We start from the raw sequence: 62217 nt of genomic DNA, 5'->3' as shown, positions 1-62217 counted from the left end.
GATTTCAAGCCCCAGGACTGGTTAAAAGAAGAAAAAAAAAAGTCCAAAAAGTCAAACCTCCGGACATGCTTTGTGATTATTATGGAGATGGCTTCTACACAAGTTTTCTCCCAGGGCTGGCCTCAAACTGACATCCTCCAGATCTCATCCTCCTGAGTAGCTAGTCCTATAAGCACGATACAAGCATGAGCCATTAGTTCCTTGCTGAATTTTCGGGTGTTTTTTGGGTTTTTGTTTTTTTTTTAACACACACACACACACCTCAGATGGATGAATGTGTGTACATATGCAAGTTATGTCAATATAAACAACTAAACTAAATAGCAATGAGCACCAAGATCATTGTTTCTGAATTATACCTCAACTAATAGAAGTTAAGGCTCTTTGAAGAAAGGACTGATTTCCAAGATGTGACAGATAAGCCTACAACATACTCTTGTACTTCTTCTAAGCACTCAAAAAATGATGGGGTCATGAAGCCATTTCATAAATAGCATACAAGCATAGTGAATACAATAGAAATAGAAATGTATTAGTCCATATTTACATAATAAATGCATATGCAAATAATTGTAAGAAAAAAGGAAAGCTCTGCATTAGGAGAATGCAAAATAATAATCGTTTGGGTAATCAGAAAATAATAATCATTTAAGAAATTGGAAAATGACCATCGGACAACTATCATAGTGATAACAATTCAGTCACAAATCACTAATAGATGCTAAAACTAATGGGTAAAAATTTGATCAGGAGCATGCTTTTTTAATTTTTTTACATAATCTCTCTCTAAAATGTATTAGTTGCTTGCCTATGATCCCATCACTTGGGAGGCTAAGGAAGGAGAATCACAAGTTTGAGGCCGGCCTAGACTACTTAGTGAAATCTGTCTCTAACAATAATAATAATATGATTTAAAATTATGCGCCTCTTGATACTATGCACTGAGAATACATCATTTCTGTAGTATTCTTGCCAGAAATGTATAAACTGAATCTAATCATGTAAAGAAGCCCAAACCGGAATATTTTACAGAATAAAGAAGATAAGGAAAACCTAAGGGACTATTCTGGAATGAAGACTTAAGACTTAAAAGAAGTAACAAATACAACCTGTGATGTTAGAGCAGATTCTGCATTTATAAAGGATATTACGGGGACAAATGATAACATTTTAATGGACATTATAGAATATATAAGGTAACAGAATTATTCAGGATCAATGGTTTATGATTATGTAACAGAGCATGTTTATGAAATGCATATTGAAGTATTAAGGGGCAATGGATTGTCTTGTCTATACCTGCAAAGATGGTCTTAAAAAACAAATAGAGAGGGACTGGGAATATGGCCTAGTGGCAAGAGTTCTTGTCTCATATACATGAAGCCCTAGGTTCGATTCCTCAGCACCACATATATAGAAAAGGCCAGAAGTGGCACTGTGGTTCAAGTTGACAGAGTGCTAGCCTTGAGCAAAAAGAAGCCAGGGACAGTGCTCAGGCCATGAGTTCAAGCCCCAGTACTGGCAAAAACAACAACAACAAACAAACAAGTAGAATTGCCGGGTGCTGGTTGCTCACACTTGTAATCCTAGCTACTCAGGAGGCTAAAATCTGAGAATTGCAGTTTTGAAGTCGGCCAGGGTAGGAAAGTCTGTGGACTCTTATCTTCACTAAAACAAAACAAACAAACAAACAAAAAGCTGGACATGGAACTGTGGCTCAAGTGGTATGGCACTACTAGCCTTGAGCAAAAGGTGGTCAGGGACACCATCCAGGCCTTAAGTTCAAGCACCAAGTCCAGCAAACAAAAGAAGGCAGGCAGGCAAGAAGAAAGAAAGAAAGAAAGAAAGAAAGAAAGAAAGAAGAAAGAAAGAAAGAAAGAAAGAAAGAAAGAAAGAAAGAAAGAAAGAAAGAAAGAAAGAAAGAAAGAAAGAAAGAAAGAAAGAAAGAAAGAAAGAAAGAAAGAAAGAAAGAAAGAAAGAAAGAAAGAAAGAAAGAAAGAAAGAAAGAAAGAAAGAAAGAAAGAAAGAAAGAAAGAAAGAAAGAAAGAAAGAAAGAAAGAAAGAAAGAAAAGAAAGAAAGAAAGAAAGAAAGAGAGAAAGAAAGAGAGAAAGAAAGAGAGAAAGAAAGAGAGAAAGAAAGAAAGAGAGAAAGAAAGAGAGAAAGAAAGAGAGAAAGAAAGAAAGAAAGAAAGAAAGAAAGACAAGAAAGAAAGAAAGAAAGAGAGAGAGAGAGAGAGAAAGAAAGAAAGAGAGAGAGAGAGAAAGAAAGAGGAGAAAGAAAGAAAGAGAGAGAGAGAAAGAAAGAAAGAGAGAGAGAAAGAAAGAGAGAGAAAGAAAGAGAGAGAGAAAGAAAGAAAGAGAGAGAGAAAGAAAGAAAGAAAAGAAAGAAAGAAAGAAAGAAAGAAAGAAAGAAAGAAAGAAAGAAGAAAGAAAGAAAGAGAAAGAGAAAGAAAGAAAGAGAGAGGGGTGGGAGAGGAAGGGAGGGAGGGAAAGGAAGGGAAATGGAAGCAAAGAAAGGAAGAAGAGAAGGGAGGGAAGGGGAGGGGAGGGGAGGGAAGGGGAGGGGAAAAAAGGGAAGGGAAGGGAAGGGAAGAAGGGAAGGAAGGAAGGGGGAAGGAAAGGGGAGAGGAAAGAAGAAAAAGAAATAGAACAACAGGGCAGAAATTGTTAAAAATGTATAAATATTTTCTAAGTACAAATTTTGGAAATAAAAATTGAAGGACATACAACAGCAGTTCTTTATGTCTTTTAATGTTCTGTAAATTTTTTCATTTCTTCAAAATGAAAAGTTTTTAACATATACATTCAGTCATACATTGAAAATTTATAAAAGCTTTATTAAGGAAATATCAACTCTGAAGGTAGATTCAATGGAAGAGGTAAGATTTAATTTCCATTAATAAGTGAATAGTCAGCTTCTAGCCTGGGAAATAAGAGTCATGTGAGGAACATTAGTAACTCAATCCAGGTAGAACAGGGTATTATCTAGGATCTTAGAGCTCTTCAATAAGAAAGGCAGCCCTTCCTGTCAGACAACAGCTCTTAGACCAGTGTGGGGTATAACCACATCAGCTGAAGGTCTGTGCACAGCTTGCTGACATCCCATTGTAAAGATGACCTTGTATCCACAGTTCTTGTGCCCAATTCCTGACTTAAAAATTAGCATAATGTCCAGATTATTAGGTTAAAACAGCAAGGTCTTTTTTTTATACTTTGCAATAGTAATGCCAATACTCTCCACTTCTACTACTACTAACAAAAGCAACTCATACATATTAAAACACATACTTTGGGTCAGGTCCTCCCTTAAATATGTTACTAGCACTGTTTTATTTAATCATCTCCGTTTGTTTCCCTATAGTGTAAGGACAATTGTTATTCTGTTAATATTACAGGTAAGAAAACTGATACTCTTCAGTCAAGATCTCTAGGATCATGTAGCTGATAAGTGGTTTGAACTCAAGGCTTTCTATGTCAAAGTCCATTTAATTAGCCACTACCTAAGATACCTGATAAGCCTCAACATTTTGTATTTCCCTGTATATTCTTGCTATAGTAGTAATTTAGGGACAAAATCCTGCAGTAAATATATCATCTCACACACACACACACAAAGAATCTGATATAACCCAATGTAAACAATTAAAAATACCATCTAAATACAAACCCAAGGAAGAGAACAGGTATGCAAAAAAAACAACAAAACCTCTTAAGTCATCCTTCCTATTTGCATCATACTGCCTAATGTTCTTGAATGCCCCCTGGTGTTTGTATAGTTGTTTTTAATTGATACCAGGCAAAAGGCAGAACTTGTTTAGAAAAGACCTCTAGATATACTCATCTCCAATTAATTAAACTGTCTTAATATTCCTTTATATTCTTTATTGTTGTTACAAAGGTGATGTACAGCAGGGTGCCAGTGGCTCTGGCCTATAATCCTAGCTACTTGGGAGGCTGAGATCTGAGGATGACGGTTCAAAGCCAGCCTGGATAGGAAAGTTTGTGAGACTCTCCAATCAACCACCAGAGCTGTGGTGCAAAGTGGTAGAGCCCAAGCTTTGAGCAAAAAACTCAAGAACAGTGCCCAGGCCCTGAGTTGAAGCCCCACAACTGAAAAACAAACAAACAAAAAAACAATGATTTACAGAGGGGTTACCATTTCATAAGTCAGATGAGAATAATGAATACATTTCTTTTAGGACATCACCCCTTCATTGCTCCAAATCCCTTCTGAGTTACTCTTTTCCTATCCCAACTCAGACATGATGTGCATCTAAATCTGACTCTTGAAGCATTGCCTTTTACTCTAAGACACAATTTGGGGAGTGTTGAGTACTTTTATTGCCAGCTTGCTAAGTTGAAATCCTAGCAGTGGCTCTGCTTTTCCTGCCACAGCCCTCTTTTATCCTACCATCCCTGTACAAAGAAAATATATAAATTGGCTATTAAAGCTATTCACTTATTTTCATGAATAAGCTAGTTGTGAAAATGTGAAAGTCTGTTTCTTTGGAGGCATACTTTGTCAGGAAGACCAGCATTCAGGAAGCTTATCAGGAAGTAGTGAGGACACAGATTTGATTAGAGGGAAGCTGAGCTGAGATGTAGTGTGGTGTAGGCTCAGCCAATCCATGAGGATGCCTGGTCCTGAGACTGCCATTCCAAATCGTGTTGGTCTTTATATATCCACATTACATATCAGTCTTTACATATCCACATTAACCAGGCCTTGAATATAGGTTATTCTGAGAAAGAGCCATTACACTGGGCAAAGTAGCTCTCCTTGGGTAAGGTACTTCCTAAAGGGGGCTCATGGCTGACTGAGGCTATCCATTAGCAGCCCTTCCAGGAGTGGGCAAGATTAAGACCTTCATTTCTGAAGGGAGAAAACTATTTAAGAGGATCTTTATTTTGCTGTTTGTGGAGCTACCTCCTCTAACATGGACACACGTACACAGAAGTATCAAATCCCTAGCACCTTTTAGAGTTGTTGTTGTTTTCTTAAGAGGCACTACAAGCTACTACAAAATTCTGGTTATGATCTGGTTAAAAAAAAACAAACAGCTGTTGAAGAAATACATATATTGTCCAGTTTTAAAGTATTTACTAGGAAGATTTCTCTCTTGCTTCTTAATAAATCTTTCAAGATTTACCTCCTATAGTTCTGACTCACCGTACATTTGAATACTTAAGTGTTCCCAAGCTTCCTAGTAGAATCTGGAAGACTGCTGTCTTCTCCAAAGCTTTAACATTTTCTCTTTTCTTCATTAGACTTCTGCCATCTTGTACTTCACAGATGAGTTGATGCTACAGGAGCAGAGTGACTGCTTTCCTCAAATGTCTGGCACATAGTAGGTGTCATGGTATATTCTGGACGAGAATTCAAACATCTCCTTTAACACTGGCAAACATTTCCATCACTCCCATAGTGTTTGTGCTATGTAGTTCACAAGTCTGTCCAGTGTACAGATCCATTTTCCAGGAGCTTTGCTCAAATTTGGAACAAAAAAAAATTTTTTTTAAGATTAAATCTCAAGCATCCTTCTCTTCAAGTAACCAAATACATAGCTGGTACTTCATTCAGTTAGGCCCTTCATATTTTTTTTAAGATGAGGCTCATATGTAGTTACAAAATTAATCAAAGGTCAAATTGCTCCAACAAACGCCAACCATATTGCCCACTTGGAAAAGGAAAAAGATAGGCAGCTTCTTGCTACCTAACTTTCAAAGCAAATGTGTGAGACCCACCTGAACCATTCAAGTGCTTCTGCTGCCTCAAAGTTTAGCTCAGGTGACTAGTCCCAGAACAACTTCTTAATCACTGCATCATGAATAATTGAACAGAGCTGCTGTTTCATGGCCAAAAACAATCACTTATGACCTCAAGACATAAGGTAAAGAACATTAGCAAAGGATTCATACTTTCATGTAAAGGGAGGAAAACAGAGAAATAGAAATCATCATTAAAATCTGTGATATCTCAGATGATTTTAAGTCAGAACTCCTTTCTTGTAAACCTTAAAAGCATTCTGCATCAGTTCATTCATTTACATATTTATTTTGACTCCAACAATTTTTCCCCCGGGCATCTGATAACCTCATCTTATGAGTAGGAAAATACTGAAGTTTCTCTCTTACAGTATGCTTGCAATCTCTGGGCCTATTCACTGGATAAAAAGACTCAAGACTTTAAACATTAGCATCATACTCTTTCAGAAGCCAGCTTTATAAACCAATCCAATCATTTAACATTGTATCACGAACCTGGGACACTTCAAGCAACTTTTTACCACCAGAAAAAAAATAGGTAAAAACATATATAATAGCAACATATTTATATATAAACACATAGACTTAGCACTGATGAAAATATTATGATCTGGGCTGGGGATATGGCCTAGTGGCAAGAGTGCTTGCCTCATATACATGAGGCTCTGAGTTTGATTCCTCAGCACCACATATACAGAAAATGGCCAGAAGTGGCACTGTGGCTCAAGTGGCAGAGTGCTAGCCTTGAGCAAAAAAGAAGCCAGGGACAGTGCTCAGGCCCTGAGTTCACGGCCTAGGACTGGCCAAAAAAAAAAAAATAAAAAATATTATGATCTGACTTTCAATATCTTTACAGTTACACATCTTTGCATATTTTAATTAGATTTCACATTTTGTTAATAATCAAGGTGCTTTTCTCCTCAGAAACTGTTTTTTTCCTTACAAAAGTATTTCTATGTCCTTACTTAGAATTTAACAAAGTAAAATTAATTTACATACTACAGAAAAACATTTAATAATTTTTGAATTAAATACAAATGAATTATGTAATGATTATTTATTTCAACTTGCACAGAATAAAATACACAAGTTTGTTCTGAAAAAGAAATAAATCTCAGACTCCTTGAAAGATATTCCAGATCTAATTATCGGAAACCAGTTTAGATGTTAGGAAAATCCACCTAATCCAAATTCCCAAAGGAGTTTACAAATTAGACTTACTAAACATTTTGAGAGCATTTAAATTTTATGCTTTATAAAACAACTGTATTTAAATAATTTACTAGGATTCATTAAAGTAGATTTATCCAAAAGAATTAAATATATTTGGCTCTATTCTTTTCAGATCCCATCAAGTACTGTGTGTGGTAGTAAAACTAGATCTACCCAGGCAAGGGGAATGCCTGCTTTCCTGGCTCTTGCTCTGGAGGCTGAAGCAGGATTGGAAGTTCAAGGCCAGCCTAACCTATATGGTCAGATGCTATCTCAAAAAATAAACTAACATGACAATACTAATAAAATAAAAGGAAAACATAACAAAAACTAGACCTGGAGACTGTGTAGGGCTGGGTTTAGAAGCATCACTGTGGTGGAATTTTGAAAACACCATTAAGTGTGGCTGGGGATATGGCCTAGTGGCAAGAGAGCTTGCCTTGTATACATGAGGCCCTGGGTTCGATTCCCCAGCACCACATATACAGAAAATGGCCAGAAGTGGCGCTGTGGCTCAAGTGGCAGAGTGCTAGCCTTAAGCAAAAAGAAGCCAGGGACAGTGCTCAGGCCCTGAGTCCAAGGCCCAGGACTGGCCAAAAAATAATAATAATAATAAAACACCATTAAGCACTTTGAGTCTTGGCATCTCATTTTATTGATGACAAGGCACATAAATGAATGAGGGCATACATTAAAATTTATATGCTATAAGTCTTACTTCCTATTAATCCTCTTCTCTTTTTCAATTTTAATAGTAGTTTCATTATTTTATTTTCATACCTGCATATAACGTACTTCAATTATTCACTCCTGTCATCCTATTTTTCATCCTTCTACCTTCCACCCCCCATTCTCCAACCCCTGTCAAAAAAGAAAGATTCTGCATAAGGAAGAAAACATGATTTCTCTGAGTCTGGCTTTCATCTTCCACATTTTGGTTAGCTCCTCTACCTCCTTCCCCCCAAAGTCTCTTTTTGTATTTTTTTAAAGGCCTATATTCTGCATATGATAGAAAATGTTTGTCTTGGAGTCATTTAATGTAATGATCTCCAGTTCCACTGATTTTATGCAAATGACACAACTATTTTTCTTTATAGCTAAAAAAAAAAAAAGACTCCATGGTGTATTTATCTATTCATTTTTAATGAGCACTATGATTCCATTCTTGTCTACTATGAGTAGTGCTGCAATGAACATGGATGTGCAGGTGTCTCAATTTATTGTTAGTTTACATTCCTCTGGATATATGTCCAAAAGTGGTATAGCATAACACAGTAGATACCTTTGTACTGATTTCCGTATTAGCTGCATTAATTTATATTCCCAACAGCATACACACTACATACATCCTCCTCAGCATGCTTCCTTGAAAACCATTCAAACTGGGGTGGGATGGAATCTCAATGCTTTGATTTGCATTTCAAAAGACCTTAAGACCACTAGAAGTAAGTGAAAGTGTTTTGAAAAACAGAAGGCAGTAATCTGTTGTGAACTTTTTACTACCACTTACTATTCAACTATCCTAGCAAAATGAAGTGATCATTTCTCAGCGTCTGAAGTCTATAGTGGGCTAAACCACTGTCCCTCTGTCTTCAGTATCAAGATGGACAATAGTATCTAGATGTTTTTCTGTGCCTCCAGTTAGGCAATCTAAAATTGGGCTCCCTGACTTAATTATGTAGTTCTTAATGAATATACTTTCAGTGTAGCCACAGCACAACAAACTCATAAGATCATCTAATTATGAAATTCTGGCAACTCTAGTCATCCATGTGGTTCAGGGATTCCTTTTACATTCAGATGAAGGCTATAATAAGCCTCCTGATTTTTCACTGATCCCCTTCTGATCATAATAGAGGAAGTTTGGTAACAGAGTAATCTTCTTTATCTTGTTTCCACCTCAATTGTCTTCAATTAACACTATCAAATTTTTGCATATATATCACTTTTTTTTTTATCTCTACTGCTCATCCAGTTACTTTTCCCATTAATTTATTTTAAAAACTCAAACTCATTATCAGTAGTCATTGTTGGCAATTTCACCATACTACTGGCTCCTTTACTCCCAATTTTATTTGGGTAGTTTGAACTCAGGGGTTGCAAAGTATTCTACGAAGCCACACCTTCTGCAGCTACTTTTTCCAGTAACATCTCATTTATTCACAAATTACGATCCTCCTACTTATGCCTCCCTCTTAGCTGACAGGCACACACCATCACATCAGCTCTTTATTGGATGAGATGGAATCCTAAGAACAAGTTGGCCTCAACTATGGTTTTTCTGATCTCAGATTCCAGAGTAGCTAGAATTACAAGCATGAGCCTCCACTCCCAGTGTTTGCACTTTTTGAAACAAGATTTTGCTATGCAGTACAGGCTGGCGCCAAACTGTTGATCGTTCTGCCTCTTATCTCCTAAATGCTAGGATTATAGGCACAACCACAACTGACTTAATTATCTGTATATATGCCCACAGGAAAAATTAACTTAGAATGTGCAAGACACACCCCCTCCTCAACCTCAACTCTTTTCCACATAAGCTTTTGTACCACCAAATTTATAAACTTTGGCATCTATTCTACTTGAAATAGTAATTTTTCATTATCTTTGTATGAGCTATTGTCTCTGTATTCATCATATTAATTTCCCAATACTAACATATCTGTATATGACTATTAAAAATAAGCTCCTAGAAATCAGAATGTTAACTGGCTAGCTGCTGATTAGAGATCTGTGTGATTCATGATTTTATTCCTAAAAATAAAATTTTACCACTTGAGGTAAATACCAAAATATTTATGACTAAAACATTTGGAATTTCTTTACATGGAGCAGAGATGGGATAAGATCGGCCACAGCCTTAGGCCTACTTGATAAATACATGTGTAGTTCATTATACTTTGTTGTCTACCTATTTTAATATTCTCTATATTAGAAATATAAGTTTTTCCTTCACGTGCTACAGTTTGGAGTACTTCATAGAATCTATACTTAGTCTTACCACTTAAATGGTGGCACAAAACTCAACATTGAAATATAGTTATTTTATTATATATTAACAAGAGCTACCATTTATTAGTTACTATGTGCCCAATATTGTTAGAGTGAAAAAAATAAAAAATTTTGTATATTTATAAATATATTTATATAAATATAAAATATAAATTTTATTTTTCACAAGATTGTCAATTAGTTATCAATTAAAGCTCTGGAAAGAAATTTGCCCAACATCAGGATGAAAAAGATTTGCTATGTTCACTATCACTCCTGAAAAAGAGGAAAGTACCTAACCGATAAATCAAAACACAACGCTCATATACATACTAATGTACTTCATTTCCAAATAAGCTACCAAGTGGACTTGGCCAAAGATAAAACTAGAAATCATTTTAAATTACCTAGTTAATACTTGGTGTACTTAGAAATTTTATTTACATTCACAATATAAGAAGGTATGCTAGTAGATCATGCACCAAATCATCGCTTGCAGTCCAGTTTGGGGCGGGGTATATAAGTTTAAAAGCAGAGATTTGGCTTAAGATAGTAGGTTCGAGTATTTTTAAAATGGTCAATAACTACATACAGTTGTTGGAAATCTGACCCTAAAGACGACTGGTCTACATATTAGGGCATGACTAATCCTAGCTACACAGGAGGCTGAGATTGGAGGACCACAGTTCAAGGCAAACCTGGGTAAGACAGTCCATGAGACTTTTATGTTCAATTAACCACAGAGTGAAGCTGTGGTTCAAGTGGCAGAAAAACCATCCTTGAGCACAAAAGCTCAGGGACAGCACCCAGGCCCTAAGTTGATCACACACAGGACAGACACACACAGACACACACACACACACACACTACTTTCCTTAATGAAATGTGTACATTCCTTAAAATACATTAACTTTAAAATAACTATTATTGCCTTCAGCTCTAAATTTAAATTATTTGGATTCCAGGAATGGGGGTAATATACATATTTTGGAGGGGGTTTTGGTTTTATTCCCCCAGTTCGGGCAACTTCTTTTTAAAAAAGCAAATTTCTTTGGTACAACTGTACAAACTGCCATTATACATGAAGAAATGAGAGTACACACTTCCTAGATTACATGTCTCACTAACAAGTATGTTTACTTAAAACCCTGTGAAAGGAGACAAGAAGTCTATACAAGGTTTAAAGAAAATTCTAATCAGTGTACTATGTAACAAACCAGTAACAAATATCTTTATACAATTTCTCTCAATATCAGGTCCTTTCCCTGGAAATTTACAAAAATGCACATACAGATAGCCAGAAAACTAAGGTATTCAAAATTGAGATATATTCATACAGCAGTTGTTCAATGGAAGCTTACAACTAAAAATAAGCTTACTTCTTAGCATTATAAAAATCTTACACAGACTGAAAACTATTTCATTAAAATCCATGCAGTGTATAAATGTTTAAGGTAGAAGGCATATTTTGGCACTTGTATTTTTTATATAAAGATTAAACATTAACATGTGTTTTGAGTTGTTTAAGGGCTGTAACAAGCCAGGCACGTTGGCCCTAAGTTTGCCATCCTCACTCCTGCCCTCTTATAAATTACAGCTCACCAGAGGACCACGTATAGTTAGGGTGGTACTTTGTGACCATGGAATACAGAAAAATTCATCTTGTTTTCTCACAAACAAAAGCACTTGGCCTAGTCAACACAAACTACCTTCCAGAATTAAATTAAAAGGTATAAATATGAAAAACCTCTGTTCCAGGTTGATCACTGATAAAATGAACATATCAATTTCATTTAGAAATGATTTTAAGTTCATCTAAAAAAATTATAAGGTTTGATTTACTACATTTTTAAGACTGAAAGCACATGAAAGAAAACACTGGTTTCACTGGAAACCAATTTCTGGCATTTGAATCTGTGCATCTCTGCAATCCAAAGAACAACCAACAATAAAAATGCAAGGAATGCTTTTTGCAGAGGACACGCCACAGTGGGGACAATGCGTGTGAATTGGGGTGAGGAGGATTGAACACTGTCAACTAAAACACATTGTCTGAAGTAGAGCTGTAGCTCAACCAGTAGAGTACTAGCTTTGAGCAAAATAAACTAAGAGACAGCACCAAGGCCAAGTTCAAGGACTGGTGCATGCACATGCACACTTGCACACACACAGAAAAAAAGCATTGTCAACATAAAAGTTATCTCTCCTTATATGTTCAGATGCTATTTTTATTATTCTTTTATTTCATAGCTCAATTAGTATTTTAGAAATTCTATATAGTATGAGTTCCTCAATTATTACTGCTTAATATTACCTAAGGCTATGTTGTCCAATACAATATTCACTGGCCATATATGGCTAATTTTAACTAAGGAAAATTAAGATTTCAGGTTCTTAATCACACTAACTACACTTCAGGGATTCAGTAGCTGTATGACTATTGGCTACCATATTAGACAGTACAAGATTTCCATCATTAAAAGTGCAACTGAACAGTGCTAATCTGAAGAGAATACTCTTCTATACTATTTCTAAAAGTTTAAGCACCACCACTAAGACAGTAAAGTCTTCAGTATCTATCATCTATCCATCCATCCGTCCATCCTGTCTTCAATGAATGCACTAATGGCACTATCTATCCATATCTACCTCTATGAGAGATCTCTCTATGTGAGATACTGTCTTCAATGAAGGCACTAATGGTGCCAACTTTCCTATAGTTAGGCTGAATTTATAGATCCAAGTCAAACGTGAACTCAATTAGATATTCTCACATTATAAATAATGAATTTTTGGCATGCATAAAAAAGTAATTTAGCAGTCATAAAAATTAAAACAAGTAGTTTGACCTAGAAATACTTGAAAATTCTGAAGTACGAAAGGATGCAAAGCTGCTAATTTAAGTTTCCCAAGATGGGACAAAAAGCCCTTTTATGGTACTGATTTACTAGTGTTTAGCAAAAGAAAAATAGTATTTATACAAGAAGGGACTGTGCAAACAAAAAACAATACACCACAATTAAAATAAAACTGTCAAAGGAATAACTACTATTGAACAAGAACTAAAAAAGTTAATGTTAAGTTTAATGCACACAAAAATACTAGTGATTTGTATTGATATTTGGTATATGAGTTGACTAACTATAATTGCTTTTTTAGTTCATGTTAAATTTTACTTTTTTCAGATCACAAAGTAGATAACATTTATCATTTCTTTCAAATTGTTTATCATTTCTTTCAAATAACTAGGATTTTTTTTCTGAGTAAAAGCAAAACCCAATCATAAAATGCATACAGCTGCACCTTAAAAGAAAAATGCAAACACAACTTAACCATACTTTATTTGACTGCATCTTTTTTCAACAGCTTGCACATTTCAGATCCCATTAAATCTCTCTTCAAAAGGATAAATAGAAAAAAAATTATGAAGCAATATCCAGTCATCAAACAGTCCAATATTTTGGGATACACTTATACTCAACTCGTATCTGATGTCAATATAACTTATGGTTATGTCTTTACAAACCTGAAAGCCCTATAAGCTTATAGCACTCATTTTAGTGATGTCATGGTGCATTTAAACTGATGCGCTACTGATTTGATTTTGTCTATGCTCCTGGACAGTGATGAACTTCATGATTTTAGACACCATAAAAACATATACATCCAGTTCTATACATGTCAGCTAATACTGTAACACAGGGCAGGGAAAGTTAAAACATGACAAACTCCTTTACACAGATCTGTCAAGCAAGAAGGAAGGTAACCGGGAAAAGAAAAAAAAAGTGTGTGTGTGTGTGTGTGTGTATATATATATACACCAATTTTTAATAGAAGTTTTTTTCATTTGGTTGGCATCACCTTCAAAAACTACTTTATGGTTTCAGATCTGTGGACTTCTCTAAACCAAGTAGTTTCATTTCAATGGAAGGAAAGTTATTTAGCCCGTATCAAAATTGGCAGTATGTCCAACAGCTTTAATACTATGTAGCTTAATAAGGTAGCAGTATTACTGCCAAACCAGTGTCAGTTGATAGTACAGTCAGTTTTAAAGAGACAGAACCCACTTGGAAGAAAGTTATACCAGTTTTGCTCAGTTTTAGCCAAATGAACCCTGTCAATTATAAATGGAACCATTTTAAACTAATGTAAGAAAAATGAAAACCTACTATCTTAGTCTGATGCTAGTTCAACTTGAATATAGGCTTTTAGTTTGAGTGCTAGATTGTCATGCTACAATTTTAAATTTTAGGTAAACAATTTTTGCATAATGAATTAAAGATTTATAGTACGCTGATACTCAACATACAGCAGTTGAACAATATGGCAACAATTTGACTTTTTAATCACTAGTTAAAAGCCATCTTTATAAAAGCCTTGTCAATCTGTCCAGTTAATTCAGCAATACTGGGGGTTAGGGTCAGTAGTGGTGGTTTCAATGAAAATCTGGCAAAAATATAAAAATGATTGAACTGATGATAGTATGTATCTATTTTACAACTGCCCCCATTAGTGAGTCAAGCAAATATATGTACACCAACAATACCTAAGAACCAGCAAGTCAAATATAAAGGAGAAAAATAAAATATGATGATGTAAATAGTGTTTTATCTCGTTTCCTTCATTAGCTAGTTTCCTTCTGTTATTCAATATAACAGAAGTATCACTATGATTGACATTTTTTGAATGTTATAACCCAAATAAAGCTGGACCAAAAACTGACAAAATGGTCAGCTGAAAAGCTAAGTACTGTTTGGTCATTACATTTTTAATATAACCAATATTCTGCCCATTCAACTTCAAAAAGCAATGTAAAATAGAAAATGTTTTCTTAAAAATAAGGAATTATAAATGATCCCACCAACAGGAAGTTTTTATTTTCATCAAATATAAATTGTGTATCTTTATTTTTAGAAGTACTGTTACCATGTTCACTTTCAAAACACTATAATAAACAAAGAGCAGCTTTCCTTAAAAAAAAAAAAAAAGAGCAACAAACTTTCCTGAACAGGGGCCTTTACCAAGTGTTAATGGAGGTAGGGTTTTAAAAAATACAGTAATTATAGTCATAAAATTCAAACCAAATTCTAGACAGATATAATGCATATTCAAATGAAAATAACACAGATACCTACAAAATATTTATTCAGAAAGTTCATCCTTTTACTTATCTAGGTTTTCCAATTAAATAAAATTATCAAATACAGGTTTACTGACTCAACTGAAACAAATTAACTTTAAAATTTGTTACACTGAACTGATTATCTTGAATACAGTGAAAATAGCTGTTTAGAAAACCATAAGAACTCATTTACAAAAAGATTTGCATTTCTCCTTTTCGTCTTTCTGGAGGAATAGAACAAAGTTCCTCAAAAAATCTGATCATACAAGTGAAAAGAAAATAAAGCAGCTTAAAATGGGTACAACGCACCTTTAAATTTATTTCCAAGACCAAAAACCAAAAATGAAACATTTTAAGAAATGGAAGCAAAATATAATCTTAGTTAAATGGGAAAAAAAAAAAACAAAAAACCAGCTACTTTATTGAAGCTGTTCTTCACAGCTTTGCAATAATTTTGATTAAATAAAATCATACCAATTTACATTAATTTTATTATTTTCCAAAAAGATCCCCCACTCTTGAAAAAAAAAGTGCATCTAAAACCCAGCAATTCCCAGCTCCATCAATTTTTCTTATCCTTTTTGAGCTATTTCTCAAACATTTTCCAAGTAGACTGAACTTCTTACTGTAAGGAAAGAGATCTCTAAAGTAAAGCACTCTGTCACTCACCTGGAAAAAGTATCCAAATTATAAAAATCTGAAATAATTTATTATCGAATTTTGATTTAAATAAAAATAAAAGTCTGCTTGTAAAGGCCTTAAAGAAAAGAAAGTCAGCATGCAATAGAAAACTATAGATGAAGAAGACAAGAATACTTATCTACACAGGCACTGGCAGACACAATTTAATTGTTATCTTTACTCATTGTAAGACATATCCCACCCTACATTTTTTTCATTCACTAATCACTGAGGTACCAAAATTCAAGAATGGAAATTTAATATTGAAAAATAAAATTTTAAATTGAAGCTTTTCCCTCACTCCCTTCAGAAAACTATGGCAGGTTTCATGTGAAATGTTTGTATGCTTAAAAGATTTTTACAATCTACACTGGCTTTTTTTAAGGAACAAAAATCATGTTCCATTCACTGGTTCTGTGATAAAATGGTCACTATGTAAATAACATTGTCAGTAGACTTTGCAAATGAACAAATCTTGGCTATCAAATGGCACATCTTGTTGGTACCAAAAGAACGCTTGAAGTTTAAAACAATCTCTTTTAATTCAGAACAAACGCGCCATGCCAAAGTGCAACAAATATTGTGCGACACTCAATGAGACACTGACAGGTAAGAGCTGTATGGAAATTATTAAATCCACCTGCAAAGCAATTCTGTACAAATTGCATTGCATGCAAAAGTCGATTCTTTGTGGTTGGAAGTTGTTCTTTGATGTCAGTTTCTTAACGTAGCCACAGTTTAAGTCGCAGTGCATCAACTCCATTTAAATAGTATCTGAATAGCCTCTTATCTCGAACAAAACCAAGATTTTCATAAAGTTTCAAAGCAGACTTATTTGTTATTTCTGTTTCCAAAACAACCTTCAAAGAAATAAGAGAAAACTACATTATAATTTGTAATTTGGAAAACTTACAAAGTGTATGATCAGACCAAATATTTACAAAAAACATACTATACTGATTAGCTTAAAACCTAATGATACTAATACTGATGGACAGAAAAATAGTCATCATAATGGTAATAATTACATTTCAGTCAAAGGGGCAAGGGTGGGATCACTAGCAACTTATTGTTTGGAATTTTTAGCAATGGAAATATGTTTCATACAAAAACAAAGATGTGGAAAGAAGGACAGGGACCAATGTGTATCTCCCCCACAGTTGCTTCCTCTGCAACAAACATACTGTTGGACACACAGAAAGCTCTTAATTATTTCTTAACTAAATGTGTTCTTGGCACTTTTCATTTTATGACACAAGTTTACATAAACATTAAACAAAGTAATGACATGCTTTTTAGATGACCAGAATACCAAATGAAAAAACATCACCTGAAATCAAATACCTATAAAATTAACTCATGAAACCAAAGTGCATGATGAAATCAAACCTCTAAAAGGCCAAAAATCAAAAATACTTCAAGACCAAGTATAAGTCTTCCTATAACACTTGGAACAGTACACTTGGAACTGGTACAGCCAGGCACTGGTGGCTAGGTTCAAAGCCAGCTTGAGCAGGAAAGTTTGTGAGGTTCTTATCTCCAATTAACCATCAATGGTGGTTAATGGAAATGTAGCACACGTAGTAGAGCACTAGCCTTGAGTGAAAAAGGTCAGAAACAGCACCCAGGAACTGAGACAAGCACACACACACACACACACACAAAAGGCTATACAGAAAACTAACTTAAGGTCAGAATTAAAAGTTAAAGTTTCTCTGTTCATTAAAGAATCTTCTAGTCTAATTAATATAAGTTTCAGTTTTAAGTAATGCTCTTAGGGAATTCCTGAAATTCTGTTATTAGGTCAGGAACTAATTATACCTAAAATATATTAAGGCAATTTAATATGAGAAACGCTAACGCTGCAACAAGGCAAAATTTGTAATTAATTTCACAAGAAACAAGAGTGTGAAATTTTTAGCCAAGAAAGTAATATCTATTTTCACATTAACTATCAAATAGATATAGTTATCTCTATTTTACAGATGACTGTAACCTAAGGCAACCAGTAGAGCAAGAACTGGGAGTCCAAATAGGAACTAAGGCTTAACAGTAACCACCCTTCAGTACTCCCCTTGATCATTTCCCAGAATAAAATAAAACAGTAAATGAGAAAAAGACAAAGGGGATCTAGGTCCTCCTTCACTGATATTTGGCAATCTAAAATATCAAAACACATCTAAAGGGTAGCTAAATAGAGACACAACTGAAGTATAGTTGAGTTAAATTCTGGTTAAACAACATTCTAATAAATTAATAAAGCTCAATTACCAAGAAGAAAATTACATTAAGTTACTCCAATTAAAATTAAAGATTATATTTATTCTATATTTGTATATTCTATATTTATTATTTTATATTTATACTGTTTATTTTTATATTTATTTATTTACATTATGTTTATTTACATCAATGATACATTTCTATATCATTCAACAGAACAGAAAATGCCAGAAAAAAATTTAATACTTAAGCATTTATATTCTTGTAAACATATTAGATCTGGGTTTATACTGGAAATTAGCTATTTAAATCTCTTTTACTCCACACATGGAAGTATTATGTAAGAATAGGCCAAATCATTACAGTTTGGACATTTTTAACACTGTAGGCTAGAAGTTCAGGTAGACCAAGTATGCCCATTGTTGTCTCACACCTAGATGGTCTTCTACTGGCATCTGCTGAATGAACTAATTATTGCTCCTTTACAACAAAACTTAATATCACAGTATACAGACAGAAGTGACAGTAGAAAAAATTAGATAACTTGCCTCCTGTCACACAATTGCTAAGTGACAGAAGATGGATGCAGAATCCCAAGCTTCTCATAAACAGTTTAGTTAAGCTAAACCACTCATAAAAATCCTTGTAACTTAGTTTAACTATATTTTATTCTGTTATTTATCTAGCATCCTGTCACACAGCCAAAATGTTTCCAGTGAAACCAGAATGTTAAACATATTAAACACATATAATGAACACAGCAATAGACATGTAATTAAAAAGCTAAAAAAAATAATTTTTTATTTTGATGGAGAATAAAAAGAACTGAACCATTATGTTCTATATGTATACCTATTTAAAAAAATCACATGGGACTGGGGATATGGCCTAGTGGCAAGAGTGCCTGCCTCATATACATGAGGCCCTGGGTTCAATTCCCCAGCACCACATATACAGAAAATGGCCAGAAGTGGTGCTGTGGCTCAAGGGGCAGAGTGCTAGCCTTGAGCAAAAAGAAGCCAGGGACAGTGCTCAGGCCCTGAGTCCAAGCCCCAGGACTGGCCAAAAAAAAAAAAAAGAAAAGAAAAAAATCACATGATCATCTCAACTGACACACACACACACAAAATTTTTTGACAAAATTCAATATCCCTTTATGATAAAAGCTCTGAAAAAGAGGTGATGGTAGCTCATCCCTGTAATGCTAGCTACTCAGAATGCTGAGATCTGAGTACCATGGTTCAAAGCCAGCCTGGGCTGATCAAAGCCAACCTGGAATCAGCCCCAGCAGAAAAGTCCTTGAGACTCTTAACCACTAAAAAGCTGGACGTGAGCTGTGGCTAAGTGGTAAAACACTAGCCTTAGGTTAAAAAAAAGTTCAGAGACAGTGCCCAGGCCTGAAACCAAAAACAACAACAACGAAGTAGGACTAGAAGGACTAAATATATGAATAAAACAAAAGATACGGGTTGACAAGCCTATAGCTAATGTCATACCAAACAAGGGAAAACTGAGATTATTTCCTCTAAAGTCTGGAGTGAGACAAGAGTATCCACTCTCCCCACTCTCATTCAATATACAATTTTTTGCCAGAACAAAGAAAAAGAAATACAAAGGATTCAAACAAGGAGAAAATAAGTCAAATTATTTCTATTCATAGGTGATACAATTCTAAAATACTTAAAAGATTCAAAAGATTCTATTGAACTACCCCTGGATCGACCTAATAATTCTAAAAAAAAATATGACAGGATATAAGAAATCAGTAGCTTTTCTTTTTGTGCTAATCCTGGGGACTGAACTCAGGGCCTGGGCACTATTCCTGTGCTGTTTTTGCTCAAAGATAGAACTCTACCACATGAGCCCACAGCTCCACCTCCAACCTTTATAGTAGGTAATTGGAGATAACAATCTCACAGACTTTCCTGCCTGGGCTGGCTTTGAAATGTTCAGATCTCAGCTTCAGGAGTAGCTAGGATTACAGGCCTGAGATACTAGCAAATAGATGGATAGCTTTTTTTTTTTTAATATCAATAATGGACAGGCAGAGAAAGAAATCAGAAAAAAATCCCATTCACTAGACTTGAAAATAAATAAGTAAAATAAGCAGGGTGCTGGTTCAATGTAATATCTATAATACCTCTAAGACATTTGCAGAAATATGAAAAATCAATCTACAAATTCATACAGAAGCATAAAAGATCTTTAGAACAAAAGTAAATCTGACCAAAAGAGCAAAATAGGAGGTATCACCATACCAGGCTTCAAATTGCACTAGGGAGCCACAGTAACGAAAAGCATGATACCAGCACAAAAGCAGACTCAAAGCCTAATGAAACAACAACAAAAAAGAGAAACAGAAATAAAACACAACTACAGTCACCTAATTTTTCAGAAAGGAGCAAAAAACACACACTGGAGAAAACATAGCCATTTCAACAAATGGTGCAGGGAACACCAACCATCTACATATAAGAGACTGAAAGTAGAGCTCTATTTTCTCCCGTTTAAAAAAGCAAACAAAACAAAACAAACCCTCCAAATTAATCAAAACTCTAAATGCAACATCTGAAACTACTATTGGGAAACTGTGGAAGATATAAATACAGGTAATTTTTTTTGGAAAAATTCCAATTGCCCAGAAAATAAAGGGTAAAAATAGATAAACGTGACTGCATCAAATTAAACTTTCTGTATATCAAAAGAAATAATGACCAGAACCAAAAAGCAACCCTAACAGGAGAAAACTTTCGCTAGCTATTCAATGGACGTTTAATATCCAGAATATACAAAGAGCTAAAAAAAAAAACAACCCAACAACAGTAAATTAATAACCCAATAACAAATGGACAAATGAATAGGACACAATTCTCAGAAGAAATACAAATGGCTGATACATGAAAATTTTAACAACCTAGTCAAAATGGTTATCAACAAGAAAACAAAAAATGCTGATGCACATTCAAGGATGGGAAGGAGGGTGTAGAAATTCCTTATACACTATTGATAGGTTGTAAACTAGTCCAATCACTGGGGTTCATTATGGAGGTTCCTCAAAAAGCTCACCAAACTATTCTTGGGCATGTATCTGAAAGGAAGTACAGCCATCTACCTGTATGCCCATGTTTACTGGAGCTCTGTTCACAATAGCTTAACTATGAAATAAACAGAAGTGCTTCCATAACCAATGAATGAATCAACACAAGACATCAAAACACACATGGGTCATTAAAAAAAAAAACTTTTTTTAAAGAAGACTTTCTTAGGATCTGTGTTAGTCTTTAATTTTACTGAGATCATATTCCTCTTCCACTTGAAAATAAGTTCCAAAACACAGTTTATTTTTGTCTTCCATCACCAAAGTTTGTTTTTCATCATGGGAAGTTCACACAAGACAAAAATACTAAAGAGTTGACTTTTAATGTGTTAACTTTGCTGTTACATATAATACACATTTGCTGTGTTTCAAACTAATTTTTTACAAATTTTCATCCTATATCTCAAACCATGTAGTTAATCATGTTGCCTATTTAAAATTTAATTATGGTTCTTTTATTAATGAGAGCAGTGGGAAAGGGTCCTTTATTAAGCTGATGTATATATAGATAGACCTACATTTAACTTGCAGTTAATGAAATACCATAATACTAAGATATATTTTATTGATAAACCTATCCTTTAAAGGGAATGTTAGGATGTTATCATTTTAATGTGATAACATGCTATATACTTTTGTGTTTTCCAGAGATTCACTTTATTGCCTTTTTGCCCATATATATTATGCAGTCTATTTGAATTCCTTTTTTATGATATTAAAAGAATAATTTAGGGGCTAGGGATATGGCCTAGTGGCAAGAGTGCTTGCCTCGTATACATGAAGCCCTGGGTTCAATTCCCCAGCACCACATATATAGAAAACGACCAGAAGTGGCCACACTCAAGTGGCAGAGTGCTAGCCTTGAGCAAAAGGAAGCCAGGGACAGTGCTCAGGCCCTGAGTTCAAGGCCCAGGACTGGCAAAAAAAGAATAATTTAGGCAGAGAAATGTTAGTGGATACTAGATTTTCTCTCCACTATATTTATGAGTGTTAGGTCAACTATTTTGCTAGCTGTAAAGCTATAGCATCAAAGTGTATTTGTAAGCTGTTTAGAACTAAACATTATGAACAAATTCATTTTCTTAAAAAAATTGATTATATCATTTGAGGAACTATGTCTGGAGCTAGATATCATCATGTTGAATGAGGTTAAGTTCAAAAAGTCACATATCACCAGATGCCAATGGCTTATGCCTACAATCTTGACTACATGGAGGCTGCAATGTGGAGATCTTGATTTGAAGCCAAGTTGGGGAATAAAAGTCTAAGTGACTCCATCTCCAATTAGCCAATAAAATGCCAGAATGAGGCATGGCTCTGGTGGTAGAATGTCAGCTGTTAAGTAAGCACACTGTAGTGAGGATGTGAGGCTCTGAGTTTCAGCTACAATATATACACATAGCCCAATATCACTTTTTTACTCGTTTTTGAAATCCAAACTTTTAAAAATGCCAAATATATATGTACACACACACACACACACATATATACACACACTATATATATATATATATATATGTATACATACATGTAACAGGAATGTAACTGTTGGGCTGTTATGGGGGACCACAAAGACAAGGGAGAGGGGAAAGAGAATGGAGGACACATAATTATCAAAATACACTTTGTGTAAAGATGACATAAGGAAACTCACTGAAAGCTGTTGATAGTGTAATGAGATCTAAGACTGAAAGCAATAAATGAAGTTAAGGTCACTAAATTAATAATATATGCTTATGTGAATTTTTAAAAGCTTTTAAAGGTATTATTCCATTCTGAAACAGAATTTTGGAGGGAAAAAAAAGATAGCCTGTCCATTCTACCCTTATTATGTATTCATTTTAATCAGAAAACATCTTAAGTTTACTTGGCTCCTAATAAATGAATCTAGTAATTATTGCTAAAATAGCATACTTTATATTCTTACTCATTTCATGTCTAGAATTTAAAAAGATGTAGATGCATTAACTTGTATGTCACTAGAAATAAGTAGCATTAGGATAACCAAATTTAGCAATAGTCTCAGAGTTGAAAGCAAATTGTAAATAGTCTGCAACAAGTCATACAGCGTATTATTTAGACAAGAGAGAAACTGCCTATTAAAGCTACGTATAGACAGCAAAAGAATGGTAAAGAAAACATCAAAATGCACATAATAGGAAGTGGCACTGTGGCTCAAAAGTAGTAGAGCGCTAGCCTTGAGCTAAAGAGCTCAGGGAGAGCAACCACACAGTTCAAGTCCCTCTACACACACAAAAAAGCGCATATAATAGAAAGTTACCTGGTAGTTTTTACTATTCTACTTTTCTGTAGGGCTATTCTAGTTTTCAAAAGGAGATTTTGTTTTGTTTTTATTACTATTGTTGGGAGTTTTTTGTACAATTGTGTGTGTGTGCATGGGGGGGGGTAGGAAGAAAGAGAGTGAACTCTAGGCATGAATGCTGTCCCTTAGCTTTTTCACTCAAGGCTGGCACTTTACCACTTTGGTCATAGCTCTACTTCCAGCTTTTTGGGGGATTAACTGGACATAAGAGTCTCATGGACTTTCCTACCCCAGCTGCCTTTGAACTGAAATCCTCAGATCTCAGTGTCTTAAGTAGCTAGGATTTTAGGCATGAGCCAATAGCATCTGCAGAAGAAATATTTTTAATACATATAGTCAAAAATTAAGGACTAGAAGTACAGCTCAGTTTTCTAGAATTCACAAGGCTTCAAAGTCTGTGTGCCACAAAAAGACAAAGCATTAAATGACATCATTTTCAAGCAAAAATGCTTGAAGGTCACATACTATAAACTTAATTTACATTATTACAACAAAGGTCTGATATTAATAACATGGTAATCACAGGTTAAGCAATTAAAAACTTAAAATTTTCAAATTTTTAGAGATGAAGATTTCAAAGATATTTACATCTTAAAAAGTCCTGTTAATAATACTGATCGAACACCTATCCATAAATGTATTTTTTTAAAGTAGATGAAAGTAAAGAACAAACATGAAAATCTTATTATTTGGGGTACACATATTTTACTTTAGAATGCATATTTCAACATTTTTCTCAAGTTATTTGTATTTATTTTTTAGTGATGGGGCTTGAAGGGGGCCTGGGCATTGTCCCTGAGATTTTTTTTTTTTAGCTCAAGGCTAGTATTTTACTATTTGAGTGGATTTCGGACTTTTGGTGGTTAAAGAGTCTTACAGACTTTATTGACTGAGTTAGCTTTGAACTATTGTCCTTAGATCTTTTCCTTAGTAGGTAAGTAGAAGACAGATGAGTTGATCTGAGTTATGACTAATCAGGTGCAATTGTTCACATTAAAACTTTTTTTCCCTGTTAGATACTAGTGTCTCACACCTGAAATCCTAGCTACTCAGGAGGCTGAGATCTGAGGATCACGGTTCAAAGCTAGCCTGGGCAGGAAAGCCCATGAGACTCTTATGTCCAATAAACTACTCAGAAAAAAGCCAGAAGCAGTGTCATGGCTCAAGTGGTAGAGCATAAGCCTTGAGCAAATGAAGCTCAAAGACAATGTCCAGGCCCAAAGTTCTAGCCCCAGGACTGACACAGACACAGACACAGATACACACACACAGCAAGAAAAATGGCTCACTTCTGTAATCCTAGCTACTCTAGAGGGTGAGATCTGAAGACTGGTGTAAAAAACCAACTCAGGCAGAAAAAGTCCATGAGATTCTTAACTCCAATTAACCACCAAAAAAGCTGCAAGTGGAGCTGTGCCTCAAGTGTGGTAGAACACTAGTCTTGAGCAAAAAAGCTCAAAAACAGCACCCAGGCCTTGAATTGAAGCCCTACGACCTGCACCAATTTAAACTAAAATTTTTTTTAAAGGAAAGGAAATGAACAACATTTGATTTTTCAAGACCACAACAATTTTTTTTCTGTATTAAAACATTATATTTAAGCTAGGATTTAACTGACATTAAAACAGTATTATCAAACTCTATCACAGCTTAGAAATTTTTAAAAATCTAATAGTATTTGACATTTGATCAGTTAGTAAAGTACATAGCGTCTCACAGGTAGTGATCAGGACAACCCAGTAAAAAGCGTAACTATAGGAAGAAAATATTTGCTGGCTCCAATATCCCTGCTCACTGGAAATAACTCCCTATTTATCAGCAGCAACAGCCCAAAATATACCCATCAACTTAGTAAAATTTCTCTTTGAGAATACTCTGTATTAAATGTTTGTATTTTAACATGTAAATCAATGAAATATTCTTAAGCAAAAGGAATTGTTGCAGAGTATTGGTGGCTTGTGCCTGTGCTAGATACTCAGGAGGCTGAGATTTGAGTACCATGGTTCAAAGCTAGCTGAGGCAAGGGAAGTCCTTGAATCTTATCTCTAATTAACCAGTATGGGCACCAAGAAAAAAAGCAACCATTGCAGGATAATTTCACTTGTATAAAGCAGCATAAAAATATGCTTAGAAAATGAGTGGTAAGTGTTCGCTTCAGGAGCAAAAAGACACTAAAACTGGAATGATACAGAGAAAATTAGCATGGCCTCTGTGCAAGGTGACAACACAAATTTGTGAAGCAGTCTATATTTTTACTAGCCACCAAAAATCAAAAACTAAATTAACAAAAAAAAAAAGAGTGATAAGCCAGACGCTTGGTGGCTCACACCTGTAATCCTAGCAACTCAGGCTGAGATCTGAGGATTGCAATTTGAAGCCAGGCTGGGCAGTAAAGTCACAAGGACTCTTATCTGCAGTTAACCACCAGAAAACCAAAAGTAGTGCTATGGCTCACAGTGGTAGAGTGCTAGCCTTGAGGAAAACAGCTCAGGGATAGTACCCAGGAGAGTTCAAGCCCCAAGAGCGACAAAAACACACACACACAAAAAGAAAAAGGAAATGAATGATAAGAAGTCTAAGGAGTTTTAAGCGCATGAAGATGGCAAAAGACTTTATAAACAAACACAAGCACAAACACACCATCTAATAATAAAGACAATTATCACTTACATTGTTCATAAAATTACCAGTACAACTTTCTCTGTGATTATTCTTGCTCTACTAAAGACATCTGTATTCCTCTCACACTATTCAACAGTAAAGGTTGACATTTTTAATCATCACCAATATTTACTGAGTATATATAGAGAGAGAGCACAGTGCTACAGGATATATCAAGATATTGTTTCTACTATTAGGTCTTCCAAACAAACTAAAGAGAAGATGCTCTTATGTTAATACACAGAAGGGTGGGTGTCAATGTCTCACATTTGTAATACTAGCTACTAGAAGGCTGACATCTGAAGATGCCATCTCTAAAATAACCAGCAAAAAGCAAGAACTGAAGGAATGACTCAACTGGTAAAAGTGTCAGCCTCCCAAAGACCTGAGTTCAAGCCTGTGTACTGGTGTACTCCCTCAAAAAGTCATTTTCTGATAATAGTATTTTATGTTTTGAGATTTTTTTTCAATATGAAAGCAAATTAAGCAATGGTTTCAACTGATAACAGTTTCTGAGTAACAATTATTTACTGAAAATGTCTAGGATTTTCACCTTTATGTTCTGAAGAAATTGAACTCCATTACCTTAAAATTTACCATAAATCGAAATTACTGTTTTTAAATAGAATTTATTATTATCTGTAAGTTGCATTTGTGTAAAGAATTTGCAAAAAAAAAAACAACCCAAACCTGCCGTACAATATTGTAGAATGTTTATTTTTTTAAATATCCAGAAAACAGCCCAGGATAAAAGTACTAAACAGTTAAGACTTACCTCATCACAGTCTCCTTCAACCATAGCATATATAGCTTTCTTAACCAAGTTAGTACCTAGAATACAGATCACAATATTAATAAAGGAAAAATATAATTAAGTTTCTTAAAGAACCTAAATTACAATATTCATTAAGCATAAAAGTATCAAATATAAGGTTCTATCTTGAATGCAAATATACTGATCATGCAAGTCAAATAGAGAAAATTAGATACAAAATAAACCAAGAGAACCAACACACAATAAGATTCTTCTTAAAAGACCTCTCTCTTAATATATTCCTTTTTCTCAGATAGAATTATTTGTTCCATGTAACAATTTTATTCTGCCAGAAGGTAAAAGAAAGGAAAAAAGAAAAAAGTAAGTTATACTCTAGACAGAAAAACCCAGTAATTCTTTGAGCTGGCCAGAACTTATTGCATGACCTGAGCTGATATTGCCAAAGACTTTCTAAACCATTGACACAGGCATAGGACAGCCTCACAAGAACTCACTGTGCCACAGTGGGCCAAGACAAAGTCAATTCCTGCAAACTCTATAGTAAGCATGGATACAACAAAGTCTACCACTCTCATGGTGTCATCTAAAAAAGTTAACATAGTTTTAGGTCAGATATGTCTGAGACAGCAAAAGAAAAAAAATGCAAAATCTGAGTTGAGCTAATTTTTTAAAAATCTCTTATTTTTCAAACTACACATAAAAATATGCATGCATTTCACACAAACTGTCTAAATATCTGAATGAAACCCTAAAGTCATTGTTTTTGCCTTTGACATTCATCAAAAAGCTGCTCACTTTTCATGAGTCATTCCCAGCACTTTCCAATGTATCAGATTCAAACCTGCTGTATAAACCAAGCTGAATTCAATAAAAAATCTTACTGGAAAGCTGTAGAACTATTTTTAAAAGGCAGTTAAGCCTTATATATTGGCCTTGCACAGTAGCACATGACTGCAGTCTCGACATTTGGGAAGTCTTAGCAGGAGGATCACTAAAAATAGCTTAAAACATTAAGAAAATAATTCATTTTTGAGTTCATGTCTCAAAAATTGCAGCTCAGTGTCATAGCTCTGTATTAGCATATTAATATATTTTAATAGTGTCAGCTTTTTCAAGGGTTAGATACTTAAAGCAGGAAGACTCAAAACTTTTTGAAAATATTAAAATCTTGAGTTCTTCTCTTACTTCAAGTTCATTTCTACATTTTTACCGTTAAATCTTTTTCAAAACACAAAAATGAAAATAACTTATTCATCTTTTTAGTGAAATATTTTCCTTACCAATGCCATTTCTCCTGTATTTGGAATCCACGGCTAACATGGCTATATAACCTCTGCGGAACATCTTTTTGTGCATATCCAACTTGCAAACGATGGCACCTACACACTCCTCCCCTACCATGGCCTTAAAAATAAACAAACAGTTATGAAAAATACATTGCCATCAGTTACTGCACTACTACCAAGGGAAAACAGAACTAACCCTTGGTTAATGTTTTTGAGAGAGCAAGTGTTAATGGGAATTCTAATGAGAGGAATGATCATTTTAAGTATATAATTTCAAAACTCCTTCAAATGTTCTAGTTTAAAAATAATTTCTCAATATTCTTTAGCAGATGGATTTTTGTATTTATTAAAGCTTAGGGAAAAGACAAAATTTCCATAAGGTAAGCACTCAAGTTACATATTCAAGGCCCAGGTGGCTCACGCTTATAATACTAGCTCCTCAGGAGGCTGAGATCTGAGGATCACAGATCGAAGAAGCCAATCCAGGCAATAAAGTCCTTAAGACTCTTTATCTCCAACTAACCTCCAGAAAACTGGAAGTGGAGCTGGGGCTCAAATTGGTAGAGTACTAGCCTTGAGTAAAAAATGCTCTGAGATAGCTCCCAGGCCCTGAGCTTTCACCCAATGACCAACAAAAAAAATTTTTTTTAATTAAAAAAAAAGCACAAAAAAGTTCGTAAAAATTTACTTCAGGAAGGACTTATTTAAGTTTTGAAGGGAAACAAACTATTTTTAAAAAGCTACTGACTAGCAATACACTGCACTATTTTCCCATCAGTAGAGTATTGTAAGTTTTTGTAATATTTTATTATAGCTTTAATGAAATACAAGTGTAAAATACACCTAAATACTATGCGTGGTAGTCAATTTTTTTATCAGAAAAAAATAGATACTATTTTTTCAGGAAAGGAACTACTTAGAAGATACTAAATAGTTCAGAAAGTACTAATTTAGTATGATGGTCTCATTTTTAGGATACTCCTCACCAATGTGTGTAATTACCATTAAGCACTAAGAATATCAATAGCATGCATCACATTCAGGAGGCTGAGGGAGGGTTTTGAGTTTAAGACCTTCTGGGCAATATAAGGAGACCCTATCACAAAAAAATGAAATGAGGAATATCTACAGTTCATATTATAATAATGACTTACAAATATTTCTACTCTTATGAGTAGAAACCAGATTTCCAGATTGTTAAATGCTATCTTAAATGCTAACACTCTATTTTGATTAAATTTCCAGTATTACATTGTAAATGTTTCTTAAAAACTCCCAGAACTGATAAAAATTCTGTCTTCTGATAAATGTAAATATGACAACTTTTGTTTTATATTTATTAATGTAGTTATGGAAATTAATTTTCACAAATCAACTATTTCAACAAAAAGAAACAAGAATGGGTTTAAAATTAGTACTTAATTCAACTACACCCAATATATATTTTTATCTTTAATTTGTTGAACTACTTTTCAGTCCATTATCCTGTAGATGACAAAAAACCTCTTTTAACATACTGTAGACAGATCATTTTAGGCAAGATAAAGTTAATCTATTTCACATAAACCTAAACTAGATCAGAAAAATCCTTTTGAATTGTTACTTTCAGCCCATACTAGTTCAGTTCTGTTTTGCCAACATTCTGAAATTATCCAGGGTCACTAAACCTTTGTAATTGTTTGTTGCTGAAGACTGAACCTAAGGCCTCTAACATGTACTTTACTACTGAGCTACACTCCTGAGTTTTTCTTTTCTATTATTTTTTAGGTGTGTGTTGGGGGGTCAATTTGGGGGCCCTACACTCATTTGGCTTGCTTGCTTGGCTGGTGCTCTATGCCTACACCCACATTTGCTGATTATTTTGGAAATAGAATCTCTTGGACCTTTCACTTGGCCTCAAACTTCAGTCCTCCAGATCTCATCCTCCTGAGTATCCAGAGTTACAAGATCACTAGCATCTGGTTCCTAAGGTTTGTTTTTCATTGATTGGAAATGAACCTAGGGCCTCACACATGCTACACTAGTACACTCTACCACTGAGCTATACATACCATCTACCAAGAGTAGCAATTTGAAAATATACATACGGTTTTACACACCCACACACCTCTACATAAAATCACTTATCACATGCTACATTTAAAACAGTAAAAAAAAAAAAATGGGGGGAGGAACACAAAGGCACAGTATCTATGGTGCCTCTGAACATATAATATTTATCAAAATGAACTCAGGGAAATGGAAACAAGAGGCTTCTTCTTTGTTGTTTTTGTTTTCTTTGTCTTGTTTGTTCATTTATCTGTCTGAAAGGATAAGGGGGACAGAGAAATGGAGAGACAAAGGATGAACAAATGTAGCAGTGGTACTCACTAGACATTATGTTGAGAACGAACTATACAACTTGTGGGTAGGGATGGGAGGGAAAAACTGAGAGCCAGGGGCGATATTGTCCAAAAAGAAATGTACTCAAGACCAGGCACTGGTGGCTCACACCTGTAATCCTAGGTACTCAGGAGGCTAAAAGCTGAGGATCATGGTTCAAAGCCAGCAGAGCAAGAAAGTCTGGGAGACTCTTATCTCCAACTAACCACCACAAATCCAAAAGTGGCACTGTGGTTCAAAATGACGAGTGCTAGCCTTGAGCGAAAGAGCTCAGGGAGAATGCCCAGGCCCTGAATGCAAAGCCCCATGACCAACACATATACAAAAAGAAATTTACTCATTACCTGACTTATATAACTGTAAGCTCTTTGTACATCACCTTTGGAACAACTAAAAAATGTCCAAAAAATATTTTGACCTGATCTCACAAGCTGGGCTCATATGAAAGGGAATTCTACATAATAGAAAACTATAGGCCAGCTACATCTTAGTTATTAAAGCCATCATAAAAGATAAAATTCCAGTACACTAAATATAATACAACTAGACAATACTCTTAAAATAGGAATTTCAAAGTAATCTTCCTTTACCTACTAGATAAAAAAATATATATACACACACACATATATATACTATTAGTTCTTAAAGATTATTTTCCTAATTAGGAATCTAAAGAAGTAAAAGTCAAGTTGTACACATCATCTATAAATAAAGTCCAGTACAGTTATTAATGAAATGTTGATAGTGAAGATCAATATATTTTTTTCTGGATAAACTGCTGATAAGTATATTTATACAGCAATCTCTAACTTGCTTGAATTTTCCAAAATAAAACTCTGTCTGAATGTGCTTTTAGAAAAACTCATGCTATTAAATATCTCACGGCCACCCCCCCCATGAAAATTGAAAATCTCTGACAAGATTAAACTCCAAAAAACAGATAGCTTGTATGGCTATAAAACTATGAAAAATATGTACCATGTGAAATAGATTCTAAAATTCTAGAACACTACAAACAGAAAACTGGAGGAAGGCAGAAAGTTAAAATTTAGAACAAATAAAATGAAAATACTATGTCATATTGCTAGAGGTAAATTTAAGAACTTGTAAAGGCAGATTATCTCTAAGGAGGTAAAAGCACAGAAAGTGTCTCACATTTGTATAGACCTCTATTTTTTACAAGTTACTGGAGTTACAAAAAAATCATTTTTGTTGCTCAACCAAATATTAACAATTTTGTACAGAACTAACTTCATATATTCCATGTAACTTAGTACTGGTTTTTCATAGAAACCAAAAACATTTTGCAGGTTTCTAAGCTCTTGAGAATGTTGTAGGTGAGTTGGTGAAGTCAACTTTGTGACACAATGAGTTTTACAAAATGGGTCAAAGGTATGTCATTTTCCCCCCTCTTACTTGTTACCATAATAAAAGGCCAGGAGCCTATGTTCTACTTTCACCTCTCTGCTATATTTAAAGTCATTCCTTTTTCTCAAGGGAAAAACAAAACAAAACAAAAGTTTGGGCATAGATTGTCTCTAGGATCCTCTCAGATATCCTAAATAAGTACTTGCTTAAAAAAAAAAAAGGACTCAGAAATTCAAACTAAAATGCATGCCAACTACCCTCCAGACTCATACTTTTACTAGGAAATCTTATAGGCCAATCACCTGAATATATTTCAATTTCTACATTTTCAGAATTTAACATTTACTGTCTAACAAAGGCTAAAATAAAAACTAACTCAATTGGGGAGTGTCCATATAAAATCCAGACTACAGTTTATGAAATTTACTAGAGTTTAAAATAGCAGACAAGTTGAAAGAAGTCTAAGTTTATAAAATGACTGAACATGTATATGACTGATAGAAAAACATCTACCTAAAATTTTTTGTGTGGTACTGAGAATCAACCTTAGGGCCTCACATATGAGGCAAGCCCACCATCACTGAACCACATTCCCAACCCCATTTCAATTTAGAAGGCAAATAATTACACATTCTTGTGGGTTACATTACATTTAAATCTACAATTTTTAGCAATGACAACTACTAAAAATGACAGTTGATGTGACATGAGTAAATGTGCTGTCATTCTCCCATTAACATTTTATAAATTTAAATACAAGAACCTTAAATTAGCAGTTTTCTAGAACATGAAATAGTACATAGAATTTAAGCAAAGGTAGTAACTTGAAGTTTAAGTAAACTAACACAAAGAAAATAGCAAAGCTACCATTTACAGTTATGCTTAGGTTATGTTGTCAGATTCTGAGTGTTGTCAAAACATACTACAAAGAATTACTGATTGCAACTAAGTCAATGTTAAAACCAATAACAGTGGTAGCTTGTCTCTCATACCATAAAACACTCCTTTTTAAAAGCATGCTTCAATTACAACATGTGTGTATATGATACAAAAACATATACACACTTAATATTTAAGTTAAGGTTTCATAACAATTGAAATTGGGTCAACATTTCTGTAAAGGAATTACTGGTACTGGCAGGCAGTTGTATAGCCAAGTAATTTTGAAATATATGTAACTAAAAATTTTTTTTGGTAATTACACCCCACACAAACTAGTGGCTTTTAAGATACTCTTTGACCAGTTTCTTTAAAAAAAAAAATGAATCTGAATAACAATTTCACACCTAAATTTCCTTACAATCCACAGAAAGTGGTACCAATTTTTAAGATTCTTTGACGTTTCTTTAAAAAAAAATCAGAATAACAATTTCACACTTAAATTTCCCTACAAATCCACTGTTCAAAGTTTCAAGAGTCTTTCAGCCAGCCACCAGTGTTAGTAGCATCTTCTGCAATGAAGCATCAGAAAGCAGGCTAGCTCCAACTGTCCTGTTGAAGAGGAAAACAATCCCCGTAATTACCGAACATATATGTAAGACTAAATGTGGCCACAGCAATTTGACTGACAAGCCAATCCCTACTAGGGCTGCAACTGAAAGATTAGTAATAATGCCTGTACCCAAAGAGAAGTATGTTCAAATTAAATGAATGAGAAGTGCTTTGAGGATGAGGGAGAGTAAAGATGGTTAAATATGATCATAAGCTAATGTAAGCAGGACATTAGGACCCTCTTCTCCCGGCACTGAAACATGCATCTTATAGGCTTGCTGCATCAGTTTCAACTTAATCCAGTTCATAAAGTCTTACCTTCCAGGCAGCTCCATTAAAATAACTAGGAATGTGTGTACTTCACATGTAAGGATTTATGAGATGCAGGACACATCCACTGGCACAACTCTAGGGCCCTCACACTCCCATGCCCTGCATGGCCTGGATCTCTGTTGGGCTCGCCCACTTTCCATACTATCCACTTACCAAGAAGCACAGCTGTGGCCAGTTGTGGATAAAGTATCTATACGTATAAATGGAGTAGGGTTCAGACAGATCTTTGGTGATCAGTCTCATGATATCAGGCATTTGGAGCTCGGATTCATAGCGGACATATCTTATCGTCCGATCCTCCCCAGGCTCGACCTCCCGACCCGTGGGGCTTCTTAAACTGCAACCGGCGGTCAGGGACGAAGACAGCAGTCGCACCTGCTCATCTTCCTCCTCCTCCTCCTCCTCTTCCTCCAGCTCGGGGCCCTCGGCCAGTCCATTGCGGGCCGCCGCGGGGTCGCTCTCCGCTGCTGCCTCGGACGGGCTGGGGAGTGCAGTTCTTGCATTATTAGGGAAGGAGTGAGGGGATCTTTCGCCGGTGTATACCCCGGCACCTTTTGTGGCAGTCACTTTAGGGTCCCCGTCCGGGGTGGTCGTGATCGCGGCCGCCTCGGCTGCACTCAGGACTTTGCTCTTGAGGGAGGCGGCCGCCCGGAGGTGTCGCAGTTCGGGGTTGATCAAGCCGTTGAGCTGCTGCTGCTGCTGCTCCGGTGGAGGCGGTGGCGGCGGGCAGCGGAGACACGGGTGCCCCTTGGCCGCCGCCTCGCCGCCCGCCGGGCTCCTGCCGCTGCGGCCCCGGTCCTCGTCCCTGCCCCTGCCGCCGCCTTCGTGCTCCTCGTCGTCTTCCTCCTCTTCGCTGCAGCAGGCGAGGGCGGCCCCGGCCGGGAACGGGCAGCGGGGCTCGGCGGCGGCCGCCGGGGCCGGAGGTGCTGGTGGTGGGAGGAGGCTGCTAGGCCCAGGCGGTACCTCCGCCATCCTAGGAGCGACACACACCGAGGGAGGAAGCCATGAGCCCCGGCCGGCCAGCGCCGGGCGGCCGGGGCGGCGGAGGGGAGAGGAGAGGAGGGGACGGGAGGGGGGAACAAAGGCCGAAACCGCCCCTGCCCTCACCGAGCGGCCCCCAAACTCCGCGCCGCCCGCCGCCCGCCGCTCCTCAGCGCCGCCCAGCTGCTCAGCCGGCCACCGTCCACCGGGGCCCAGACGCTCACTGTCACCCGCCCCGCGGCACCCTCCTGGCCCCGCTCGGGCCGGCTCACCCCGCACGGGTCCCCGCCGCTGCTACCGCCACTCCTCTGCCTCAGCCGCCGCCGCCAACGCCGCCGTCGTCGTCGCCGCGGCCGCCGCCACCACCGCCACTGCCGCCGCCAAGGCTTCCACTCCGCCGCCGCCGCCGTAAAGCGCCTCGGCTGTTACCCCGGGTAAAGTTTCCTGGGCCCGCTTTCACGACACTTCCTTGCCTGCCGGCTGCCGGGGCTGAGAGAAAAGGGGCGTGGAGGGAGATGACCTGCGGAGGGGCGGGGACGGAAGGTGTCTCCCCCGGGCTCCCGGCCCATCGGCCGGCCTCGGGCGGACGGGTCGCGCGCCTGCGTGTGGGGCCGTAGGCAGGGAAGTGACCGCCGGCCTCTGGGAGTCCCACACACCCCTCTTCCTCGGCTTTGGTGGGTTCCTCCACCCGCGGCGGCCGGGAAGGGATGGGCCTGGCGGGCGCTCACGGCCGGACGTCCGCGCCGCCCTTCTACCGCCCGGAGCTGCGCGAATCCCGCCAGCTCACGGCCTATGGACCTGGCCTTTTAACTGTGTGTAACTTTGGTCCTGTCCTGGCTGAAATTAAAAAAAAAAAAAAAAAGGAGCAGATCGGGGAAGCACGTGGAACGGGAGAGGAAGTTTCAGGGCCGGCTGTGGAAACCTGAGCGCCTAGTAACGTGGGGTGGACCGCAGGCGTGTAACCAAAGAACCGGAAAGGACTGGTCAAAGGGCCTTCGTTCCCATCACTTTGCGCCTCACGCTAACTTTCCTAAACTCGGGCAGACTGATTCTATAGGTACACCGGGGCTCGTGGAAAGTGTTAGGCAGAATCATGTATTCATGTGAAGGCTATTGCCATGTTTTGGTCTCCAGCAGATCTATGCCCTAGGTAGCTCCTCGACTGTCAGTGCTCCAACTGTTTCACCTGTCGTCCCGCTAGCTTCATCCAACTCTCAGTCCTGTTTCACACACCCCAGATTGTATTGCAGCAGCTCCTTTCCACTTTTGTACCCTCTGGCCTCTAAATTCACCTACATCTGAACGTATTTCTCACTTCCTGGAGGGTGGTAGAGGGCTCCTCTCAGTTCTTCAGGACTCCTGTCTCTCTCCCTCCTTCCAGTGGGCCAGATGCTGTCTCTCAGTTGTCATGGGGGATGGGTGCTAGCACTGTTTCTCTATGGTGAATTTCCCACGTTACCTTTGTTGATTGCTGCCTCTTCAGTTTTAAAATGGGCTTCATTCAGAGGTATTTCCTGTTCCCATCCTGTGTCTACTCCTTACCAAGGCAGACACGGCTAATCTGCCTAAAGTATCCACTTTCTCACTGCCTCCACTCACATGGCCTACTCTTCAATTAATGGGTTCTCTCTGTCTCAGCCTTTGTTGTAATGCTACTGTAGCAAAGTAGGTCTTTGGACTCCTTAGTTCTCAAGTCAATTTCTTCCTGATGTGTGGTTCTGGAAACTCACCTTTTGATGTGTTGTTTGCTTTTCATTATTTCCTGCCAGTCACAACTACAGCTCAAGACATTCAATGAATGGCTGCTATTTGAATGAATGAATTTTTTGCTCAACTGCTTTCAGCTTCCCAAATATGCCTAGTGATTTGTCTTTACTTTGCTCTTGAATCATCCAGTGTCTTGATTCACCCCTTCTACCTCTCTATCTCTTTTTCTATCATCTCTTCCTGATACTTGAAAAATTGACTTGCACTGTACACTTGTTCTATGTGCTTTGGACTGGTGTCTGCTCTTGTTTATGATTCTTTGATTATGACTTCGTCTAAGAAATACTTCTTAGTGAGTTATGAGTTATGTCTTTTTTTCTAATGCTAAATTATATTCTGGAAGCATGAATTCAAGATTGACCTGGGTGTCCACCTTTTCAGTAGATATCACTTAATATAAATGCCTGTTTCCCAAGGCTCATATAGGAGTTTATCACATAACATGATGACTTAGGACTTAAGTTTGCTTAAAATCGTCACTTATAGATGAATTTTTATCGTTAAGGCAATGTATTCAATGCCAACACATCAACCCATATTTACATAAATTATTTTGGCTCTAGGTCATCATAGCTTGCAAGAAAACACTTCAACGAAAGGACTTTTCTCATTATTAGTGAGTCTATGAAACCAGTCCAGAAAAGGTAAATAACTTTATATATTTTGTTTAAATGTTACATTAAAATACAAATTTGAAATAAAATGCTTATTTCATTACTTTTCCTGTATGAGAAAATACAGAAGCAACCAAGACACTTAATCTAGATTTAGAAAGAAAGAAAGTGTAATGCTATAAAGTATAGTAATGTTCATGGTAGTGGATAGGTCTCAATTCCTAATCCATTTTGATCTGTTGTGCATTTCAGTATGTATACCTAACTGTTAAATCTAAGACCTGAACATAGGAAATAGAAGGGATATGGTTATCAAGATTGTTTTAATGTTATATTTATACACAGTAATGAGAGACTTTCAGTGATGTATAAACATGCATCTGCTTCTCAGAGTTCCCATGGGAGCAAGCTTTGAAGTTCAGGGAGTGGCTAATGGTTCCTTTGATCTTCTTGGTCTTTTTACACTTCTGGGAGCTTTGGAGGAAGGCAATTTTGCTTATCACTGGGGCCTATTGTTAAGCAAAAGAAAAAGTAACTTCCTGGTTCTGTTGATGTAGGTGGTGCCATGTCAGAGGGGTTCTCTGGCTAGCAGCCTGAACTGTTTACCTAGGGCCTTTCTGTGTCCAGAGGTAATTCTTGGGTGAATCCTTTTGGCCTCACCCTTAATCCACTTCAACTAACTGTATCATTGGTTGATTGCCACAAGCCTATCCTTTAGTCTTAGAAACGCTTTTAAATGACTGTATGTAAAGAAATTTATCTTATATGTATATTTACACATGGTGGCCCTCATAGATAATCACATTATAAATTTTAATACCTTTCCTTCCAAGCTTTTTATTAAATATATGTTAGGTATTTTTAGGGACATTTCTGCTTATTCTGAATAGGCATTTTGTGTTTTTTTTATTATTTTGAAAGGAAGAACTTAAAAAATGTTATTCACTTACATTAGCCTTTCTTTGTTACAATTCCACACTTTTACAATGTGTTCCCATCCCCTCCCCCTGCTCTTCTTACTCCAATTCCCAAAACTATTTCAACAGGTCTCATTGTTTATAGTTACAAATAATCTATCTGGACACTATTCAATCTTTTTTTTTTTTAATCCTCCATGTTAGCCCAACCCCCTCCTGCTATTACTACTCACAGTCTGTTTCTCTTTCCCTGCCCCCATCTCTCCATTGATTAACAGCTTTCATTAAGTTTTTTAGTTGTTTTCATATATATTTATTATATTCCAAATTTTTCATTTTCTTTTTCCCTTGCCTCTTCTCCTTTTCTTTCTAAGTTTGATTCATGTTCCAAGGTTATCCATGTAAAAATTATATATGTGTGTATGTGTATACATGTATGTACATGTCCATGGATATGTATTTCTCTTATGTCTAGTTTCCACATGTAACTGGAAACACACACATGTGTGTATGTGTTTATACATGTGTATGTGTGTGCATACACAGAGTTCAAGCCCCAGGACTGGCAAAAAAAATTTTGTAAGTATTTTCTCATATTTTACTATGTTGTTGTTGGATGGAGACAGCTTTCATTTTTAGAAGTGGGGAAATGGTCCTGGGTCTGAATCCCAGGACCTGAGTGCTCTTTCTGATCTTTTATTTGCTCAAAGCTAGCACTCTACCACTGAGCCACAGCTCCACTCCAGTTTTTTAGTGGTTAATTGGAGAAAAGAAGTTCACAGATTTTCTTGCTTGAGCTTGTTTTGAACTGCAATCCTCAAATCTCAGCCTCCTGAGTAGCTAGGATTACAGGCATGAGCCACTGGCACCTAGATTTTTTTTTTTAATATAAGAAATTAGTCAATGCATCAGAATGGACACCCACCCCCCCCCCCAAAAAAAAGCCTTGGAAAGTATCTTTAAGGATTCTGAACTTCATGCTGAATGTAATTCAGCATTCCCAGAATGCTATATTTCAGCATCATAACGTGTATCGTTTTTTTAAAAGATATGCAACCAGCAATACCTTTCTTTTAGTTGCCATTGTTGCTGTTTATGTTTTCTTTTCCTTTTGTCTTGTTTGTTTGTATTTGGGAGGTCACATAGAAGGTGGAACAAGATGAAGAAATACAGCAATGATACTCAGTAGACACTATGTGGAAAATGAACTGGATATCTTGTGGGTGGGGACTGGAGGGAAAGAGTGGGAGAGAGTGATCGAAAAGAAGACATGGTTCAAAAAGAGTTGTACTTATTACTCATTACCTCATTCATGTAACTGTAACCCTTCTGTATACCAACTCTACAATAACAAGAAAAAAGCTCCCTAAATGAGCTTAAATTTAGTACTATAGTTTAAATCTTTTTGAAAAATATTTACTTACTTATTGTCAAATTGACGTACAGAGGGGTTACAGTTTCATATGTAAAGCAGTGAGTACATTTCTTGTTCAACTTGTTACCTCCTCCCTCCAGCAGTACCTTTTAAAAGAAGTTTGGGGCGGGCTGGGGATATGGCCAAGAGTGCCTGCGTCATATACATGAGGCCCTGGGTTCGATTCCCCAGCACCACATATACAGAAAATGGCCAGAAGTGGCGCTGTGACTCAAGTGGCAGAGTGCTAACCTTGAGCAAAGAGAGGCCAGGGACAGTGCTCAGGCCCAGAGTCCAGGCCCCAGGAGTGGCCAAAACAAAAAACAAAAAACAAAACAAAACAAAAAGCTCAAGAAGTTTGGGGAGGTCAGCTATGATTAAATTATCTCACTTAATGGCCCACTTATCCATTCATTGATGAACAGCTGTTACTTCTCTGCTAGGCATTATAGGTACCAAGGAAAACAGGGAAGACTTTGCCCTTGTCTTCTTGGAGCCCATAGTCCAGATGGGGAGAACAGCTAAACCAGAGACTTAAGGCTGAGGTGTGGTAGTGTATTTGCCTAGCACACATTAGGCTCTGAGTTCAATCACTAGCACTGCAGACTTTCATAACATCTAGAAAAGGCTACACTAGGGAAAGCAATGACTAGGAAAGATACACATTGTGGGGACAAGATAAGGTTTCTCAACAAAAGCAACATTTAGTCAGAGACTTAGAGGGGAAGCATAAGTTAGTATCATGAGCAAGCTCCATCAGAAACATAGATGGACTTGCTTATGTCTTTCCACAATTTATTGAAAAACAAGGAATTCACAAGCTATAGCAATTGCATTGGCATTGATACTCCCAACTATGACTGAGATAATTTGATAGCCTAGACCACTGGAAACACAGTTTTGTTTTGATTCCAGTCTTGATTACTAATATTAAGCTTAGTTCTCACGTTGTACTTCACACTAATATAGAGGTTACCTGATGGCTAGGAAAGGGTTAAAGCAGCCTCAGCATTGAAACCTTGCTCAGGGCATGAGCAGAGAAGGATGTAGATGAATAGAGTCATAGATGTGTAGAGTGGACAGATAACATACTAGTACAGAACCCAGTCATAGAGCTGTCACTTAGATATTGAGGTCTGTGGAATCAAATGGCAGAGTTGCTCTGATGTTCAAATGGTGGTTCAAAGTGCACAGCTGGTTTCAGATACACAGTTGAGTTCAGAGGAAGTTGATTTTCAGGCTTTCTGAATCCAGAAGGTTGTTAGTTTGAATGGGTCACATCTAGAAAGGAGATTGAGCTGAGCTAAAGCCCAGGAAACAAAGATGGGAATTTATTACCTGTTCTCTCTCTCTCTCTCTCTCTCTCTCTCTCTCTCTTTCTTTCTCTCTCTTCTTTACTTCCTTCCTTCCTTCCTATTTTCCTTCCTTCCTTCCTTCCTTCCTTCCTTCCTTCCTTCCTTCCTTCCTTCCTTCCTTCCTTTCTTTCTTTCTTTCTTTCTTTCTTTCTTTCTTTCTTTCTTTCTTTCTTTCTTTCTTTCTTTCTTTCTTTCTTTCTTTCTTTCTTTCTTTCTTTCTGTTTCTGGGGCTTGAACTCAGGGCCTGGGCACTGTCCCTGAGCTATTGTGCTCACGGCTAGCTCTCTACCACTTGAGCCACGGCTCTACTTTTGGCTTTATTTATTTATTTATTTTTGGTGCCTAATCAGAGATAGGAGTCTGATGGACTTTCCTGCCTAAGCTGGCTTTAAAATGTGATCCTTGGATCTCAGCCTCCTGAGTAGCTAGGATTATAGGCTTGAGCACCAGCTCAGGCTGTTGATTCTTTAGGCATGCATAGGATAATGTAATGACATGTTGGTGTTTCTCAGTACTAGATGTCCCTCTTTTTATATGATTCAGATGAGAATACATGAATCATTGTGTTCGATAAGTTCATGGATAGACCTGCTTTATCTGGTAGAGTTTTTGTTGTAAGGTAAATCCAGTTGGTGAGATACAGAGAAGGCATATTTTGAGAGGTCAGATTGGCAGTCTTTATTGGAGCGCTGGTATCTGCAGGTGGACTATAGTCACAAAGCCCTGCATCCCTACTTAACACTGATAGAGAACTGAGCCATGAAAGCAGAAGAGGAAAGAAAGAGCAGAAAAACAATGCCAACAACTCAGATCAACCCCAGTGGAGCGCTGAAGTGGGATGCCATGTTGACTAGAGGCAAGACAGGAGACAGGACACACAGCACACAAGGCCTGGCATAATGGTGTCTGAGCTGGTCTGGGCCTAAAATAGGGTCAAGTCTGGGAGCAAGGTCACAGGAAACTGGAGAGTCCAAGTGCAAGGCACAGGACTGACAGGTCCAGTAACCTATTATCCAATTCTCCTCCTCTGCCTCTAGGAATTCAGGCACATCCAACCACCTGAGAGGTAGGACTTTCCCTTCCTCCACCATGAAGACAAGATGGCATCAGTTAAACCCAATTCACTATCTACTATGTGGCCAAGATGGTGCAGATTAGACCTAGCATCCCCACTTCAGTTTGATACACTCAGCTATCTGAGTGTGTGTGTGTGTGTGTGTGTGTGTGTGTGTGTTTTTAATTGAATAAGTTTGTAGGTAGCAGTTTTTATTTGCATAATGTACCCAGATGGTGGTTGTTTACTTGCATAAACAAAATCTAAAGGCATTCTTTCTGTTTTGGCAGTTATGCTCAAAATGGAATAGCTAAGGTCAAAACTATTGCTGTTCAAAATGGAGTGGGTCACAGTTAGCACAGCCTTAAAGCTTCTGTTTTATACATGATAATGTAACCCTGAGCAAACCTAGCCTGTTATTTCAGTTAGTTAGACAGAAGATAAAGGGTAGGTCTTTTTTTTAACCCAGAATTCCAGAGGCAAAGCTTGCTGAAGATCAGAAGACCTGGAAGGCAAGATAGGAAGCAGCTGTGGAGCCTAGAGGGGTAGAAAAGTGAAGCCTAATCACTAAGGGCCTTATCAGCTATAGTGGGGGGAGGAGGGAGTTGAATTTATTCCAAGGGACATTGGGAGTCTGTTGAAGATTTGCTTTTTGAAAATATCACTCATGGTACAATGTGGAAAAAAGATTGAGGTTGGTGGTGCAGAAGGGAGATAAGAGCTTGTTGCAAAACCTCTGGTAGAAAGGCCAGCTTTTTATCTACCATTTAGCTGAGGAGATCCTACAAGAAAATGGGAGGTGAGTCTTATAACCATCTTTCATTCTGTCACTGGATGCATGTGAGGGGTTTGAAGTTTCCCTCTAAAGTTCAGGACTCTTCAGTTATGGTCCTTGACTTCAATGACAGATTTATGGACATATCATAATGTAAGAAAACTTGGCAGAGATTTATTGAGTAAGTAAGCAAGCAGGCAAGCTGACAAACAGACAAGCAAAAATTTAGAGACACTTTAATAGAGTGTGGGTACTCTCAAAGAGAGAGACACACAGCTCTTTTGCGTTGGGAGTATTTATATGACTGATGTTAAAGTTATGTAAAGATAAGTCCTGTTACACTGTCTGAGTTCCTGGATGTTTGAGGCATTTCTTCCAGGGAAGAATGCATCCTGCCATAAAACAGATACTTATCCTTGAGATAAGGAAGGCATCTTGTTTATTTTAGAAGCAAAGATTATGCTTCTGTGTTTCTAAATACCTCTTTCTGAGTTGCCTTCTCCAGACCTCATTTTCCCTAATTTATTCCCTCATTTTCTCCTAAAATAACTTTTGATCCCTTAATCTTAAGAGAAGTAGATGGATGGATATCTCCTATTTGCTTTAAGCTTAGGTTTTTTTGAATTTCTGGCAGCTGTTTACCATGCCCAATTTTTGCTCATCTATCCTGGCTCAATTCCCTTCAGTAATTCAGTACATTTAGCTTCTGGCCCTATACAAGCAACCTAGTATTCATAAGCATTTAATAAATGATTGCTGTCTTCTCTGCTCTTTTGTATGTTTGGAGGAGGGATAGATGATCTATTTCCAGTTTCTCCAAAGATTCAAATATAGGGAGGATATCCATCTTAACTTTCTCCCTCTTAGTGGTGCAGGTGTCCTCATTTCCCTCTACTCACTCAACACGATGCTATATCCTGAGCTTGCTACTAAAGTCTTGGTTTTCTTTAGAAAAGCTCTGTGAGCTTACACAACCCACTGAATTCCCTTTTGAGCAAAGAGGGATAGTAGCCTTTTCTTTAAAAAAAAAAAGGGGGGGGGAGAAAAAGATCTTTTATTAGTAATACTTATATAAGAAGAGATTTCATTGTGACATTTCCTCACATGCCCAATGAGACTCAACCCTCTCTGTCTCTCTTCTTCATCCTTCCTCCTTAAAAAAAGTTCAACAAATTTTATTGTTCTATTTTCATACAAGCATATGAAGTACTTGAACTATATTCATACTCACCCTGTCCTTTGCCCTCACATACCCCTAACCTAGCCTGTTTAATTTTCCTCTGACTTTTTTCCATTATAATTGTAGAAAAGGAATTTACCATGGTAATTCACATGTGCATATATTATAATTTAGTCAGATTAACTACCTCCATTGCTTTCTGCTTGTCTCCTTTACTCCTATTGTTCAATGCTTTCAGTGAATTTCCTTATGGAATCTTTATAACATGTACTTTGATGTTATTGAGGATGGAAAATATCTTGGTTCTACCAATACTAAGAACATGGGTATTTCCTCATTTAAACACTAATACATGTTGGACATAAAAATAAGGATAATACAGGCAACTGAAAAACAGAAACATGTAGCACCATCACCAAATGACAACTATTACTATAAATCTAAACATCTTTTTTAAGGCTCTTAATGCACATTGCTGATTTGATTTGCTAAAAAGGGTATACTAACTAGGTATACTAGAACATGTCTGTAATCCCAACACTTGAAAGCAGAGACAGAGGTCTAATGGCTCAAGAACTTATCCCCACAGAGGATCACAAGAGCCCAATAGCTATACCCTTATGAACACATAAGATGATAAGAGAAATGAACTCCATGTTATGGAAACAATTGTTATATCACAGTTGTAACTACTTTCAACGTGCCATGTGTAACTGTAGCTTCTATTATTGATGATCTTCTTGTATCACCTTCCTGTGGTTGTACCTACACTATGTCTGTATCTTATCTGAGTATATTGGAAACTGTGTATACTGGTATTAGAACTAGGAAATTGAAAGGGAATACCAAAATCGAGAGACACAGGGTAAAAAAAAAAAAAAAGACAAACAACTACAAAAGCAATACTTGCAAAACTGTTTGGTGTAAATGAACTGAACAACTCATGGGGGCGAGGGGGAAAGGGAAAGGGGGAGGGGGGAATGAGGGACGAGGTAACAAACAGTACAAGAAATGTATCCAATGCCTAATGTATGAAACTGTAACCTCCCTGTAATTCAGTTTGATAATAAAAACTTAAAATAATAAAAAAAGAACTTATCCCCAAAATACCAGGCTTTTTGTGGCCCAGTGATCAAACACTTGCCAAGCCCTGGTTAAATCCCAAGCACCATAATAAAGGGTATATGTGACAAATTTAATTTCTACTAGCAACACATGAGTACCTGTTCTAATTGATAGCATTAAATATATAATATTTTATTGTATTATTAATATAATACACCAGGGAACACTCAAAATCATACAGAATTTGCTTATTTTTATATACAAAGTAAGTAAATAAGTAAAAGGGAAAAACTGTAAGGACAGTAAGGCAGACCTGCACTAAAATACTAATTAGTCACACCCTTCATAAGTTAGTAATGTGGGACGTTAGTGTTAAAGGTTTGTTTCATTTCATTTTTTAAAACATTTTTGTTAGTATGTACTTGTTATACAAGAGAATTTCATGGTGATATTTCTATTCAGGCACAAAGTATACCCCATCAGCCTCATATCCTCTATCACTTGCCCTCATCCTCTCCCTTTCTTAAAATAATTTCAAGGCCAAGTGCAGGTGACTCATGCCAACCCTAGCTGCTCAGGAGGCTGAGATATGAGTATCCACAGTTGAAAGCTAACCTTGGGCAGGAAAGACCATGAGATTCTTTTGTTTTCAGTCCTGGGGCTTGAACTCAGGGCCTGTACACTGTCTCTGGCTTCTTTTTGTTCTAGGCTAGCACTCTGCCACTTGAGCCACAGCACCCCTTCTGGCCTTTTCTATATATGTGGTGCTAAGGGATCGAACCCAGGGCTTCATGTATATGAGGCAAGCACTCTACCACTAGGCCATAATCCCAGCCCACCAACAAGACTCTTATCTCCAATTAACCACCAAAAAGCCAGAAGTGGAGCTGTGGCTGTGTTAGCCTTGAGCAAAAAAGCTCAGGAACAGTGCCAAGGCCCTGAGTTCAAGTCCCAGGACGTGTGTGTGTGTGTGTGTGTGTGCGCGCGCGTTTGTGTGCACGCACGTGCGCACACCACCCTCAAGTTTTATTATTTTATTTTCATATATACTTCTACCATATTCATCCTCCTGTTCCTTACTAGAACCCACCCCCCAACAAAGCCTGTTTTATATTCCTGTCATTCATTTTTTAGTGTATATTAGTTTTACAAAGGGCTTCACTATGGTGGTTTTTATACATGCACTAATTAAACTTTAGTCAGATTAGCCTCCTCTCTCTCTCTCTCCCTCTCCCTCTTACTCTCACTCTCTCCTCGCCTTCTCTCCCTCTCTTTCTTCCTCACCCTCCCTTTCTCTCTCTTTGAACTCAGGGACTGGACACTGTCCTTGGCACAGTTCATTTTTCTGGTTGTTAGTTGGACATGAGAGTCTCACAGATTTTCATGTTCAGGCTGGCTTTGAACCTTAATCCTCAGATCTCAGCCTCCTGAGTAGGATTACAGAGCCAGCAGCACCTGGCATTGTTTTTTTTTTCATCCCCTACTTCACCCCTAGTATCATGGCTTATAATTTTTTATATTAGTTTACATTTTTGATGTATCTATTTCTGTTTGACTATGGTTTTCCTTAACAGTAGAGCATAGAGTTTTATAAATGAGTGTAGAGATGCAAAGTGATATAGCACACCACAAACCATAGGCTATTACCACTAACTCTGGTCTGTGTTTGAGTATATGGCTTTGGAGTTCATTAAGTGGTAAATCAATTTTAGATAGACAAGTTAAAAGCTGAAAATTAAATCAATAAAAACAATAGTGACTTAACTAGAGAAAACACAAGAGGGCAATCTTGTACAGCAATAAAATATGTTTGCATAATTTTTTTCAAGTCAACATTTTTAATCAACAATGTGTTTTTTCAATGGACATTTAAAGTCTTATAGGTATGTATTATCTTTTTGTTAGATGTTATAGAAGTATAATTTTTCAGGAAATTTAGTATCAACATCCACACAATGAATTTTGTGTGCATTTGAATTATGTTGCTATCGTGTGTGTGTGTGTGTGTGTGTGTGTGTGTGTGTGTGTGTTAATCCAGGAAACAAGTAAATTTATTTTTCATTGACTATAATTTGTAACACCTGGTTTTAATTTGAAGAAAAGCAAGGAAATAAATCTAAAAGAGACACATTCTTTCATTATTAGCATCACTTGGTTGTACATGGGAGTTCCATTTTTACATGTCCTTTTACATGTACATAAACAATTAACATTGGCATTTATGTATATAGTACACTTTGATTATAATCATTCTTCCTTCTCCCCCTTCCCAAACCAGTCTCATTAAGTCTCATCAAAATCTTGCTCTATTCACATATACATGAAGTATTCTGATTTTTTTTATCTTCCTCCCCATCTTTATTTTTCTGCCCCCTCTCTTATGAGTACTTACACAACAAACGGCACGTTTCAACTTTTTTTTGCCAGTCCTGGGACTTGCTCAAGGCTAGCTCTCCTTCCACTTGAGCCACAGCACCACTTCTGGCTTTTTCTGCTTATGTGGAACTGAGGAATGCAACTCAGGGCTTCATACAGGCTAGGCAAGCACTCTACCATTAAGCCACATTCCCAGCCCATGTTTCAACTTTCTAATAGTCATTTTTGTTAAAGTTTAGGTTAATTGTCCCAAGGGGTTTTCCATAGTATCGCACACAAGCATATATCATACTTGGCATACATACATGATCCTGTATGAACTTATATAAATGGTTATATTTTAGATCTAATATCCATAGATCAGAGGAAACATGTCATGACCTTTGTCTTTTTGAGTCTGGCTTACTTTATTTAATGTTATGATCTCTAGATCCATCTAAAATACTGTTTATTCCATGGCCATACCACCCTGAACGTGCCCAATCTCATCTAAAATACCTTTTATCTAGGATTTTATATATCCATACACACACACACACACACACACACACACACACACACACACACACACACATAGAAATAATAGCTTTATTTTTCCTGATTAAGAATGAGAAATCCGGCCAGGTGCCAGTTCATGCTTGTAATCCTAGCTACTGAAGAGGCTGAAATATGAGGATCTCAGTTGAAGCTAGCTAAGGTAGTAAAGTCTATGAGACTCTTATTCCAATGAAGCACTAAAAAGGCCAGAAGTAGAATGGTGGCTCAAGTGGTAGAACGCTAGCTATCCTTGAGAAAAAAAAAAGCCTCACGGACAGTACCCAGGCCCTGAATTCAAGCCACAAGACTGGAGCTTATCAGTCTCTTATTGTAGGTTCCTTAACACCACCAACAAACTCAAGGCAGCTGGAAGAGGTGACAAGTTTTGGCATGAAAAGGACAATAAAGAAAAAAATTTAGTATTTCAGATATAACAGGTACAATACTGACATAATCTACAAGGCATCATGCATTCATAGTGATAGCATCTAGACAGCTGACTAGTTTTCTCCCAATATGTTTTGTGTCTATATATGTGCATTTTGTTATAAGATACTTATAACATAACAATGATCATCTCCAGTTTATCATTTTTTGAAAAACTACAAATCATCTATTATCATAACTAGCAAAATGAATCTAATAACTACCTTAAAAACTGACCACCTTTTACCATCACACTAGGGACCAAATTCCAGCACATTAACCTTTGGGGGGAAAACAACATCCAAACCCTAGAAATTCCTATGTACAAATACTCCCCTGTGAATAAGGACACCAATCGTGTGAGATTAGAAACTATTCCAATAATCTTAACTTAGTCACTTGAAAAGAACTTTTTCAAATAAGTATGCTCATAGGTACTGGAGGGTGACAATTGAACACGTTTTTTTTAAATCGGTTGTGGGGCTTGGATTCTGGTCCTGGGCACTATCCCTGGGGTCCAGCACAAGGCTAGTGCTTTACCACTTGAGCCACAGCACCACTCCAGTTTTCTGGTGGTTAATTGGAGATGAAAGTCTCATGGACTTTCCTGCCAGGACTGGCTTTGAACCTCGATCCTCCGATCTCAGCCTCCTGAGTAGCTAAGATTACAGGTGTGAGCCACTAGCCAGTTGAAAACACTTTTTGAAGGGACAGAATTCAACCCTGGACATCGGATAAGATTTCAGTGTAAGAGAATGCAGGACAGGTAGTCACATTGATGGCAAGGGGTTGGGGGGGAGGGGGAGACAGTGAGTGGATTCCAGTAGAAGAGACTAGATAGTTGTTCCTGGAGAAGAGAATTAGGAGAATGAAGACTCATCAATAGAACATACAGGAAGGTGCACAAATGCAGCAGTAGTACTCAGTAGACACTATGTTGAAAATGAAGGATACAACTTGTGGGTGGGATGGGAGGGAAAATTGAGAGAGTGTGAAGGAAGGGATGACATTGTCCAAAAAGAAATGTACCCATCACCTAAGATATGTAACTATAACTCCTCTGTACACCACCTTTATAATAGAAATAAAACAGGACATACAGGGCACATCTAGAAAACATCTAGTACTTGTTCAGTGCTGTGAGGGGCTGTGAAAGAAATCCTGTGCCCACTCACTCTTCAGGCTCAACCAATGGTGTGTTAGGGAGATTGTTCCTGCTTTTGTTTGGAGGATGGATTGAACAGGGAATCTGGTGGAGGAAGGCAGACCAAGCAGGAAACCCTGGTTACTGTTTGAGAAACATCAGGCAACAAATCTTGAATTTGTTAAGGCACCTGACTCACAATCATACCCTCTACAATCTGAGTATTAAAGGGCTGCTTTCTTCTGAGTTGCAAATTCTCACAGTCCAGATGGATCTCATCTCCACCTCAGGAAAAAAAAGTCAGGCAGTATATAATTTTAATTTTTTAACTTATAATTACAATTTTATTTGAAAAAAAGTTATTTTTGGTTGTTGTTTGTTTGTGTGCCTGTACTAGATCTTGAACTTGGGGGTCTGTGTGCTGTCCCTTGGCCTTTTTACTCAAGGCTGGTGCTCTCCCACCTGAGCCACAGATCCACATCTGGCTTTTTGGTGGTTAATTAGAAATGAGAGTCACATGGACTTTCTTGCCTGACTGGCTCTGAATTGCCATCCTCAGAGCTTAATCATCTGAGTAGCTAGGGTTATAGCAACAAGCCACTGGCACCCAGCAGTTGAAGGAAAGTTTTCAGAGAAAAAAATTATTCTCACACAACTATCATGATGGAAAGAGTAAACTTGTAGGATGGATATAAAAGCTGCCAGGCTTGTACTTGTATTCAAGTCTTCCATTTAGCAAGATCATTCACCTGAGTTTCTGGTCAATACAAAATACTGAGAACTGGGCATACACTATATATTTAATTACTTCCCTTATTATGCTATTCCTGAGCTAGCAGGAACATGATGTTGTTATGCATTTATTTATGAACATGAAAATCTCTGCAATACATTTTCTCCTTAAGATTGCAATCTGTTTTTGCATCTCTCCATCTAACTGGGTTGCTTATAAGTGGTGGTGCAATAGATTGCCAAGGGTTATGTATGTTGCTTGCTCTAAAGGAGGCCCAGGGGTTGTTTATTGCTCTTTAGAAGGTGTTTCTTTCTGGTTTGTTTGTTTGTTTTTTTCTTAGCAATTTCAGACTGACTCACCACAACATCTTGATCAGAAAAATGAAATTTGAAAAGCGTCTTCTCCTTTAAGTTCTTAAAAGCTTTTCTGCACCTTTTACTCAAAAGAGCGTAGGAAAGTGGGTTATGGCTGAATTAAGTGTTGCCAGCCAGGCAGATATTGTCTGCATCTGTAGAGGAAGCGTCCACCTGCCGCTTGTCATTGTGCTTGCCTGTGATATACTTACAATTATGTAGGGGATCTAGCAACAAAAGAAAATAAAAAATGACCAGAAATAGATGAAAAGTACCATTGTGTTCAGAAGCCAGGGTAGTACACACTTCAAAATGCCCTAGTTTTTCTTTCCTCTGAGAAGAGGAAGAGGAGTTAGGTACAAGTAAGGTATCAGCCATTTGGTAAGACTACATAGTGTACCTTTCTGGGACTGCTTATGAGGAGGTCCTGGAACATATTTAGAATTATAATGACTCTTTTTCTCAGAGAAGGCTATACTGGCTTTATCTTTTTCAGCAACTAACTTTTCAATACCATGTTGCTAGTTGGCTTGTGACTTCTGGTGCTTACACATAATATAGTATACTAATCAATGCATTCTCAGGTAGGAAGCAAAACATGATTAGCCAGGTGGTTTAGCCTGAATGTCCACTCTTGCAGGTAGCTAACATTCAAAAGGCCACCATTGTACAAAGAAGATGCCTTGAAAGAGCAATTTAAATCCAAGTTCACATTCCAAGAGCTAAAATTGTTGTTGTTTTGCTGGTTGTGGGGCTTGAACTCTGAGCCTGGGCTCTGTCCCTGAGCTCTTCAGCTCAAGGCTAGTGCTCTACCACTTGAGCCACAGTGCCACTTCCAGTTTTCTGGTGGTTAATTAGAGATAAGAGGCTCAAAGACTTTCTTACCCAGGCTGGCTTTGAACTGAGATCCTTAGATCTCAGCCTCCTGAATAGCTAGGATTACAGGAATGACTACCAATACTGGCTAATAGTTGTTTTTAAAGTACTCCACATGGGCTGTGAATATGGCCTAGTGGTAAAGTGCTTGCCTCGTATACATAAAGCCCTGGGTTCGATTCCTCAGCACCACATGTATAGAAAAAAGTCGGAAGTGGTGCTATGGCTCAAGAGGTAGAGTGCCTTGAGCGAAAAGAAGCCAGGGACAGTGCTCAGGCCCTGAGTGCAAGCCCCAGGACTGGCAACAACAACAAAAAAATCAAAGTACTCCACAGCTGGATGTTGGTGTCTTTATACCTGTAATCCTGTCTACTCAGAAGACTGAGATCTGAGGATTGCTGTTCAAAGCCAGCCTGTGCAGGAAATTTTGTTAGACTCTTATCCCCAATTAATCACCAAAAAGCTGGAAGTAGAGCTGTGGTCCAAGTGGTAGAGCACCAGCCTTGATCAATAAAGCTAAGGGTCTGTGTTCAGGGCCTGAATTCAACCCCCAGTTATAGGTGTGTGTGTGCACACGCACAAACACAATACATACCTGCGTGCTGTGTCAAACATCATACTTATTACACGTCATAGTAAATGTGTGTGCTCAAGGAATGCAAATGAACATGAAAAAGCTGAAGCCCAAGTAGCAGGCTGAGTGCCAAGAAAATAGTACCGAGGATTGCAAGCTGGTCCTGGTAGCTAAATTCAAAACATAACAGTGAAACTAAAAATGCTTGTATTAAGATTAGAGACTCAAGGGCAGGGAATGTGGCTTAGTGGTACAGTGCTTGCCTAGCGTGCACGAAGCCCTTGGTTCAATTCCTAAGTGCCACATAAACAGAAAAAGCCAGAAGTGGCGCTGTGGCTCAAGTGGTAGGGCACTAGCCTTGAGAAAGTGAAGCTCAGGGACAGTGCCCAGGCCCTGAATTCAGGCTCAGCACTAGCAATAAATTAATTAATTAAAATGAAAATTCCTCCTTTTCTTTGCTCTTCTTACTTTCTTATTCTGCTTAATTTTGCTTGATTTCTCTTTTACTGACCCCTTCATTTATTAAAAATTCTACCTTTTATCTCTTCCTTTTTTCCTCATCTGTGTTCTTTCTCATTTTTCCTCACTTAATAACTTCATATGCAAAGTGACTATTTCACTAAATATTAAATATATATTGAACTTTTATCACACAGTTTATGTAAAACTTCTCCAAACTCATAATTTGTGACAACTGAAAAATAAAAACCTCTAAAACATCAAGAAAATTTTTGTTTCTTATTCTCCATAAAGTTGACAAATGACTCCACCTTTCTTAAAAACCATAATTTAAATATAAAAGGAAAATGTAAATAGTAAAGAAATCTCATACCTTGGGTGATATTGCTTTTCTTACCTCTGTACCTTCAGAGACAATACAAGTAGCCAAACATTTGCTCATCTAGGTCAACCTTGGCTCCTAATATGGACATTACAGAATAAAAATGGCAGGAAATAGGACAATCATAAGAAATTTTCCTAGGAGAAATGGTACCTGCAGATCAAAGAAAACATTTGAGATCTGAGCAAAGCATAGTAACTTCAAAGGTTGTTCTTTTCACACTGTGAATCTACTTTAGGTATAAAGCTTACAAGAACTTGAGCATCCTGAAAACATTCCAGATTAACTTCCCCGTCTGACAGAAAGCAATTAAAGGTCCTAGAAGGAAAGATCGATTGAAATTTAAAGCTTAGAAATTTGCTTCTAAAATATTCTTTCCTTAGGAAATCTTTTCTTGTATAGAATCATGACTAGGAACTCTGTGTGTGTGTGTGTGTGTGTGTGTGTGTGTGTGTGTGTGTGTGTGTGTGTGTTTCAGGAATTAAGCTAAATAAATTGCACTGAAATAGATGAATAATGAAAAACATCAATGTAATTACAATTTGTAAATGCATTAAGTATTAATGATTACTCCAGTAACAACTGAAACTCTTTCTTTCCCTTCCTTCCTTCCTTCCTTCCTTCCTTCCTTCCTTCCTTCCTTCCTTCCTTCCTTCCTTCCTTTCTTCCTTCTTTTCCCTCCCTCCCTTCCTCCCTCCCTTCCTCCCTTCCTCCCTCCCTCCCTTCCTCCCTTCCTCCCTCCCTCCCTTCCTCCCTTCCTCCCTCCCTTCCTTCCTTCCTTTCTTTTTTGTTGGTTGTGGGGCTTGAATCTGGGCCTGGGCGCTGTCCCTGAGCTCTTTACCTGAAGGATAGCACTCTACCACTTGAGCCACAGCACCACTTTTGGTTTTCTGGTGGTTAATTGGAGATAAGAGTCTCACAGACTTTCCTGCCTGGGCTGGCTTTGAACCATGATCCTCAGATCTCAGCCTCCTGAATAACTAAGATTACAGGCATGAGCCACTGGTGCAGGACCTGGAACTCCTTTAAGTGATTAATGCACAAAGATTTTCCAAATTTCTGTGTCTTTCATTACTTCTGTTTAAATTAAACTAAAGCTGATCACATCAAAACTATCTGAAATTTCTTTTTTTAGTCTTTTAATTGTTTTGGTAGTACTGGGATTTGAACTTAGGGCCTCAAACTCAATTGGCTTGTTTGCTGAGTTAGTGGCTCTATCTGGATTCATGCCACAAAGGCTGGCTTTTACTGGTTATTTTGGGTATGGAGTCTCATAGACTTTCCCCACTGGGCTGGCTTTGAGCCCTGAGTCTCTGGATCTCAATCTCCTCATTCATGAGCTCATTCTGAGACTTCTTAAATATGCTTAAAAGTATATTTGTTATATATAATTTGGGGTGCAAAGAACTGTTTGGGACTTATATTTCAGTGCAAACACAATATACTTTTGTATTGAAGTATAATGAAATTAATCTTCCCTTTCTGTGTTTATATCTATTTCTCTTTTCTTCTTTTGTCTCAGTGATGCCAATTTTTCTTCTACAAACCTCAAAAGTCACTGTCCATACTTCTCCCAACATGTGCCTACTAAGATTTACAGGGCTGGGGATATAGCCTAGTGGCAAGAGTGCCTGCCTCGGATACACGAGGCCCTAGGTTCGATTCCCCAGCACCACATATACAGAAAATGGCCAGAAGCGGCGCTGTGGCTCAAGTGGCAGAGTGCTAGCCTTGAGCGGGAAGAAGCCAGGGACAGTGCTCAGGCCCTGAGTCCAAGGCCCAGGACTGGCCAAAAAAAAAAAAAAAAAAAAAAGATTTACAGGCATTTTTTTTTCCTACACAGATACTGCCAAATGCAATTTTGGTTTTACTGTACATTGGGGCTTTCTTCACCCTTGCTCTCACATTATAATGGAACTCATCAATTGTCCAACAGTAATTCATCAATGAGGGAAATGGCCTTTATGATAGTTTATAAACCATGAATACCAAGGGTCTTTTCTTGATGTTTCCTTAAGACAGGCTTTAGTCTCTCTTTTGTGTTGAATTGCAGAGCTTCATAATGTTTATCATATACAAGGGAGGAAGAGCAAAGGTGTCATCAGTCAGTATCCCCTTCCCAGGGAGAAATAAGTCATAGAGGAAAATGAGCAGATAAACTTTTTTGTTTTGTTGTTTTACTCAAGGCTATCTCTCTATCACTTGAGCCACAGCTCCACTTCTAGCTTTTGGATCATTAATTGGAGATACAAGTCCCATGAACTTTCCCTGCTTATGATGGCTTTGAACAGTGATCTTCAGACCTCAGCCTTCTGAGTAGCTAGGATTATAGACATGAGTTGGTGGTGCCCAGCTGAAGGATGAGCTTCAAGGCACTTTCCTGCATTTTCCATCACTGTCTAATGTATTTGTAAATATACGTAAAGGAAAAATCTCTGTTGGATCTTTAAGTAGGAATAATAATAGAACTTACAGTCTTATGATGAAGGTCAAGTCAGATAATCATTGTAAAGCACTTAACAATACTCACATTAATCTTCAAATATTCTAGTCATCATTAGTATTAGTTAATGGTGTCTTGTCCACTAAGTTATACTGGCTCATTACTTAATATAAAAATCATGTAACTAGGCTGTTTCATTCCAATGAGAAATGATTTTTTTAACCTTATGTTTTTTTCTGTACAAATTTGCTATTTAATTGGTTTGTCCAAATACTATTATTGGGTGCAAAAGAAATAGGTTGTGATCTCTAAGAATATAATATTAGATGTTGCAGTGTATTCTCAATAATATTTTTACCGATTCCAAGATAAAACGTGGGAACAGACAATGAAGCAAGCAATAATAATAGCAATATGTTTTTATCTCTCTCCTTTCACCTCTTTTTCTTAAGCAAAACCATTTACTATCAGTTTTGGGTTTGTTGTTTTTTTTTGGTCAGTTGTGGGGCTTGAACTCAAGGCCTGGATGCTGCTCCTGAGCCTCTTTGTGCTCAAGGTAGCACTCTACCACTTGAGCCACAGTGCCACTTCTGGTTTTCTGGTGGTTAACTAGAGATAACAGTCTCAACAGACTTTTCTGGCTTCGAACTGAGAGCCTCAGATCTCAGAGTAGGTAGGATTACAGGTGTGAGCCACCAGTGTTCGACTTTACTATCAGTTTTCTATTTTAATAATGACCAGAAACCAACTGAACACACAGAGGTATATTTATGCTATTTCTGCCAATTGTGATATCTGACAGTCAGTAGCTGAAATATTGCACTGCTGGGTCACTTAATTTTTTTCTATTGGGAACTGTGGTCTAAAACTGTATGAGCCTAATCTTAAATTTTTCTCACTATTTTTGTGTTTTTTTAAAAATACAAACTAGAGGGGCTGGGGATATAGCCTAGTGGCAAGAGTGCCTGCCTCGGATACACGAGGCCCTAGGTTCGATTCCCCAGCACCACATATGCAGAAAACGGCCAGAAGCGGCGCTGTGGCTCAAGTGGCAGAGTGCTAGCCTTGAGCGGGAAGAAGCCAGGGACAGTGCTCAGGCCCTGAGTCCAAGGCCCAGGACTGGCCAAAAAAAAAAAAAAAATACAAACTAGATATACACATTCGAATACAATGCTACTGAGAGTACAAATTGATATACTTAAAGGTCAGTTTGATTTTTTATTGCAAATTTAAATGTGGATATCTCTAATCCTACCATTTTACCTTTAGGTATTTCTTCTGTAGAACTGCTTGTAAAGAGCACAAAACCATGTACATTGAGATGTTCACTGCTACACTATTTCTACTGGAATAGTACTATCTACAATACAGAAGTCCATCAACAGACTGGTTAAATAAAACACGAGGCATCCAGACAATCAAATAGAATACAATTGTAAAAGAAAAAATGGACTGTGTTATGCATGAATAAAGCATGAAATAATATAGAGAAATCATGGAATGATTGTATCTCTAACAAAATATGAGAAGTCTTACTTTCTCTATTGTGTATTTTACTGAGTTGAACATTAATAATATGACTAAAGTCCTTTTGTTAGCAAGAATATATTGAAACATATATATACATACATATATATAATATGATAAATACATACCTAAAAACTCAAAGGAAAGTGCCAAACAAACTAATGTGGTTGGTTCTGGTAAAAGAGAAACAGCATCCTGTCTACTGACTCCCAATCTATTATATTTTTATTATAACAGCACACATATGTATATATATACATATATGTATGTGCATATGTGTATATGCACACATGCACATGTTTGTGTGTGTAAGACAGAGACAGACAGACAGACAGACAACTGATTGACTGAAGTTCCTTTTCAATTGGGTAACCTCTGTTACCTCTGTTCCTTTAAAATTTAGTATTCTTCATGAAGCCAGGACTCCTCTTCCTTTGGCCTCTCTGCTCCCCTCCATGTTTGAGACACTTATGAGCAAGTTTCTTCTCCTAAGGCAGACTCAATGAATGGAGTGGCTGCCTGTAATACTATGATGAAAGGGCATCTGAAGACAAATTTGGGACATCATTAATTATCCCCTGACTACATGATGAATATCAATCTCAGAGATAGTAATAGTTCTACAGTTTTCCCCCAAGGCTAAAGTCTCAGAACATTAAGAAATTTTTGAAATAGTAAAGCGAGAAAGCAAAATCCCAGTCCATCAAACCATGGTGTTCCTTGAATAGTCATTTGCTTTACTACTTTGTTTAGGCCTCTGAATGTCTTTGAACAGCATGTAAGAAGGGATCAGGAATTACACTAGAGGGCAGGGACTCTTTGAATTTGAATTTTTTTTTCTTCGTAAATAGCCATCAAGCTTCAAATAGTATCACAGGCTTACAAAGAGGAGAATAGAATTCAATAATAATTCAAACATTACTTTCCTTTCTTCCTTTTTCTTTGAATATCTGAGAAGGAAAGTCTAGAACACCTCATTTTGTATCCAGAGCTAGGATGTATTATCTTTATAGGTTAACTTAAATCTCATGTTTTCTGAGATAATTTCATGCATCAAATATCTTTTCTCTTTTTGGATTGGATCTCTCTATATTGCCATATGTTGCCCAGCCTGGTCTCCAGCACCTGGACTTAATTGATGAAGTGATAAAGAGAATTCTGGGACTGAGAGGCAAGGGTGCTTGTGGGCAGTAGAAAGTATTGAAGGCTTGAAGTTGTGCATGATTTACTGTATCTCTGCATTCATTCCTAACTCAATTCCTCACTCTTGGAGGCCAGAAAGCCTTGTATAAATAAAAAATTACTTGATACTTGATCAGAAAGAAGTGTGTGTGTGTGTGTGTGTGTGTGTGTGTGTGTGTGTTAGAGATAAGAGTCTCACAGGCTTTCTGGCCTGGGCTGGATTAGAACCTTGATCCTCAGATTTCAGCCTCCTGAGTAGCTAGGATTAGAGGTATGAGCCACAAGCACCAGTAGGTTGATTACTGCTAAGCCACATTCCCAGGCCCACAGTATTTTAATTCTATTGCATTATAAATTGCAAATTTTATAGTATATTAATGGTATGCCATTTTTTTTTTAAGAAATAAGGGGAGTAGATAGTTGACAAAGACCTTAGAAAGACAAACAGTATAATTTTACTTTTTTTTTTTTTTTTTTTTGGCCAGTCCTGGGCCTTGGACTCAGGGCCTGAGCACTGTCCCTGGCTTCCTTTTGCTCAAGGCTAGCACTCTGCCACTTGAGCCACAGCGCCACTTCTGGCCGTTTTCTGTATATGTGGTGCTGGGGAATCAAACCCAGGGCCTCATGTATACGAGGCAAGCTCTCTTGCCACTAGGCCATATCCCCAGCCCCAATTTTACATTTCTTGAACACAAACATATCAAACACAACTGGCCTTGGTGTGACACAAGGAGAAACAGCACTTGTAGTTTCACACTGACTCCAGATTGGTTTTGAAAGTACTTTACAAGGGCTGGGAATGTGGCTTAGTGATAGAGTGCTTGCCTAGCATGCATGATGCCCTGGGTTCGATTCCTCAGCACCACATAAACAGAAAAAGTCAGAAGTGGCGCTGTGGCTCAAGAGGTATAGTGCTAGCCTTGAGCAAAAAGAAGCCAAGGACAGAGCTCTTGCCCTGAGTTCAAGCACCAGGAATGGCAAAAAAGAAAAAAAAAAAAAGCACTTTACAGTGAAGTTTCGAGTTTAGAGTTTTTAAACACTACAAGATATATGGAGCTTATTCAGAAGAAAAAAAGATATATGGAGCTAAATGAATGTGAATTCTGGACCTCTACTTGTCTTTACCAGGCAAAAACAACCATGTTCTATAGGAGTGTTTGGATTTGGAAAGGTTTAAAAGCTCCTCTAACCTAATATTGCTCTTTCTAAACTGCCATTCCAAATTCTGATGATTCAGATTCATGTCAGGGAAATAGGGAAGAGCTGACTTGCCAGGCAATAACTCAAGACATTGGGAGGTTAAATACAGGATTATCATTTAGGCTTTATTTTATTTTACTTGGTTATGGAGTTTGAACTCAGGGCTTGGGTGCTGTCCTTGAGCTCTTTTGCTCAAGGATAGCATTCTTCCATTTTGAGCCACAACTCTGGTTTTCTGGTAGTTGGGGATAAGAGTCTCATGGGGGTCTGGGAATACGGCTTAATGGTAGAGTGCTCACCTTACATGCATGAAGCCCTGGGTTTGAGTCCTCAGCACCACATGAACAGATAAAGCTGGAAGTGGCGCTGTAGCTCAAGTGGTAGAGTGCTAGCTTTGAGCAAAAAGAAGACAGGGACAATGCTCAGGCCTTGAGTCCAAGCCCCAGGACTGGCAAAAAAAAAAAAAAAAAGTCTCATGGACTTTCCTGCCCAGTCTGGCTTTGAAGCATGGTTCTCAGATCTCAGCCTCCTGAATCACTAGGATTACAGGCATGAGCCACCAGCTCCCAGCATATTATTTATGTTTATATTTTTATTTATGTTGAAATGGTTGCATGAAAAAAGTTGCATAATTAATATTTTAGTTGATAGCATGTGATCAGTATTTTAACTAATAATGGAGATTTCAAGTAAATCCTGTCTCACTGTACCACATCTTCAAATTACTCTCATCCTCCATAAATATTATAAGAAAATTACATGAATCAGTACAATGTATTTCTTCTCACCCTCCAATATTATTTATATCAGTGCATAATCCAACATGACTAAGAAAGTTCTACTTATGCCTTTTTATAAGCAGGATTTGACTCTGGGCATGAGTAAAGAAAGTACTTATTACAAATTGAAACTTTCATTTTCTGTGATATATAAAAATAGCCCATGAGGGGCATGACAGTTTATAATACCTTGAAAATAGAAATGACTTATTAATGCAGATTAAGTGAATGCAACAGAAATAGCTGCAAGCACATATTAAAAATCACTAGCTTAAAAAAAATCCTGCAATGTGGGGGAAAACCCCTCATTTTTTAAAAGACTGATAATCAACATGCTTTGTGATGCCCTTTTAAAAGGAAAATCTGATTTTTCAAAAAGACATCTTTTATCGTGCTGAACACTCATGATAATAAATCTTTAACATAAAGAAACCTTGTAAAGCTCTGAGACACAGTGAAAGCATTGTGATTATAGAATTCCTTTTAATTTCCAATTTAAACTCAAGTGAGTGTGTTTTTCAGGGAGAATATACCAGGCAGGATGGAAAGAGCAAGATTTTTCTGGCAAAGTTGAGGATATCTTGGAATTGTTGATTTGGAATCCGTCCTCTATCAATGACCGCAGGCTTAACATCTGCAGATGCTGTGTGTTACTCTGAGACGGATCTATCCTACTGGCTCTGAAAAGCCAGACTTTTCCCTTTCGTGGCTGGTATTTCTCCGCATTGGCTGCCTCTGGCCTGATCATGCAGTGGTATGCTTTGAGCTAGCTGGTTGTCTTTGCAGGGGCTTGTCTTAAAGAACATTCAAGGAAAAGAAGTGACTTAGTGACATATCACAGATGCCCTTAGCTCAGATTTAAGAGAGGTCTGGGTAAAAGCCAATGGGATGTGCATCGTGGGGAAAAAAATAGGGGGAAAAAACATCAGAAATGGTAACACTGACAACATGAAAATGTGTTGTTATTTTAGCTATCAGCTGCTAGTCATGGAAACACTGTCCCAGGACAAATGAGTTTGTGGGGAGGCAGGATGGCCTGATCAGCCAGGTTTAACATGACCAGACACATCCATGGCTCTCTCAGAAAAAAGATCTCAATTGAATTTTGCTCATTTAGTGTGTTTTCCATTTGGGAAATTCCAGAAAAGATCAACAGTAGAAACTATGGCATTGACATGTTTTGAATGCTACATGCAATGAATAAAAAGAGTCCTCAGGATTCAGGCATTTAAATGAATTCATCTTTTTGTTTGGCTCTTTATTATGTGCTTAAAGTCTAGAGTTTGTTTTACAAAGTACTACTGTGTTACTCTGAAGTTAGACGTGAATGTATATACTATTCACACAGGAATGATTAACAAGATGTTTTTCAATTTTTTTTAGCTTTAAAATTATCGAAGTACTGGTACAAAGGAGTTGCTATTTAACAAAGCAGTTTATGAATACACTATCTCATTTTGTTGTTGTTGTTGGTAGTGGTGGTATGGGGCTTGAATTTAGGGTGTCAGCACTGTCCCTGAGCCTTTTCACTCAAGGCTAGCATGCTACCACTTTGAGCCACAGCACCATTTCTGGTTTTCTGGTAGTTGATTGGAGATACAAGTCTCATGGACTTTCCTGCCCAGACTGGCTTTGAACTGTGATCTTTAGATTTCAGCCTTCTGAGTAGCTGGGATTACAGGCATGAGCCACTGTGCCCAGCACTACAGTATAGCTTGGTCAATGTCACCCCTTTCTCATCCATCCCTTCCCTACCCAACTCTTCCTTCATTCTTCTTAATTTTGTAGGATATACAATGCAGTCAAGAATCAAATATTTTTTAATTTTTTGTCTACAAATGGTTGTAGAAGCAAGGAGGGTTAATATTTAACATGTCCATTTTTGTGTCCAGAGTCTTCCATTACTTTCCCCCTCCCACCTACTCTTTCCTCTACTGGTCACATCGTTGTTTTTCACTTCCTTTCTCATGTGCATACACTCAGCATTATTTATTCATCTCCATTTCCCTTTTTCACTCATTCTTTCTCTTCCCATTAGAACTCCCTAATTCAAAATAGGTTTCTGCTTCCTGATATTCACAAAACATATTTTTAGGGGCTGGGGATATGGCCTAGTGGCAAGAGTGCTTGCCTAATATACATGAGGCCCTGGGTTCGATTCCTCAGCACCACATATACAGAAAATGGCCAGAAGTGGCGCTGTGGCTCAAGTGGCAGAGTGCTAGCCTTGAGCAAAAAAGAAGCCAGGGACAGTGCTCAAGCCCTGAGTTCACGGCCCAGGACTGGCCGAAAAAACAAAAACAAAACAAAAAACATATTTTTAACTGATAAATGCTTACTTCTTGACAGAAACTACTTTTATAAGTCATATTTTTCTTTCATATTAGATACCT

General features: G+C 37.5%; 1 protein-coding gene, 1 long non-coding RNA gene and 1 other non-coding gene across 3 annotated transcripts; 1 reads left to right on the top strand and 2 right to left on the bottom strand.

Annotated features, from left to right (window-relative positions):
• Positions 1-13273: 13273 nt before the first annotated feature.
• Positions 13274-35078, bottom strand: Naa30 (N-alpha-acetyltransferase 30, NatC catalytic subunit). Its single transcript, XM_048361967.1, has 5 exons — positions 34965-35078; positions 33865-34684; positions 28132-28255; positions 26852-26907; positions 13274-16632 (listed from the first exon to the last, which is right to left on the bottom strand). Exons 2-5 carry the CDS (start codon positions 34681-34683, stop codon positions 16495-16497), a joined length of 1137 nt encoding a protein of 378 aa, XP_048217924.1. The 5' UTR covers position 34684; positions 34965-35078; the 3' UTR covers positions 13274-16494.
• On the top strand, positions 25563-25669 carry LOC125363682. Its single transcript, XR_007213277.1, has one exon. It is a non-coding gene; the product is annotated as a U6 spliceosomal RNA (small nuclear RNA).
• Positions 35079-36016: 938 nt separating the features above from the next.
• Positions 36017-47783, bottom strand: LOC125363168. The gene is made up of 3 exons (XR_007213183.1): positions 47771-47783; positions 36122-36248; positions 36017-36040 (listed from the first exon to the last, which is right to left on the bottom strand). It is a non-coding gene; the product is annotated as an uncharacterized LOC125363168 (long non-coding RNA).
• Between the last annotated feature and the right edge of the window lie 14434 nt (positions 47784-62217).

The sequence above is a fragment of the Perognathus longimembris genome, chromosome 14 (assembly GCF_023159225.1).
Source record: "Perognathus longimembris pacificus isolate PPM17 chromosome 14, ASM2315922v1, whole genome shotgun sequence".
NCBI classification, from domain to species: Eukaryota; Metazoa; Chordata; class Mammalia; order Rodentia; family Heteromyidae; genus Perognathus; species Perognathus longimembris.
This window is presented reverse-complemented; position numbering and strand designations above follow the sequence as displayed.

Excerpts from the sequence above, each read along its gene's own strand:
- Naa30 (XM_048361967.1), bottom strand. The coding sequence starts at position 34,683 with ATGGCGGAGGTACCGCCTGGGCCTAGCAGCCTCCTCCCACCACCAGCA. Across the intron at positions 28,256-33,864 it reads GGCCACAGCTGTGCTTCTTG|GCCATGGTAGGGGAGGAGTG; the intron begins GTAAGTGGATAG and ends TTTATTTTTAAG. Across the intron at positions 16,633-26,851 it reads TTGAAGGAGACTGTGATGAG|GTTGTTTTGGAAACAGAAAT; the intron begins GTAAGTCTTAAC and ends ATTTCTTTGAAG.